Genomic DNA, 72089 nt, shown 5'->3' on the forward strand with positions numbered 1-72089 from the left:
GTTATATTTTCATCTTCTGATTGAAAATATCCTTTCTATTGTCAAAACGTGAAAGAAGTTTGTGTCCAACGTATCTTCGCTTTTTATTGTGGTTATCCAAACTTTAGTTGGATTTTTTTCTCACTAAAATGCTGTGGTCATGTGTGGTTTCTTCAAACAACAAAGCACCAGTTCAGGCTTCTTCTCATAATTGGAGTTATTATCTGACTTGTCTATTTCCAAAGTCAGAATACAAAGGACACTTAAATTTTAATTGATATACTCATTTTTGGGGAAATCACTGCAAAGATATGAGTGAACTGTTTTCTGTTTATTAAATATAAAACTATATTATCAGTTCAGGGTAATCTGTGCTTCACTTGTACTGTACGTTCATGTTTTCATTGTGGTGTTATTTTAGTAGAGAATTTCATGAAAGGAATGCCTTTCTCATTCTGTATGGATAGTACGAAAACTTTACCATCTAGTTATGCTGTATTTCTTTTTCATGTCTTCATGTAATAACTGATATGGTTCACTTTGAAATGTGAAATTTCTTTCATCAAATTTCACACAGTAATTGCACAGCCTTCTGAATCTCTGAAATTTCTTGGACTTTTATCTTCAAAGTCCGGAACAATATTTCCCAAACTTTGTTCAGTAGAGCAACAAGATTCCTCAATTAATTTGGGGAATTATAAGACAGTTTGTCTTACTTTAGTCTTTCTACACTACATATTACTGTGCTAAGGACTGTTCTGTAAAAGAACATTACTGTAAAGACCAGTTTAAGTCTGTTTAAATTAGTGTTTATCTCTTTTCAAGGTTATATTTTATTTTCTCAAATTATATTTTTTGTGATTATATAAACTATCTTGACATGAGATTGAATTAATTTCAGAATAAATAATAGTTTGACTGCTTAATCAAAATAATTGTAAGGTTCTCTATTTGAAATGATTGAATTAAGTGAATGATAAACTTACATCTCTAATTTATATATATTTATGTCTATACACATGCACAAATATAATGATATTTGTTAATTTCCAGGTAAATTTGACCATTTTTTTTTCCACAGGATTTCGAATCTAGCATGTATTTTGGTGGTTCTGCTTGGCTTTCTAATATGTTTTATTCCTATATATTCTCCCTGGGTTTTTTTTTTTTTCCTTTTTCTCTCTTTACTTTCAACTTTAAAAGTCATGAATGCTTACTTAAATAATGAAAGAAAATCTGGGAGTAACATTTTAGGGTAAACATCAGTCCAGGAGAAACTTACTCATGGAAACAAGTAGCCAAAAAAAAAAAAAAATCCAAATTCTTAATTTGTATTTTTGTTTTTACTTTATTTACCACTTTTGCTACTTGCAGATAGCTAGGGTAAACCAGATGACTGTCATGGAATCATGATAGAGTGATGCAGGGAAGACTTCCACTAAAAGGAAGCTTTCTGCAATCATGGCACTCGAGGCGCATCTTAAGAATGGTTCCATCTTCAGTAAGATCCTGGGAAGCGTTTCCTGCTGTGTGGCCACTACTAGCTACACCGATCAAGCGACAGGAAAAATACAAAGGTGTACTGTATAAAGGGCTGAAATTAACATTATAAAATGTTTTTATGTTATGGTTATATCTAGGTATTCCCTTAAAGTCTCATGTGGTCACAGGTGAAGTTTTGGAGAGGTAGTTGGATTACGGGGCAGTGTAGCTGGCTTACCTTTGCCAGGCTTGGTTTAGTTAGAGGACACAGCTCATGGAGGCTGTGTCTTGGAAGGGTTTTGTGTCCTCCTTTCTCTCTAGGCTTCCCATGAGCAGCTTTTTTGCTGCCGGTGTCATTTGACCTTGCCTTGAAGTTAGCCAGTACTGAAGGAAATACAAGCCAAAATAAACCTCATTTAAACTTTGAGAGTCAGGTATTATGTCTCAGCAACAAGTAAGTAACAAAGACATCCTGCCTTATGGCTTCAGAAAATGGTTTATTAGTGATCAGGAACATGACAAGTATATCTACTTTTACCGCTCTTCTGTAATGAGAGTCTTAGTAAGAGCAGCTACTCAAGAGAAAGAAATACAGGGCATCAAAATTAGTAATAAAGAGATCAAATTATCCATTTGTGAGTGATAACATAGATAAACCTAAATACATCATCAGAAAGATGTTAAAACTGATAAATTCAATAAATTTGCAGCATATAAATTGAATATACAAAAACTTGCAGAAAATTAATTATTAAAGGGATTCTATTGACAATAGCTATAAGTATAAAATATTTAGAAATAGGTTTAACCAAAAAAAAAGTGGAAGACTTCTAGTAAGAAAATACAACTGCTTCCCACTGCCAGAATTACTACCCATGATCCAGGTCTTCCCAGCTCAGTGCAGACATTAGAGTTTCATGGAACCATGCACCCTACTCTGAACTGTGCTCCTGAGAAGCATCCCTAAACTTTCCTTTCCCTCTTCATGAAAAAATTATCTTCCAGAAAACCAGTTCCTTGTGCCCAAAACCTCAAGATTTCTGTCATAAAGGACACAACAAAATAGAAACATAGACCATATTCATGGATCAGGAGAATTAATATTGCTAAGATGATCATATCACCTAAAGCCATCTATGAATCCAATGCAATTCCCATCCATTCCCCCAACAAAACAAATGACTTTCTTCACAGAGTAGGAAAAGCAATTTTAAGATTCTTGTGAAAAAAAAATGAGAGAACTAAAGTCATCCTGGGCAAAACCAAACCAAACACACAAACAATGGAAAACTAAAGGTACAGGCATGAATTATAATACCTGATTTCAAAATAACATAAGAAGTTATGCTAACAAAATATCACAGTACAAGAATAAAAACAGACATACTAAATGAGAGAAAGCGTAAAAAATTAACCTATGTTTATACAACCAACCTGACAAAAGGGTTTCGTTATAGGTCATTATCAAAACTAGAAACATCTCTATATAACAACAAAACCAGATCTCTGCCTCTCACTGTACATAAAAGTAAACACAAGATGGATAAAAACCTTATTCTTAAACATAGAGAAATCAAATCACTTCAAGACATTAGAGGAGGCAACTATTTTTTTTTTCCCTTAAGGTAGGACTCCAAAGGCACAGGCATCAAAGTGTAAACAGACAAATCAGATTGTATGACATTAACAAACTTCTGAATATCAAGGAAAACAATCAACACAGTCAAGAGACAACTTACAGAATGAGTGAAGGTACCTGCAAACTATCCATACAACAAGAGATTAATCTCCAGAATATATGAGGAACTAAAAAATTGAACATCTCAGAATACCAAGTAATTCAATTGCAATGGGACTAAAGATCTATATAGATACTTTACAAAATAAGACATAATTGTCCAACAAGTAAAGGACAAAATGCTTTGTTTCAGCAATCATCAAGAAACTACAAATAAAAGCCAGGAAGAGATAGCATCTTACTCCGGTTAGATTGACCAATATCAAAAAGACAAAAAATAAGAAATCCTGAAAAAGGAAAAGTCTTATGTGTTGATGGTACAAATATAAAGTAGAATAGCCACTACTGGAAAGTTATTCAGATTTTTTTGTGGCCCAAAATCTAAAATTACAGCTACTTCATAATCCAGGGTTTTCAGGAAAATAAGTCATATCAAAAAAGACACTTGGGGCTGAGGATTTAGCTCAGAAGCATAAGCACCTGCCTTGTAAGCAGGCGGTCATGAGTTCGATCCTGGAACCGATAAAAATGAAAAAGACAAAAAACAAAACAAATAAAAAAGGATACTTGTGCTCCAGTATTAATTGCAGTACTACTCAAAATAACTAAAACATGGAAGGAATCAACATAGATGTCTATCAGTGGACGAGTAAAGAAAAAAATCATAAATACACAGTGGAGCATTATGAACCACTAAAAAATGAAATTCTGTCACTCACAGATATAGAGATTGAACTGAAAGTCACTATATTAAGCAAAGTAAATTAGACATTCAAAGACAATTTTTTCACTCAGTTGTAGAAATTATTAAGCCACAAAATGTTGGTCACTAGGATTGGCAAGGGCAGGGAGAAAGAGAGAGGCAGAGAGAAAGAGAGAGAGAGAGAGAGACAGAGAGAGAGACAGACAGAGACAGAGACAGAGACAGAGATAAGAAAGAGAAACAGAGGCAGAGGCAGAGACAGATTTAGAGAAATCCATAACAGGAAGAAAACCCTATTCACTTAAAACCCTCCCCTCACTAGTTCAATATGGAGCACTATACACACGGAAAGGAAATAAGCTTTAGTTTTTCTACAGCAGAAAGGGTAACTATACATAAAATTATCTATGATATATTTCAAAATGTTAAAAGTACAAAATTTCCCACATAAAAATTATACTGGAAAAGATGGAAATGCTTATAAGCTCTGATTTGATTATGACACAATGTGTACAGGTGTGCATAATGTTTCCCATAAAGATGTCCAGATACTACGTTTCAAAACACAAATAAAAAGAAAGGAAGCAGTGCAGCTAACTAGCCTTAATGAAAGACACTAGAGGAAAGAAAGCAGCTGTAACACTATTTAGACTATTAGTATACCAAAACTAGGATGAGGTGGATGGGTAAAAGTGTTTCATTATATTTATTCATAAATGATTGATATGGAGCAAGGTAACTATGAATTAAAGTTCTGAAGCTATTTTCTACTTCTCTGGTAATATGTGGTTTGTCAAATTGTCCTGATAAATTTAGAAACATAAAGAGGAAATACAGTTTACATTTTTACAGTGTAAAGAAAAGAAACGTGTTGATGACAGAGAAGGAGTAACTATGTAATATTTCTATTGTTTGATTTCATTGTTGTCCTTGCATCTGTAAAAGAGTAAGAATTACCTGGACCATTTAAGTTTTTTATGGTCCTGTATTTTCTAAAAAAGAAAGAAAAGAAATTGCTGATGCAGTTTACAATAGAGTAATATTTTGAGCTGTGTGACATTTACTTTTGCAGAATCCCTTATACCCCTCAAAGCCTTCTTCCTATTATCTTCAGAATTGGAGTCTTCTTAATGGCATGGAAAATCAGTGTTCCAAAATATTATGAAATACTTTATGCCATTGGTTTTTCTAGAGTAACTTAGACATCAGAGTTCCATAGAAAACCAAAAAAAAAAAAAAAAAAGAAAGACAATACAAAGATATGAAGGGAAAGAAAGGAAAAGATAAAAAGGAGACCCATGATTGATAGAAGAAAAGTACTTTGCCACTTTCAAAAATTATTGAGAATTGTGCTTGACAATGTTCATTCTGAAAGCTGTTCTGTCTGTCTGAGAACACTGGATCCCATTAATGGTTGGGCAGCCCACAGAACCTTGAGGAGTCCTTTCCCTTGGGAAACCATCTCTGCTGCCTGACCCGGAGGATTTCTGGTTCAGCTGTGAAAAATCCAGTGCTATTGTAGAAAATGATGTTAAAAATCAACATGAACTTCTTATTTTAGGCAGACAGGCTACAGTGGTGCTGATACCACAGTTAAGCTAGGTGATATAGACTGGTCTAAAACAACACTGCAGTTCCCTCAGTCACAGAAACGAGCCCAAAGCTGAATGTTCTAAGGCTACACTCTTGGGAAACAAAGATGAAACTCACTTTTAAGTATTACAATTTTTGTCCCAAACTCTTGCCCAAAATGTGCCATCATCTTGCTATATTAAATAACTCAGATCATTAGAAAGTGAAGTTATCAGAGCTGTCAAAAAATAGAAAGTATCAACTGTTTAAAAGAAAAACCTGATGTGTTAGTCATCTGTCCACTGGTGGCACAAGATTCCTGATACCTGAAACCTAAAAGAGGAGAGGTTTATTTTAGCTTAAGGGTTCACTGTTTGGGGACCATAGTATACTAGGTCCAAGGCAGAAATGACATTGTGGGAGGATGTGACAGGGGAAAGCTATTCAATTCAACAGCATCAGTCAAGGAGAGAGAGAGAGAGAGAGAGAGAGAGAGAGAGAGAGAGAGAGAGAGAGAGAGAGAGAGAGAGAGGAGCTAGGGTATAAAATAAAGGCATGCCCAGGGACCAGGGACCCACCTCCTCCAACTCCACTTGCCCATAGAAATCTCACTTCTGTCAGCACCAGCTAATCACTTTCCAAAAGCCCCACCTCTGAACACAGGAGACCTTTGGAAGCCATTTTATACCTCAGCTACACTATTGTGCACAGAGAAATATTCACTGTCTTACTTTTCCTAGAACTTTGGCATCTGGAGAAACAGCCCAGTACCTAGAAAATGAAGATTCCCCAGTCACTTTAAGCAGAAGCTTGGAGAATAGAATCTTTCCTGCTTGAGGCATATTTGTTTTCTCAAAAAACTCTTTATTCTAAGCTTCCACTAACGTAAGTGGTGTTTCTCGATGTCTTGACACCTCTGCATGCCCATCTGTTGAGACACGTTTCCTCTGTTGGTAAGGAAGATAAACTACTACTATTTCTCCTTTGCATTTATGAGTCTCTTTTCTCTGTATGTGTAAAGTGCTTTCTAAATATCTCATTAATCCTCACAACATCCCTCCAGGTAGGGGAGCAGGCATTAGGACCTCAGGTAGTGAAGACTCCTGTCACTCGAAGAATGGCATTTTATTACTTAGCTTAATGTGATCTTGTTATGGGCAAATGGAACTTTTAAACAGTAATTTTTGTAAATAGGAACAATAAATGAAACATCAGAGAAGTGTAAATGCTTCTGGACAAATGCTAAAGACTGATCATGAAATTTGATATAGATGAACAAGCAATACTTTCTCTTCTATTTTTAACTTAAATTGCAGTTTAAAATTGTATTCTGTGCAGACTGCTCCAGTCTTGGTATGCTTTAAAAGAGGGAATGCACAATTTTAGAAATGATAAGGGATGCTGGAAGTAATCTAATCGTCTGTAGAAATAATTCAACTTACCCACTGCTCTTTTTAGGTGAGAAGGAGCTGCGTGGTATATATAATAGTATAGTGACAAGATTTTCAGACTGAGTTTCCATGCCTTTTTGGAAATGGGGTGGTATGATCAGGGATTAGATCCAGAATCATTGCAGTGAACTATACCCCAAGTTCTTTTTCATGTTTTTTTAAACTGTTATTAATTTTCCAGTTTGGATTCAAACTTGTGATCCTCCTGCCTCAGCCTGGTAGGTTGCCAAGATTACAGACATTGTTTATGTCCCTTCCAGCATCTGAGGTTATTAGTAAGTCCTTTACTCTCTCTGAAACTCAATGGCTACATTTTGAAAGTGAAGAGATTCAATTAAGCATTTCGAGGTTTCTCTCCAGTTGTAAAATGATAAAGAGCTACAGTATACACAGCTTATGGCTCATAAAATGATCACAAAACCATGTCCCCTATTCAAGACATCCAAGTTCCAATGTATCTACAAGTTTTGTCTCCTTGGGGGCTTTGAAAATGTTTTTAAAGAATATTTCCACTTCATATCCTAAAAATGTAACTATACTGAATATTTTCCTGTATTGTTCTGCCTGTATCTATTGGCATTACAACAGAAATGAAACTTGCTTAGGAGACCACGTGTATTTATAGACCACCTGCCTGAACAAGTGCCAAGTTTGCCAAGTACCAGTTCTGTTTCCTAGAGGTAGTGCATCCGGCGGCCCCTGTTTATAAGTCTGTGAACACCTCACCAAGTGCGGTAGGGGGTAAAGCCAAGACTTTTCAGGAGAATAGTACTAAAAATCCTAAACTCCCCAGAGTTACAGAGAGTGAACCCTTTGAAGTTGTAAATATTTCTTAGTTAGGAAAATCACTTATGACTTGTAAGTCAAGAAATCCATAAATCAAATTGCTATTCATCTTAATAAGCAGTAATTTTCACCTATTGACCACACTAAATATTTTAAATATGTATATTGGAATAATCTTTTCCTTCTAAAAGAAGCTAGAAAGCGACCTATTTTGATTGTTTTGTTTGCACATTATTTTACAAAGATTGAAAACATAATAATTTCCTTTTTACAGCAGGAGGGAGTGTTGGCCCTGAAAGGTAATAAGGGGAATAGATTAAACAGAAATAGTTTCTGGATTCTCAAGCTGGCGTGTTATCCATTAATGTGGCACTCACTTTAGCATTTCATCTCCCCCTGTGGCAGGTTTTACAGCAAGCATTCTGTCTTGGGCAGTGGTACCATTTCATTCTGCTATGTAATTAAGATAGAATGGTCATGAAGGTGATTTGCAGTAGCTCTAGAAATAATAATTAAGGTTGCTACCTTCACATTGTCAGGCATTTGTTTTTCCCCCAAACATTAACTAAAACAAACTGTTTAATTACCTAAGAAGCTATACCTATCTCTGAGGAATTAGAGTATGCATCCAACTGAAGGTGAAAGTAGCCATTTTAAGTGAATTACTGGCTATGCAAAGAGTCACTGAGCAAAGATTTTGCCACTGATGATTTGGTTACCACATCCTAAATGTAAATTTCAAAGGTCCTGCAAGAATCTCCTCACTTTTCTCATGCCCCATGCAGTAAATTTCTAACTATCAAATATTCTAATTGCGAACTTTCACAGATAGGAACTGATCTCACTTACCAACATTGGTAGGAATGAACAAATCCCTAAGGACCTCACCTGTTCGCAGGTCGCTGTCACAGTTGTGCTGCTGTGGGCTCACCGTGTGGTGCCACCGTGTGCAGTGGCACCGGCCTCAGTCAGAGTCCAGGAGGTCTCGAAGCAAGAGGAAAAGCAAGCACAGAGCAAGCACAGAGCAATAACCACGAAAGAAAAGTGAAAACAATTGACAGACTGAGCCGAGGTTACTTGTTGTACGGTATAATACACTATTTTAAGGTAACTGTAGAAATAAAAATAGTTTATTTCCAATATTTGCGTATTTTTTGGCTTTATATTTTATATTTGCTTCAAAGATGAGTAAGACTCACTTTGTTTGATTTATGAATGAATTTGACTTAATGTGCACTCCAAATGGTGCTTGTTCCTAAGTTGAGGACTTAATGGTATTAGATTTCTCATTGGGTAACAAATACAAGAGTACGCTAGGGAGTTATTGCTGGATATCAGTGCAGTATTGGTTTTAGGACATTTCATCAAATCTGACACACACTGAAATTTATTAATGACCAAAAAGGCAAAATACCTTCTAATTATGATGTCCAAGCTTTCAAGGTGTACAGATCTACATCCTAAGTTGAAACAATGTGGTTGTTTAAAAAATTTCCTTGTCTACTGCCCCAAGCCTGTGTCAAGGCTGTGGTGGCTTATCATGGTAAATAAAGCTGTGGTCTTTTAATTTTGGTGAAGTACAATGTAAAACACTTTATAAAGACAGCTATTTCCCGTAAGAAAATGGGAGATGCAATATTAGAGACAAGGAGTTTTACTTTCTAATACTAGACATCAAAACCACCTCTTTTAGACAGGGATAATTTAAATAATTTCTAAGGGATTTAGTGCCTTTAGAGTTACTAATTTTACATCTAAAAAGGTTTATAATATTGTAACACAAGGAGTTTAACTTTGCAAATAGGGCTTCAAGAATGCCTAAGATGGGATACAATAAAATTCTCCTCTTGCATTTTACCTGGTTGATAGCAACTGTGGATAGGAAATGCTCAGGTCCAGGAGCAGAACAGCGCCATATTATTTGGTTCTAACATTTGTACATCAATAACAGCATCGTTTAATATTTTTTCCAAATGTCACCCAAATGTTTTCTGACACTGAACTCTGATTTTTGCAAGATACAGAATCAGGTTTCGTAAATGACGGAGGAGGTGGGCTGCAAGGCTCAGTCTGATGTCTCATTTTTTTCATTTTCTAGGGTTGATATAAATAGAAACATTTTGAAAAATCCACATCCATGCTTATTAATCTTCATAAATGCAAATTCTATTGACTTTAACATTCAATTTGCTAGCAAGCTTGAGAGGATTGAAATTGCACTTGAAAATGCCTTCTTTTTGGCAGCCAACAATAAGTATTTCTCAAACAGTCAATGACATTAGGATTAAGTCACAGGAAAACCACTACTCATAGCATGAAGATTAAAATGTAGATTTCCATTCGCAGTTGAGAACATCACCACCTCTCTCATGTGGCCAATGATGGAGTGTTGCCATAATTTTCACTCCTTTCTCTAACCCCAAACTTAATTTCTGACACTGTATGTGCATTGAGTACATTTATTGAATTGGATTTATTGTTGCTCAATATACCACTAATGCCTTCATTCAGGATGCTCTGGTTTATCATGTAGCTTTTGCCATTTTCCCAGGAAATTATCACAACTGCCTTTGGCTTTTCAGCTCCTGTCCCTGAACTTTCTTGGTTTGTTGTTGTTTTTGCTGCTGCTGCTGCTGCTTTTTTTCTCACTATAAATAGACTTAATTGTCTTTTGCTTGGCTGCGCGTACCTCATTTTCACTTGCCTTTCCATTTGCGGAATGGCACACTTTTACCTGCTTCTCTGTTGTCAAAACAGGTTTCTTCACCTGTCGTGAAGTTCTTCTTCAATTTCCAATTGCATCAAGAACCAAGTCTGCAATAGTCTCCTGGACCCCTAACTATGAAAAGTCATAGATTTGCTAACTCTCATGGGCTTCCTTTGCCTGGTTTGGTCCCAGGGTCACTTTACGTTTGTGGGCCACTTTCTGCTGCCATATTGGATGAAACGGTCAAATCTGGAGACCAGACAATCTGGTGTTGACTGTATTCTGCTTGACACTCTTTATCATTTATATGCAAAAGTTTCTTGTTAGCTTAATGTCATTAATTTAGATTTGTAGATGAGTAAAGTTTACATGATACAGTGATATGTATAAAAATAACTTGGAATGCCAGACACAGGAAGAGCTGATTCTTAGGAATGGCTGTTATGGTGTAGTTGATTATGATTACTTATAGTTTTGATTTTTTATATGTTTGTTTTTGTGTGCTTTATATCAAGGCCTCACCTCAGAAAATAACTTTATTCATATTTGAGGGTATATTTTCAGTCTTTCTCAGCTGCTTTTTTTAAAAAGAAATAACTTTCTTTCCTCTTAATATTGCCTGCAAATGTTACTCCACAGTCTTATTACTCAAGTTATTGTTTGTCATTGATACTTCTGTGACTGAATTGATATCTTAGTATTTGTGAGAATGTGTATCATCCCGCTTTGGTTTTACTTTTTTCCAAAGGACATCCTCTGCTGATTGCTGCTGCAATGAAAACTTTACCATATACACACAGACATAGAAACTACCATGTACACACAAATGTGAAACCTGTACCAAGTACACACAGACATGTAACCATGATTTGAAATTCAGTCACCAAGAATCATTGTCATTATTGATGGCAGACAAAAGAGAGTGAAGAAAAGCAAGTTGCTTTCTGTGAGTTATCATTCAAACTCAGCCCTTTAGTCATGACCCTTAAAAGATGGGACATCCAGAAAACCTGAGCCACATTTGGTAGGAGAATTTTAGGGACAGGATCCTGACTTGAGTGACATATTTGAGTCATGTACAGTTCTCCTTACCAAGGGTACAAGCAATGAAGCATTATGAAACGAAGTATTATGAAATGAAATGACCTTTGATTGGGAGATAGATTTTTAAATGATATTCTTAAATTCAAAGTTTCTTTACTACAAATGTCTAATGTTTTCCTCAATAATCTAAATATCTGTTAAAATGACTACTGCAATTTATAAACCAGGGGCCAAATGATACAAATCATTTTATATATTTATCTCCCTTCAGCAGTTCTAATAGTGGAAAAAGTACTGTTGGCTATGAATTTAATTACCACAAGTTTATTCTAAATTATTGATTCTAAATAAATGATAGCTTTGCCTGAGCTAAATGATGTTATTCTAAGCTGCTTAAGAAAGGAAGTACACTCACAATTTTTCTTACTGTTTTTTCAGAATGAGAGAAACTGAAATATAGCTGCAGAGTTTCAGCCAGAAACTGGAACATTACTATTCTGGGCCCCCATCCCCTAACATTTATCTTGGTTTAAAGTAACTAAAACACAACTATCTTACTACTGAAGTGTAATATTAGGTATTTATAAAATATCAAGAAAGAATAACATTGATTTCTACATTATTCTTATCACTTACAGTCTTCATATTGGGAAAAATTTGATAGTGCAGTAATTTAAAAACAAACTGTAGAGGGGCTGGGGATTTAGCTCAGCGGCATAAGCCCTGCCTTGCAAGCAGGCAGTCATGAGTTCGATTCTGGTACCGGTAAAAACAAACAAACAAGCAAACTGTAGTACATATATTTATTGTAAACAAACTGGTTTCTAAGCATGTATGAAGTATCAAGTTAGTGAGTCAAAACACACAACCTGACCCCATTTGTACTTTAACCTATTAATTTTCATTTATTTTTATGAATTTCTACACTTGCCCTACTATGTACTTTGAGCCCCTGTGGAAATACACAAGGAAGAGATTCACGAGGGTAAGGAATGTCTAATAGAGAGTACCTTGCTGTGGTCCGTGTCTCTTTGTACATGTATAAGGTTCATTGCTTCTTAATTTTCTATTGTATTATGTATGTTTCTATACTTAATTTCTTGGCACTCATGTTCTTTTCTTACTGGATTCTTGTTTAACATCTTAACCTATTTTGAGAGAAGTAATTTAGAAATATTTTTGACCTAATGGTATTTATTATTCATATTATCAACTGGTATCTGAGATGTCACCCATGAGAGTTGAAAACTTGAAGGATGTATGGAATAAAGGGAATAATTATTTGACAAGTAGTAATTTTGCTACAATATTAGTGTATTTCTTCATTTTGTTTGCTTTCTTCATATTAGAAGGTGAATCATATTTCATTTCTTTTTGTATGTTTGTGACCAAGGTGATTATATGGAACATTGTAGATGCCTAATAAACATTTAAGTATATAAATGGCACTCTATTCACCTTTGAGCCATTTTTATCTCAGAAATTTTCTCTGAAAAATTCCTATTGGCTTCTGTTGAGTCTTCACCAAACACTTAGAAGATTGCCTAGACACCAGAAAGCTAGAGATAGAACTCATTTGTCAGAATAGGATTGCAGAAATAAATGCGGGAGTGTTGAGGTTTTATGGGGGAAATCTCAAAAGAAAATTAGATGTTAGCTTTGGAAGCAGAGGATAAAGTGTCAGTATTAAAATCCAAATTATTAAGCCGCAGGTGTTTCTGTTGCTCCAGCTCTAGCTCCCGCTTGGCCTCCCTCTTCCCCTCTTCCTTTTCGTTTTCTTTTTCTTTTTTTTTCTTCTTCTTGCTTTCTTTTGCTATACTGTGATGTACTGAACCCAGGGTCTTCACAGTGATCTGTGTCTCCAAACTTCAAAAAAATATTTTTTTGAGGCATGATTTTGCTAAGTCACCAAGTGTCCTTGCTGGGCTCACACTTGCCATCGTCTTGTCTCCCAGAACGCTAGGATTACAGGGGTTCCTCCACACCCAGTTCTTTTAGTTTCTAACTGTAAAAAACTGAGAGAGTATCATAATGAAAAGAAAGAATGGCCAATGTGCAATATTGCAGTTACATCATGATATATTAATTAATATTGATATATTAATTAGGAGAGGATTAATTATTGAGCCAAATGCTCATATCAGTTAAATTAATTATAATTAATTAATTAAATTAAATATAATTTTGACATAAATCAAAACATATGCTTCTTTGCCTAGGTGGTAAGATTTTAATAGAGAAAGAACACAATGCAAGAATGTCTTTTAAACAGTCACCAAAGGATCAATTATGATTTAAGTTTGAGGACATTAAAAGAAAAGGCTTTTACCTCAAATTTAAAGCAAAACTATGCTGTTTCTTAATAAAGCCTGCAACATTAAAGAATTTTTATTAAAAATCTATTTCTAAAAAAATAAAAAATCAAATCTATTTCTTTTTAAAGGGCTTTTAAAAAGAGACTATTTTAAAACTTTCCTACAAATAGATTTTCACAAGTAACAACTTTTGTTTTTAAATTTTCCTTATGTACATATATCAACTCCCCACAAAGAATGCAATCACTATGTACTGTGAACTGTGCTAACCAAAAAAATTAAAGATACTCTATGATTTACGTATAATAAAATCCACCATTCCCAGAAAAACAAAACCTTGACAGTCTAGTTATGTCAGCTCCTTTCTGTTTCCTGATACATCTCTTTTCCCACCCCAATTCCATTCTCTCCACTTGCTTTTATTTTCTAAACTTGAGCTGTGTTCTAGACATGTCTTCTTCACTATTCGTTCCACAGTAACTCCAAATGGTAGGGTTATTCATGAGCTGGAAATCTAAGGCTGCTAACTATCTATACCTTACATTCAAGTAGAAACAGATATGTTTTGCAACTAGTGACCCAAGTTTCCTAACTGCTCATCTCCTTTCAGATTACTGCAACTGATAATTTCCAATCTTTCAAAAATATGAAATTCTCTCTGTAATTCAGTTTCTATGGAATCCACATATTGTGGAAAAAATTGCAGTGGACATAATGAAACAGTCAAGAAATAAATTATCCAAGATGGTTGTGAAAATAAACTTTAAAAATGTTTAAAAGAAAATATGCACAAGCAAGAAAACTGAAAAAAAAAAAAATCCCAGTTTTGGCTGTTGGGAAGATTCAACTCAGTTCTCATAAACCATGGGGAGAGTTTCCATGACTGATGCACTGGAGAAAATGTTGGAGAACACTAGGGAGGAGGTTGGTGGATGTGATTAGACCATTTGTAGTCTCTAACTGGTGCTTAAAAGCAGTTGGATTCCCGGCTTCCCAGTTGGCTTTTACTCTCTCCCAGTGATTGGGAGATAGGACACTGTTTCCTTGGGTTTCTGTTTTAAGGCTTATATCCCAAGTCCTTGGAAAAAGACATTCCTAGATTGTAAATTTGATGAAAGGCTAGAGAATTTATCTACATTTCAAAGAGACAGAGAAAGCATTTGCAGTTACTGGCTTTCTAAAGTAAATGATGCAAGAGAAATCCCTGTTAGGAGATTTCCTAAGGTCAAATCAAACTCAGAAGAGTATCAAGGATGTGAAGGTCAAGGTCTTGGCAGTCTTTCCTGAGGAACTTCTTTAACACAGTGACAATACTGCATTCCTGACAGTGCTTTGTATTTAGAAAAGTCATGTATTCTTGGTAGCACATTTGTATCTTACAGATGGGGAGGAGAATAAATATCCACTGGATAGAGTTCATTATTTTTCTGCTTTATAAACAGATTGATTTGAAACAATTCTTCCTCATTTCCCCAAATAATCATGAAGTCTGGGACAAGTATTTAAAAGTAGTTGTTATTCTTTGGAAAACACGATCTGGGATATTATTTTTTAAGTTTTTGAGATTTATTGCTGGTGCCCATCGGGCTTATTTCCCCATGAAAGAGTCTGAAGCACAGTTGTTGACCAGGGAGTGAGACTCCAGTGGGCACCACGCTCAGGTTTGCTCTGCTCCCATGAGGTCTTCCTTTGGTTTGCTCCTACCAGAGACAGTCTGCTTCACTGTAAGGCTCTCTTCTCATTTGCTGCTGGAATATTAACAGCTTCCAGCCTTTTCCTTAAAGTAGCATGTTGAGAACTCTTTCATGGATACAGAATGCCTTAGGCTTTTGGAAGGGAGATTCTGCATTTGGATCTTATTAACAAAGGAAATCTGTAGAATTGTTTTTATGCAGGCTGTATTGATCCACCTAAGCGTAACTCTTTGGTACACACTTTTGAAATTCAATACAATTTGTTTGTAGTCACTTTCTATTTGTGTTGCTAAAATTATATATAAGGGCTACATTCCCCCGACTCTTGTTCTGTATTAATACCGTTTGATACCCTTGCTGCTCGTTGTGGAGGGCAGGATTGGAAGGGATGAGACAAAACAACAGACAAATAACAACTGAACACGGTCATATTGTTGCTGGGTAAAATCTCAGTGTTTTAGACAAATTGATTTCAAAGTCCTTTCATCTTTAAATATTATCCAGCAGTTGAAGGCTAGCCATGGAATCACTCTACCCTTTTAGAAAAATACATTCAGACCTCGTGCTTTTTTTTTTTTTTTTAATGCAAAAAAACAGCTGCAGGCTCAACAAAGTGGTCCCAAGGATGCAATTAAACTCAATTGCTTTCTAATGTATTCCTCACCCTTTACAACGATTACATTTCCACAATAATACATTACTTAAAGTAACAATTATCCTGTGATGCCGATTGTATTACACAAAATGTTGCAATGGCAGGAATAGTATTTATGTATCAACTGTAAGATATTATCGCTTAGATGAAAATTTCAGAAAAAGTGATTTTTGCATTTGGCTGTACTCTAGCTACAATTTTAGAAAGTAAAATTAACTTTCACTTTGCATATTGGAATTAAATGTCAATTAATTTCAAAAGTGTTATGTTAAGTGAAATACAAATTTCAAGGCAAAATTCTTCTACTTGTAAAGGTTATGGAAAGTGCTAGGATTATTTCCAAAAGATGAAAAATATTTCCAAAAGATGAGAAGTATAAAATAAAAAGCGACCTTTATTCTGAGAACATGGAGAGAGATGACCAGCACCCCCACCGCTGGCGTCCAGCGATCTCTCTGGTGGACACGTGGCGTGGGGTCATGTAAATAGCCTAGGTTTGGGGTGGAACCTAAGGCCAGCATTAGGGATGCACAGGTAGCCCATTGGTCCTAGATTTGGCACCATATGTAAATTTCCAGGGGCGGGAAGATGGCATCACAGGTAACTTCCTAGGGGCGGGGGAGAGAGAGGCTTCCTGCTTCCGGTTGTGGCTTTCCTGGCTACAGTGTCCTGTCTGGGCCAAAACCCTATCAGAAAGTTTCATTATGTGTGTGTGTGTGTGTGCGTGTGTGTAACAATGTTCTGTAACTTCCATCTCTACACTTCTCAAGCAAGTCACTCTATATTTTTTGTCTTGTGTGTAACTGAGTGAAGGTTCCCAGGAGGAAAGTTGGAACAACAACAACAAAAAAACTTCTAGGTTTCTTTGACTTTGAGAAACATGATTAACTATCTGGCAAGTCTTGTCATGTTCTGGGATTTTTACAAGGTTTATTTCTTAGCACAACCTTCAGTTACAAATATGTTGTGTTTATGGGGGTGAAAATCTAAAGGTGAACAAAATAGCTGAAGATCATGGTGTTAAAAATTTATAGTTAGAAGTCAAATGCCGACTAGTCTGACCTTAAAGCCCATATTGATATGTATTACCTTCTCACACTGTCTTTTGTATCAAAGTCTCCAGTCTGGGTTCTTGCAGGAGTAGTCAGCATTGTTTTTTCCAGTACAGATATGGGTGATTTCCTGTTATCCTCAAGTCCTTACCAGCATTGAATGTTTTTGTTTTATTTTGTTGTTTTGTCTTGTTTTGTCTTCTTATTCCTGATGGTCATCTTTCTGACTGTGTTGAGGTAGAATCTCAAAGTAGTTTTGATTTCATTCTACTTATTTTAAGACATATCTATCTATCGATTCAGCTTGCTTTCCTACTTTGGATAATTTATTCTTTGGGGTTAATCTTTTGAGTTTTTGTGGTTATTGTCTATAGAGTAGTTACCAAAGATTCTCTCTTATTCAGTAGGTTGTCTTTTCATTCAATTAATTATTTCCTTTTCAAGGAAGAAGGAAATAATCCCATTTGTTGATTCTTGAAAATTTTTCTGGGATTTCAGAGTCCTTTTTTTTTTTGGCTTTTTCCTTTATTATCGGTACTGGTGATCGAACTCACAACTCACCACTGCCTGCTTGTAAGGCAGGCACTTATGCTGCTAAGCTAAATCCCCAGCCCTAGCTTTCAGAGTCCTTTTAAGAAAGTCATTCCCTGTGCTTGTGGCTTCAACTGTGTTTTTCTATGCTATGTTCCAGCAGTTTCAGTTTCTGGTTTGATATCTAGGTTTTGAGCCACTTTATTTTTCTTCTTTTGTACCAGCAATTGATCCCAGTGTTTCTGCACGGAGCTGTGTCACTAGCAACTTTTTATTTTTAGACATGATTTTGCTAAGTATGTTAAGTTTCCCAGGCTGGGTTCAAACAACAGGTATTTCTAGTTTAACTTTCCAGAACCTGGGAGTTACATTCATGTGCTACCATCATTAATATCTTTGATTCATTTAGATTTTATTTTAATTTTAGTCTTTTGCATCTGGATATTGGGGGTTGGTATCTTTGTTTACGATCTTTTGCAAATATCAGTCCGTAGTTGCATGGACTTTTTTTTTTCTCTTAGTCTTCCTTTCTATTCTCTTAGTCTATAATGTCTGCTTTTGTGCCAGTGCCATAGTGTTTCTATGATTATGGTTTTATAATTTAGCTTGAAATCTGGTACTGTGATGCCTGAAGCACTGCTTTTTTTTTTTTTTTTTTTAACTTGGAATTACTTTCACGTTTTGAGTCTTTAGCATTCCACATCAATTGTAGAAGTCATGGCTTATTATACCGAGAGGAAGTTTCATAATTCAAGACAACCAAACTGTACATTTTACAATCACCTTCTACTTGTAAACAGTTAAAAGCCACTGGCTTCTTTTGCATCTTAGAACATAAACAGAATGTAGACAATGGAATAATGGCAAATTCTGTACTGCTAAAATTTTTACCCTTGTTGAGTGTCTCTTCTTTGACTAACCAAGCATTATTATACTATTTGTGGGCACCAAAAGCAAGGTGGAAAAAAATGTAAAAATGGTGTAACTCATTAGATTGCAACAATATTTAAAATTTTCTTTATAAAACAAAGGACTGTGTATGCCTCGTACCTTGGTTATAGTATACATAGTTACTGATTAGTTTATAACTTGTACCCTATTTCTGCTTTTTTTTTCTTTCTCTCCTTAATAAAAGAAAGATACAACAGTTAAGTAGTAAGACTGTCACAAGAGAGTAGAAATATGCAGCATCACTTGATGGGATTACAAAAAGGAAAGTTTTCTAGAATACATTTTGGATTCTATGTTGGTAAGTCACGTTTGACGAAGAGTTTATATGTCTCTTTTTGATTATCCAATTTATTGAAATATAAACTCCCAAAGAAATTTTAGATAATCTGGATTTTGTTGACATGTGTTATAATTTCAACTTTTGAATCTGTAACTTTATTAAGTTTTTTCTTTCTTTTGATGAGTTTTACCTGAGAGCTTACCATTCTTATTTACATTTTCAAAGAACCAACTCATAATTTATTTATCCTTTGCATAGTTTATAGTTTCAGTTTTATTTATTTCCACTTTAATCTTTATTTCTTCTAACAATTTTGTTTTGCATTGGTCTTGTCTTTCTAGGGAGACTGAGGTGATCTTTAGTTTATTACGTTAGGATCAATTTTTCTATGGAAATACTGATAGCTATAAACTTCCCTCCTGGAATAGCTCTCACCGGCTCTCACAAATTCTAATGTATTTAATTTCCATTATCATTTGACTTTCAGACTTTTGAAATTTCTTCTGTTTTCTTCTTTGCTTAACTGATAAAGGGTGTATTAGACAGTATCTATGTATTTGTGTAGTTTCTGTGTATATGTTGTTTCTAGTTTTGAGTATGATCTAACATGATGCATGAGATTATCTCAATTCTGTGTCTATTAAGATGATTTATAGCCTAAAATATGGTCTATTTTGGGCTGCTGAAATGATATGCGTTCTGTTGTTAAAGGGAAAACTCTGTAAATGTATGTTAGCTTCACATCACCTCTAGTATAAATATGATATTTCTTTGTATGTAGAGGATCTGACTGACTTACTTTTGAGTGTCAAGTATTTATGTCCCCCACAGGAATTGCATTGGTGTACCACTGTCCTTTTATGACAAATAGTGTTTGTTTAAAAAATTATGTATATTGACATTCAATGCATATATTTCTGAGCCTGTTTTCTCTTCTTGTTGAATTTTTCTCTTTACCAGTATGTAGCAGTCACCTGTGTCTCTTCTGTTTGGTTTGTTAGTCTGTGTCTTTTATTTGGAAAGTTAAGACTACTTATTGTTCATGTTATGACTGTACAGTAACAAGTAATCACTATAGTTATATTGGTTTTCCACTCTTTAATTTTATTTCTCATTCCTAACTACTTTCCAAGAGAGACTTATTTTTTTCCTTGACCTCCTAGCTGTTCTTGTTTTTGTTATACATGTTTAGGATCCTCTTACGCATTTTCTGTACCATTGGCTCAACAGACATGAAATTCTTTAGTTTATACTTCCCATGAAAGGTCTTTATTTTTCTTTGATTTTTGAAGATGGCTTTGATGGAATATAATCTGGATTGGAAATTGTTTTTTTTTTTTTTAGGTCTTGTAAAACCTTATTTTAAAGACTGCTGAATTTTGAGGTTTTGTGGAGAAATCTGTTGTTTTTATGATGGACTAACTGTATTAAGTAGTTTGGCTCTTTAACAGTTTTTAATAATTTTTTTTTGTTCTGAATATTTGGCATTTTGACTGAATTTTTGTGCACTTTAGTCATGTCTGTTTGGGGTCCTAATTATTTCCGTTATTTTAATTTTATTCTCATTCCTTATGTTTGGGAAAATTTCTGCAACAATTTCAATGAATAGAATTCTAAAAGTCATTAAACCGACTCCTAGCCCAATGATCCTTAATTTTTTTTTTTTTCTTTTAGCTGTTTCCTTGAGCTCTTGGCTAATCTGCCCACTTTCTTATCTTTTTTCTTCTTGAGCTATCTGAGTTTTCTAGTACTGTACCTCATCTTCAATCTGGCATTATTTATTTCCGATTGATCTTGTTTATTACTGAGACTTTTAGCTGATTCTTTTATTTGACTTACTGGATTTTCATTTCTATGACATCTACTTGATCTTTCTATGGAACATCTGCCCTTTCACAGATTTTTTTGTATCTGCATTGCTTCCCACAGTTCATTTACCTGCTTATTTGTATTTTTTTGACCTCATCATTAATTTCAGTTACTGCTTGTCATGGTTTATGTCTGTGGCCTCCAGGCCTCATGATTTGCATTATGCATTTGTGTTGATTCATTGTCCCTGGCCTTGGAGTGGAGCAAGGATGTAATGTAGTGGCAGGAAGAAGGTGTGCCTTGCTCTCTCTTGCCACTTTCTGCCTTGCTGTTTGCAGCCATCATGAACTGCAGTCCAGCCATGCCACCCTGCCTCGGAGCCACCTGGGTATGGACTGAAACCTCCAAAAACTGTAAAAAATAAACCTTTCCTAACTTTGGTCATCAGGTATTTTGTCTCAGCGAGGAGTAAAAAGTAACTAAGACACTGTTTCCTTCAGATACTTGTCTCTTTTTACTTTTATTCATCATTTAAAAAATTATAAGGGGGCTGGGGATTTAGCTCAGTGGCATAAGTGCCTGCCTGGCAAGCGTGAGGTCATGAGTTCAATGTATGGTACAAAATCCTTTGTACATGTTGAATTAGCAGTTAGAGAATGATGTATTTCAGAGGTATTCTGTTGCCTTGTTTTCTGTGATTCTCTGTTGAGTTTTGCGGATCAGGTAAGAGATGTCTCTTCAGCACTTCGTGGGGGTCTGTCAGTAGGCAGCTTCCCCTTTGTGATGTGCTCTGGTTTGTGGTTTGTCTCTGTGTGAACACATTCACTCCGTCTCTTCTGGACGGTGCATCAGCTCTTAGCACTGCTTTGAGATGCGAGGAAGCACAGTAACATCAGTAACTGACAAGGCAAGCATATGTTATTGAGTAACTAAGAACTTGTTTTATAAGATCTGCACTATTTATCTACTCCAAAAAGAGCAGAAAAATCGAACACAGTATGATACAAAAAAGTACATAGTAATGATAAATTAGTAATGATAAAAACACAAATTGTAATAATATATTTATGCATATGTATTCATAAAGAGGAGATGAAAATAAGGAAAATTTGAAACAAGAGAAAGAGAAATAGAAGAAAGAATGTAAGAGGATGCAAAGAAAGCAGAGAAAGAAAGAGAATGTAAGCAGGGAATAAAAGAATAGCAAAGGGAATCGTATCTAATTTTTGAACACACAAAGCTAGATATCCTTTTGGGATGAGAATTTATGATTAAGCACAAAACAAAAGTAACACAGATACATAGACTGTACTGAGACTATACTTCATATATATGTACATTTTTTGAGGCAGGGTCTTGCTACGCAGCCCAGGTTGGCCTTGAACTCGTAACCATCCTCCTGCTTTGTCCCCACCAGCCTGCCCCTGCCGTGACTTCTATAGCCAGCTCCCCTCAACACTTTTCTCTCTCTGCTTCTGCCTCTGCCACTCCCAGGTCCAGCCTGTACTGCTGTTCCCTTTCTGCCCATCTGGCCTGTGACTGAGATTTTAAGTCTTATTTTTATTTGTCTATATTTGCATTGCATGGTGATCACATGCCTCTTGGGAAGTGGGTACACATACCCCACACGTCTTAGTTCTTCTCTCATCTCTTCTCTCCGCCTCTTCCTCCATCTCTTGATCTCCTTCTCTTTTGCAAAAGATCTATCTCTCTATATCCTATTGTCTACCTTTTACTTTGATTTTTATTTCTATTTTAGGTTTCTCATATAAGAGAAACCTTGTGATGGTTAGGCTTGATTTATTTCACTTAAAATTATGGTCTTGCGATACACCCATTTTCGTACAAATGACCATCATTATCCTCTATGGTACAGTAGTACTTCACTGTGTCTAAATATCACATTTTTCTTTATCCATTCATCTGTAGATGGACATACAGACTGCTTCCAAGATTTGGCTACTTTTCATAGCACTGTTATAAATATGGGGATACACAGCTCTCTGTAATATGACGCCTTGACTTCGATACTGCCAAGATCTATAATATCACAGCAGAGGACAGAAATCTGGGCTTAATTTGACTGGATTCTTTCTTTTAGGATGCAATCTTGATTTTGGCTTGCACTGCAGACTTATCAGAGATGTGATTAAGAAAAGACCTACTTCTGAGTTCCTCAGATGGTTGGAGGAATTTATCCATTTGTTGTTATAACATGGAGGTTTAGGGGCTGGGGATTTAGCTCAGTGGCATAAGCACCTGCCTTACAAGTGTGCAGTCATGAGTTCAATCCCTGATACTGAAAAAGACAAAAAACAAAACAAAACAAAACAAAAAACAAAAACAAACCAAAAACCATGCAGGTTTGATGGTTCCTGTGGACATAGGCTGGAAATTGTTCTCAGCATCTGGAAGCCACCTAAATTTTCTTATTCTGTGGTCATTTCCCTAGGTGCTCTAAAAATAAGTATCTTACTGCTTCACAACCAAAAACAGTGGTTTTTTTCTACCTGCTATACTGACAGAATATTACTATATTAAAATATAATAAAATGCCATACAATAATGCAAGGGACTTCACATCACCATGTGGTCCTCTGTTCATTAGAAGCAAGTCACTGGGCCTCAAGTCATGTTCAAAGAGAGGAGAGTATTCAAGGGTATTGGTAATTGGGGTCACTTTAGTACTTGTCTACTTGTCGATGTCCGCTCCCGGCCGGCAGGAAGGACACACGACAAAGTCTGGTAGTGGACAACCTTTTTTTTTTATTTTTCTTCTCCGTACAGCCTGCCCTGGGTTCTCCCAGCTGAAGCCTCCTCTGGTCCGCTCCCCGCGGCTCCTTTTGTGCTTCAGTCTGCCCCAAAGCCTCTACCGGTCTGCTCTCCGCGGCTCCTTTTGGGCTTTTACTTCTGGGCTTCTACCTGGCTTCTTCTTCCGCCCAGGGGTGGCACCGGTATATATACGGGTACAGTGTCCAATCATGTTAAAGTAAGCAAGGCAAGCTGATTGGCTAACATCATCAGTTGCCAGGCAGACTATATTGTTGAGCGGGTTGTTTACGCGGTAAGCAGGAAACTAACATATTCGATGGGAGGGGTAATCTACCTCAGGCTTTGCTCTTTACCACAGGCCGCACGTCCGCTGCGCAAGGCGAGCTATCACAGACGCGGCTCCCAACATCTCCCCCTATTTTATTTTTTATGAATGTGCGCATCGTAGCCCTTCCTGGACTGGGTGTAGAGGCTTATGCCCTATGTGTAGGTCCACCGTAGGTCCTTGGCTTAGACCCTGGTTGGCCATGCCATGGTCTGCCAAGGCCCTGAGGCCCTCGTCCTTTTTCTAGGGCCAGGCACAAACTGGACGGAACCTGGATGCACACAAGCTTGCACTCATTTCCTCTCCGTAAAGAAAATCCCCTCGGAGAGAAATTTAGACCTGGGCAGCATTTAACAGTCCAGCGGCTTACGTGCAGGATGGGGTAGGGCCTGGCTTAGGTCGAGTCGTGCTGGGGAGGCACGCTCTTACCCGTCATTGACTCACCTACCCTGCTGTGTATTGTCACCTTATGGAGGAGAATGAGGGATGCCCGCCATATCTAGACTCGGTCGTGGGCCAATTGAGCAAGCCATGCATATGCCTGAGGATCTTCTTGTCTATTTCGGGCTACCGCTATTTTTATTTATCTTATTGGTTGGTCTGTGATGGATCTCCAGTAGGGCAGGTCTGATCTTCAGTCGAGGGCTTTGTTGCCCGTGTCAGTCTCTCCGGTATCTACAGTGGTTCTCGTCCCGGTTCCTGTGGGAAAACACAAACCGCGCCTCGGTTCCAGCTGACCACTGGATCCGGGCCCATCCATTGTCCTGTCAGGACATCTTTCCACTTTACCCACCCTTTATGGTTGGGGGAAGGGTTGCAGTGCTCCACAGCTGGGGAGCGATTATCATTATTTAAATTTAAAAAATTGTGTGTGAATAGTGCCATGGATAATCGTGCCTTTGGGGCCAGGCCTTGGCCTACTCCCCCTTTTTGTTTTTGTAAAATTTGTTTGAGGCTTCTATGAGCCCTCTCAATGATTTTTTGACCTTGGGGATTGTATGGGATACCATGTTTTAATTGAACCTCCATCATTTTGCAGAACTCATTGAAGGCTTTGTCTATATAGGCTGGTCCATTATCAGTTTTTAATATTTTTGGTTTGCCCCATGTGGCCCAAGCTGCCAGGCAATGATTGATCACATTAGACACTTTTTCACCTGTTTCTGCTGTTGCGAATATGACGTGAGAACAGGTGTCTGTGGAAACATGAACATATTTAAGAGTCCCAAACTCCTGTATATGTGTGATGTCCATCTGCCAAACATCACCAGGGATCAAACCTCGAGGGTTTACTCCCATCGGTATGGCAGGTTTGTATGTGGCACAGGAGTCACATAGTCGCACGATATCTCGTGCATCTGCTCTAGAAACATGGAAATGGTTTGCTAGTGTCCTGGCATTAACATGAAATTTATCATGGAAGGCACGGGCTCGCTCGATTGGTGTTAGTAAGGTAAAAATCCATAACGGGCGAGTGGCAGTGTCAGCAGCCGCATTCCCCTGTGCCATGGGCCCCGGCAGGGATGTATGTGCTCTTATGTGGGTGGTGAAGACCTTATGGTGTCTGTTCTGAAGCAATGTCTGGATAGACAGGAACAGTCCAGCCACTGTGGAAGTGGATCTAATTAAACTGGCAGTCTCAAGCACTTGCATAGCATTGACCACATACCTAGAATCGGAGACAATGTTAATGGCTTCTGAGAACCGTTCAAGAATCATTTTAACGATCTGCAGTTTTATCACCTGAGGCTGATCTGGTTTAAATTGTATGGTAACCGGGGGCTTGCCTAGGATCACATAGGCACCTATCCCCGTCTTGGAGCCATCTGTGTATATTGTAGTTGCTGGGACTAATGGCTCAGAGGCAGTAACCTTTGGAAAAATTATAGGGTGCTGAGTGACAAATGACAAGATAGGGTCTTTAGGGTATTGATTGTTTATATCTCCATGGAAAACACATCTCAGAATGGCCCAGGTATCTATGCAGGCAGCCAGGGTCTTGATCTGGCTGGCGGTATAGGGTACTCGGATGGCTTGTGGTCCTGAGCCAAAATGTTGGACAGCTCTATCATGCGCTTCAAGGGCCAATGAAGCGACTGCCTCCGGGTAATGCTCTATGACTTTTGCAGGTGAGACCTTAGGGTGTATCTACAGTAGTGGTCCTTTCTGCCAAATCACCGCTGTAGGCTGTAGACTAGTCTGTAGCAAACAGACATCAAAGGGTCGCCCTGGTTTAATTCTGTGTAAGGTAGCCCCACCTAAGGCTTTTTTCACTCTCTGTAAGGCAGCTCTTGCCTCAGGAGTGAGCCTCCTGTGGGAGGCTATATCTGGGTCTCCCTTCAGAAGGTCGAACAGGGGTTTGAGATCTGAATTTGGTATATGTAAATATGGCCTAATCCAATTAATGTCTCCCAATAGCTTTTGCATGTCATTTAGGGTCCTAACGCCATCCGTCCTAATGGTGACCTTCTGTATAAGTCTGGAGGCGACACTGAGGTCCACACCTGCTGACCCAGGGGTGGCCCTTGTTGAAGGCTGCCACCCTGAGCTGTCCTGTCTCTGGGGTGGGGGCCCGCCTGTGAAGGGGGCCCCCTCTGGCCGTTTTTTGGCCCTCTAACATCTTGTCCACAAATACGGTTGCCCTGAGCATCAAAGACCGACCTACACTCCTCAGCTTTGTGTGATCCCTTTTTGCATCGCCCACAAACATATGGTTCTTCATTCCTAGGGCGAGGCCTAGCATCTGCATTGTTTGGGCAATGACGTTTAATGTGTCCTGGCTCCCCGCAGGCAAAACACCCTTTAGCCTTACATTCCCCTTCTAACCCGCGAGGTCCCCTCTGCTGTACAGCCGCGGCCAGGAGAGCAGCCACTCCCGAGTTGGAGAGCGGCCCCCCTATCTCTCTGCATATCCTAATCCAGGCGTTGAGGTCCTTGTTCTTATGAGGAGCTATCGCTGCCTTGCACTCCTTTGTACATTGCTCAAAAATCAGCTGTCTTACCAGCGGTTGAGCCACTCCCGGATCAGGAAATATCTTATCGGCAGCATCTTGCATTCGGGCCACAAAGTCAACAAATGGCTCTGTGGTACCCTGAATTATTTTTGAAAGACACAAGGAGGCTGTTTCGGCACCACTTACCTGTTTTCAGGCGCGGAGCCCTATGGCATTGATTTGTTCATAGACAGCGCCGGGGAACTGGGTCTGGTCATCAGCGTGCCGACCTTCTCCCATAAGCATTTCCTTGTTCCACCCCCGGTTTCCCTGATTGGCGTTTCTCTCAGCCTGCTCTGCAGAGAACTCTGCGTACCAGGCTCGCCAATCTAGGTAACTGCCCGAGGGCAGACACGCCTTTGCCAGCTGAATCCAGTCCGCGGGGGTGAGGGGCCCAGAAGACAGGTTCTCCAGCATGGCAATGGTGTAAGGCGCAGTCGGCCCAAAGGTTGTAACTGCATTTTTAAGTTCTCTAATCTGCTTTATCTCAAAAGGCTCCCATGCATTGCGTCCCTGGCCCATAGCTACTTGTACAGGAAATATCCCGTAGGGGCCACTATCTATCCCAGGTGGATGTACCTCATGAGACAAGCGTCCCCCCTGCCAAAGCCGCCTGTAAAAATACCGACCCGCCGGCGGCGGAGCATAAGACAGCGGCCGTGATTGGGTGGAAAATGGGGGCCCGTGCATCACTTCCTGTTCTGGCGAAAGGGGAGAGAGCTCCCAGGCGGCCGCCTCGTGGCGAGGAATCGCCTCCGAAAACGGCCCCCAAGGTGGGGCGGAAGGCTTCGCCTCCCTCTCGCGCCGGGGAGCGCTCAGGAGCTCTCTACTCCTCCGCAGACCAGGTTGAGCAGAGCGCAATTCGCGGGGCAACGCTGGAAAAGAACCCTGCGACTCCTTATTGAGCGATTTAGGCTCCTGACAGCTGGTCTCTTTGGCCTCCTTGCCATTCAACTTTCCCTCGTCCTCGGAGTCAGACGACTCCGAGGCTAGAGCCCTGTCCTCCTCCTTAGCATCCTTGTTCCCCTTGACGGACCCCTCTCGGGAGCTCCCTGACTGGGCCTGCTCAGATACCCTGCGTACTTTTGTAAGCTCTTGAGAGCTTTTTCCACAACCACCCTCGCTCTTAGTGTTGCTACCTAACATGTTTCCCATCTTTTAATATGTTACTCACCGCGTGAGGCCCAAGGAATCCGCCACTTACGCGTGAGCCTGAGGGGAGTCTAAAAGCCCTGTAGGTGCGCGCCACCCAGAGCCCAGGCTTATCCCCAACTCACCTGTCTCGCAGCTCTGTACTGGAGCGTTGTCTACTTCCACGTCTCGGGGGTGATCAGTCCCCGTACGGGCCACCAAATGTCGATGTCCGCTCCCGGCCGGCAGGAAGGACACACGACAAAGTCTGGTAGTGGACAACCTTTTTTTTTTATTTTTCTTCTCCGTACAGCCTGCCCTGGGTTCTCCCAGCTGAAGCCTCCTCTGGTCCGCTCCCCGCGGCTCCTTTTGTGCTTCAGTCTGCCCCAAAGCCTCTACCGGTCTGCTCTCCGCGGCTCCTTTTGGGCTTTTACTTCTGGGCTTCTACCTGGCTTCTTCTTCCACCCAGGGGTGGCACCGGTATATATACGGGTACAGTGTCCAATCATGTTAAAGTAAGCAAGGCAAGCTGATTGGCTAACATCATCAGTTGCCAGGCAGACTATATTGTTGAGCGGGTTGTTTACGCGGTAAGCAGGAAACTAACATATTCGATGGGAGGGGTAATCTACCTCAGGCTTTGCTCTTTACCACAGGCCGCACGTCCGCTGCGCAAGGCGAGCTATCACAGACGCGGCTCCCAACATCTACTGTAGTTTTTTTCTGATCCCCATGAATTTATGTCCATCATATCTGCAAAATATATTCTCCATTTCAAACTTCTGCAAATTTCACAAACTATATCATCAATTAAAATTCCACAGTCTCATTATTTAACTGGTCTACATTAGATGTTTGGATAATTAAGTTTCTGTGGCTCAGGAATATTTTCATGGACTATGGGAATCCTCTATTTCTGACCTTACAAACCTGTAATCAGTTTTATAGCCGAGTTGTATCCTGACTAGGGGAACCACTAAAGAACGATCCACTTCTAATCTCTTTCAGGTTACTGCCAGAATTCATATTCTTGGTCTGGTGATTTAGCACAGTGGCTTAACAACCTGCCTGGCAAGTGCAAGATTGTGGGTTCCATACCCAGTACAAAAAAAAAAAAAAAAAAAAAAAAATTCATGTTCTTGAAATCTTTTGAGCAAAATCTCTGATATTTCACTGCATTGAAAAGAGTGAGGAGGCAGAGAACAGTTGTTAGTTTGTAGGAGAAGAGATCCCCAAATAATAGCAAGGAAAGATATGAAGAACTCTCTCCTGTGCTCACAGGAGGTGAATTTCTGTAGCCAACCTGAGCAGTCCTCCCTCAGGGCTATTCCTCATTTGAGAAGCTCACGAGCACTTCACTCTTGCCAGTGCCTGGACCAGCCTGGTACCCCTGGGAAAAAACTATGGTTAGCTTTCCCATCTCGTATCATTTCCAATTTACTATATGAACACAAGTTATTAGTTCTTTATACTGAAATTCGTTGCACATACAATGATAAAAAATGATAATGAAACAAAAGCACCTAGTACCAAAAGTTTTGAGTTCATATCTCAGTTTTTCTCTGCATTATGAAATTGTACAGGCTTTAATTTCTTTTACTAAATAATACTGGTATATGATAGTGCTGTACTGAAAATTAAATGAGATGCTTATAGAATGTATGAAATCTCACACATGTAAGACATTTAATGTATCTACATATTATTAAAGTGGGCAATTTTTTTGGTATTTTTGAGGTAGGGTTTCACTATTGAATTCAGGCTGGCCTAGAACTCACTTTGTAGGCCAAACTGGCTTCAAACTTGCAGTGATCCTCCTGCCTCAGCTTCCTGAGTGCTGGGATTACAGGCATGCCCAACCATGCCCTGTTGATGTGGGCAAAGTTTTATTAGCATTTTTCCCTAGGTAAGAGTAAATAACTATGTGTAAAGTGTTTTGCAGGAAGAAAATTATTAATAACAGTATTTGGCATGTTATTAAATTGCAGAAAATCTAGCTAACTCAAGTATAATTATTTTTCTTAAGGAAAAGAAGCAGGTAATTTTTCAGTGTTTTGGTGAAAGGGTTATATTAAATTGTGACGCAACATTAAATTAACAAATTCTGTGGATTTCTTAGATCTCAGGATTATTACCTTATCAGCATGACAGCTTCAATAAATTTTAACTCATAATCTGTATTTTGTTTTTGTTGCAAGTTCTAAAAATTGAAATCTCAAGGCAATTGGGGGAAAAGCACAGCCAGTGGGGTTCTGTCCTATCTGGGCATGAAATAAAGCAAACTTGTTGGTAGCGCCTTGCTGGAATTATCTTGTTTTCTCCTCAGTGTGATTCCTTTTTGATCTAGCCATCATAGTATCTGTATTTTAAGCTATACTTTCCCTTTAGTAATTCTTCTCAACACTTCCCTGTGTCACAGTGTTTTTATAAGCATCCCAACATATAGTGTTTCAAAGAAATGAGGTAAACAAATAAGCAAAGTGTCTGATACAGGCAGACTGATTGGATCAGTGCATCTCATTTTAATTTGATGAAATTAACATCAAACTAGGTATCAAGGTATGAGTTCACACCCGCATATCCTGCTGTATTAAAGAATATTTCAGACAGTTATGCTCATTATCTTCTGTGGGAATTGTTAGATATCAGTTTTTTTTGAACTCCTGAGTCTATATTTCTATATATTTTAGATTATATTGATAGCTGAAAATAATTTTCTGAGCCAGAAATAATGCTTAGAAAAGAAAGCTTTTTGAATGATACAAAGTGTTTTGATGACCTGGAGTCCCTAGAGACGTTAGAGATAGCTTGGTACAGCTTTCTTTATAAAACGACAGACTTACCTATTTCTCACCCTCCTATTCCATTCTGGAGGGAAATTCACATCATTCAGTTCTGCAGTGTGAAATACTGCAAAAGGTGATTTTCACATAGTTTGGGAAGAAGCTTTTCAAACTAAACCCTCTTTGTTTCAGGAACATCTTTTAGGGGTGGGTAATCTTTACGTTCTTGTTATCTGCAGTATATAAACCTCATACTTCATACTAGGTTATCATCGGTATTAAAGCTAATTTTATTTGCATAAACTTCGCATGAAGCATGTAAAAATGTAGTATGTCATGATTTTTTGAAGTTGTCTACCTATGTATAGACTTCAAATAAACACACTTGTATCTTTTGCATTTCAACACTGATTTCTAAAGTTTCACAAACACATAAAATATTAAAATTTTGTAACCTGTATAAGATCCAATATGGAGCAATCAATTGGTCCAGATGTCAATAACATCTTTCATCATCATTGATGAAAAAGTCACTAGAATTCAAGACTAAGAATAATGAAAGATGAAGAGGATCATTTATTTGATATTTGCAACCTCCTGGGGATCAGTGATACAGGCTGAATCGATTTCCAGAGTGCACATGTAGAGACCCTTGATAGTGTTTTTAGACACATAGTTGATTGTTAGTGAAGGAACACCTTCTCTTGGCAGAGAAATATACCATTAGACTTCCCCTCACTTGTGTATATTCTTTGAAAAGCTAAGGAAGAATTAGAATTAAGGAAAGGGGATTTTCTGAATTTATTTTTTCAGAAAAATACTCTTGCTTTCTGTGCTTGGGTGGGGGCGGGAATGAGAAGCTTCCTAACACTTCCTCTCTGCACAATATGGGACATATGCTAAGGAGCAGAACGCTGGGTCACCAAGCAGACATGATTTAGTTTTTTGAGGGAAAAAAAAAATATATATATATATGTCCCAAAATAGTTCCCTGACTTACATTCCTACCAAGGCACAAGGTTCCCCTTTCTTCATCCTCATCAACTCTTGCATTTGTCATTTCGATAACAGACATGTAATTTTATTTCAGTATTGTCTTAATTTGTATTTCTATAACAGTTATAAAGGTGGAATATTTTGCATATCTTAGTCACTCATATCTCTTCTTTTAAGAAATGTGTATTCACTTCTTTGGCCATTTTTAAAATTGAGTAATTTTCTTGACGTGAAGTTTTTTGAGATCCTTACAGATTCTTGATCTATACATATTTTCACCCAGTATGAGTATTTTCTTCATCTGTTTATTCTTTTCTTTGGTGTGCTAAAGCTTGTAGTTTGATGTAGAATTTTCTTTCTTTCTTTCTATCTTGATTTCTTTTTTTCTTTCTGTCTTTCTCTTTTTCCTGTCTGTATTTTTAGAGTCCTATTCAGGAAATCATCATCTCGATCAATTTCATAGTTTTGCCTATCTTATACTTAAATCTTTTATCTGTTTGAATTGATCTTTTTAATGTTTGCAAGGAGGGTCCAGTTCTTGCTTTTGCAACTCAGAATTCAGGTTTCCCAACACTAATTACTAGTAAGACTAATTTTCAAAAATATTGCTTTAAAGTCAGAGAGTACAGCTTCCTTTTAAAGGATCTTCCAATTGATATAGGGAAATGAAACTCCCAACCAGTATGATATGTCCAGTAAGATTTCGTGTTTTCTAAAATCGAAGAATGAATTTTAGAAACAATGAAAGTTAAGAGCAGAATATATTAATTGAGAGAAAGAAAGTGTCTGTCTGAGAGGCAGAAGGAATCCTGAGTGGGTCACCAGGGACTCTTTTTCTAGGACCTTTTATAGAGTAAAACCACAAGGTGAGGTGGGCCAAGATGAGTAAAACTGGGAACTTGCAAGGTGGGCATAAGGCTGGACAGAACTATTGTTGACCAATAAGATTAACTGCTCAGGTAAAATTGATTAAATCAGGAACAAATGAGGGAGTGAGTCGTGTAGTTAAGTGGACAGGCTTAACAGCAGTGACTCTTCCTGTAGGGAGTGGGATGCTGACTCCTGACTTCCTCAGGGTGAGAGAGAACTATTTGGGCTGCAGATCCTTAGGATGTGGTTGCATTTGCTTTTCCTTTCATTTTAAAATCTGGCCCAAGCAAGAGGTGATTGTCTCTTCCAAGGCTGTAAGGTATCTGAACTCCTTGCATTGGCTTCTTTGAGGACTCAGCCCTGTCTGACTGCCTGTAATATCTCTAACTCAGCTGCCTGAAACACAATGAAGGCAAATCTTTGTCATTTCTTTTTTCTCTTTTCTTTATCAATATTATGATTTTTCTGGACGTGTGCCTGTGTTAATAGTTGCTCTAATTTTCTTGCAGTTATTTAGATTTTTTTTTAAAGATGTAGTTCTATGTTGGCCTTACTTCTCTCCAAACTTCATCTCTACTAAAATTTCTCTCTGGTTCTGTCTTTTTGTTCACCATTTTATTATTCAAATGGTAACCATTCTGCTATACAGTTTGTTTACAATTATTCACTTCAATATTTCTTAATTGTCTAGAGAACAAGTGTAAATTCTCTGTTGTTCACAGGTAAATATCCCTTTCTTTGCACTTTTAATAAAACTTGAGTACCTACAGTCTTCCTTTTATTGGCAATCTACTTGTGGCCAGTGAAAATCCTGTACTGAACCTTGACCACCCACAGAGCCATTTCTTTTTCACATCTATTTCTTTCCACACTATGTATTTATCGGGTCCTGACCTAGATTCTCAATCTCCCAAATGAGTGTATGGCAGAGGCTTAAATAAAATGAGACAAGTGGTATGATTTTAAGCCTCCAGGAGGGTCAAAACTTTCTAGCTGAGCTCAAGGCTCTGAGAGCTAAGACAAAAACTTCTCTGGACCACCCATATCTATTAGGTCCAAAACAAAGGGCAGGGAAACTGAGGAAAGCCCCGAAGTGAGCAGGACTTTGGGAGTCACTTCCAAAACTTCTCCAAGTAGTAAATTATGCCAATTTAGGAGAACCTTCTTATCTCCAGGATGACATTTATGGTAGAAGTGAGACTTTAGGAGAGGCATGCTATCTCTATGTGCTTAACTGGTGTTTGAGCCAGGTGTCCACAGCTGGGGCCTTATCTTGCCCTTTGATGTATCTCTGGCCTCACAGGCTACTTCAGCCCTCAGCCAGGAGCAGTGATTCATAGAGGTTCACTTATTGTGAATTAGCTCCCATCACCAGGCAATGGGCCTAGGCCTAGGACAGACTCACAGATATACACTGAAAGCCAATTAGTTAATTTTAAATCCTGCTCAGGGCTGCTTCATAATGGTCTCTAACATGTATTGACATGCAAATGAGGCATGCATAATCTCCTAGAGTGAAGGAGGAAAGTAGTCCTCTTCAGTGTCTGCAAAAACTAACAGTAAGTCAGATATCTTCAAAATTTATTTAACTAAGTGTTTATTATGACTGACCATTGCTTTGCATATGTGAGGTATAAACTCTAGTAAATGCCATTCATTCATCAATTTGTTCATTTCAGTTTTCAATAAATATTTATTTAAAGCCATTGTATACTTGTTCTGTGTGCCAAGATCAGACCTTGAGATTGATCTCAAGATCAGTAATGTCACCAGGGATAATTATCCGATGAATTATTGTGCAGAGTGCTGAGATTGTAAAACAGTGTGCGTGATACTCGAGTCAGTCGTACCAGGTGGTTGAGCTAGGTAATGAACTCTGCTACCTTTCTGGAGTGGTAACTATTAAACTGAGAACTAAATGACATAAAGGAGTAAAAGATCTGGAGAAATGGCATTTCATTCAAAGGAAAGTCATCCTGAGAAAATAAATTGAGGGTCCTTATGGGACAAAAACGAGGAAGTTGTGACAAAATGCAATGAGCAAGTGAGAGATACATGAAATGATACCTGGGAAGTAAGGAGGAATTAGATCACATATGTGTGGTAGAGTGCAATAAGGGATTTTCTTTTTTCTTCTAAATTTGATAAGAAGCTGTCATAGATAGGAAATCATCTAATTTTCTATTTTAGAGCTCACTGGTCACTGTGTGGAAAAAGGATTGTAACAAGGCAAAGAGAGAAATTGGAAGTACTATTGAGTAACACTGCTGAGAAATCAAAGTGATTTGGAGTGTGGAGACGGAAAAATGGTTGAATACATTTTGTATGTATTTAAAAGTTAGAATCAAAGGGCCAAAGGTATTTTAAATATGAAGGCAAAGAGGAAACAGGACTCATACACGTGATTGCCATAGAAGGACTTCGTAATACGTGTTATTTCTCATAAGAAAAACTATTCAACTTAAATCCTTAAGAATGATGGAAAAGAATATCAAGAGCCATGTAAAAATTTTTATCTTTATTTTAATCATATAAGGGAATAATTGAGTATTTTAACTATATAAGAATATACTTATATTTGTCAAATCAGACCAAGGAATGGTCAGAATCATTGAGCTTTCCCATTAGAGTCAGGCCTGCTGTGGAACAGAAGCAGTTTAAAATTATTTAGTTTGTACCAAAAGTATGAGTGAAGCCATGTAATTTCCAAATTCTTGAATTTCTGATAATGTGTAAGACACCAAGGGAGCGATATATGAAAGGAATATGAAATTACTGGAATATCAGAAACCAAGCATGAAGGAAAGTTGAGAGCCTATCTCCTCCATCCTGTGCCACCTTTAAAAATTTACACCATATCTGAAAGAAACTGTTAGAGAAACTGTAAAAAGTACTGGTAGCTGTGACAATGCAACATGAGGAATGAAACTTCCAACCTGTGTGTAAATTATTTAAGCATCCTGTGTGAACCCCGGTAATTCATTTTATGAAGAGAAATTCCAACTAACTGGATGCTCAAGATGTGAGAAAAGAAGCAGGATTGAGAGTGTCACATGGTTTGCTTTTTATTTTTAAATACAATCCTGTAGAATTTTTGCCTTTCAGTGTATTTGTTGTTAAGATTTTGAAGAATTTCTAAAACCTGGAACTAAAGATCAAAATTATGCATTGAAAAACTGATTTACTTGAAATGAGGCCTCCATCTGTGTAGTGAACAGATCTAAATTTTTTACAGTACTGGCAGCACAGATGGTTCAACTACCACTCCAACCACTGACGCCCTGTTCAGCTGTGATAGCAAGTGTGGCATTACAGGTGCCTGTAACTTCACTATGGGGTTGATGCTGTGTTCAGTGTTGTGTGCATGGAAAGTGGAATTGTGCAAAGCTGAACACCAATTCTGAAGAATCATTCGATACTTTTTTGGATTTGAAATGTGTATCTGTTCTCACATTTTGTTATGTTTCATTTCCTTCTCACAATACCATTTTTCTTGAAATATTAAGAAAAAGACATTTGCTAAGGCAGCTGAGAAGATCAAATTTGGTTGGAAATGCTGTGCTTCTGTTGTGTCGGGTATCCTGTGAGTAAAATTGCTCAGTTGTTACAAAGTGATCAACCATGCTTTTAGAGTATGGTCTTGTTTCTTTGTTGTATAATTGCTGATCAACATATACTTTTCAATTTTACAGAATCTCTGTAATGTCAACCTTCACCACTGCTTAATATCTCATGGGGTCAAGTAATAGGAGACGAATATAGCTTTTAGACTTTAAGAGATTTTAAGAGAATTTGTGGTGATGATTTTTGAGTTCCTCTATCCTGTATTACCTATTTTCCTCTCAGGAACACAGCATGCAATACCCACAACTTCACTAGGAGAGGTTTGTGTTGCCTGTGGTTTCTTTTCCTGACCAGCTGGCTCAGGGGCAGAGAGATCTTATTATAAAGGTGAGGCAAAGCAAAGCTACTTCATTCATGGTAGATTTAAGCAGAGAAGGGGAAGACGGCCAGATGGGAAGAAACTAGGGGCCAGTAGAGACTCCAACTCCACACCTTCAGAACCCTCTTGCCAAACCTACAAGCATGCTCTGCCCCTCACAGGGGTGGAGCCCAAAGCAAAACAATCTGAAAGGCCACCCTAACTGCCACACTGCTGCCTTTATTTTATTGGAAAGGATGCTTTTTATTTTCAATCTTTACTTTTTAAAATTATTTAAGTGTGCTTACACTTTTCATCATCAACAACCTATTAATTTTTTTTTTTGGTGATATTGACTCTCCATTGCTCATATATTCCATGTTTTTGAAGCCTTTCTGCCTCTGTTTGTTCAGACTCTCATTCCTGGTATTTTTTAATCTGTCTTTTTTCTGTCACTGTGCAGAGGTAGAATTAGAGAAACAACATGAATACAAAGAAAACAACAGCAAAAGCAAGTCTTAGAACTCATAAGGGACTCTACTATTTTTCATGGGTAAATGTAAGTAAAATTTGTCATTTTAAAGACAAGGCCAAAGAAGACAAGAGAATGTATCTAAAACAAGTTTCTGGAAAGGTAAATAGGATTTTTTTTTTTGTAGAACTGGATATGGACTAGAGCCTCCCCACTAGCTACATCTTAGAACATTTTCCAGTTTTTTTTTTTTTTTTTTTGAAATAGGGTCTCATTACATTTCAAAGTTACTCATGTTGGTTTTGAACTTGCAAGTTGCTTGTCTCAGCCTTCTAGATTATTTTTACATTATATTGCTTCAGAATATTAGAAATTCCACAAGATCATTAGTTATGTATCACAGTATCAGTGTTTATTGATTTGGGTCCCTCAGAGTCGGACTGATACAATTGTTGGGGTGCAAATTGTTTACTTGGGGCGATCTCAGGAAGCACTGGGATAGGGCAGCAGCAAAACTCACACAATATTGCCAAGTTGGCGCCCTGTGGTTACTCATTTTTGGAAGTTTCTGATCAACTACACAGTCTCACTATGAGACAGTTGTTTGTATGCCTGGCTTCCTCCTCAGGGGCAAGAGTGCTTCTGAAAGCGACATTTCAGGATAGGTGAAGAGATACGAGCAGGTATGAACAACATCTGCTTCACAGGGTGTAATCCTGTAATTCACATACCTGTTTCCTTCTCTTCCATGGAAAATAGAAATGTTCAATTAAAAATCAATGGCTAAAGTTAATTAATTTCCTGTCCTTACCCGCATCCTAACCCTAACCCTAACTCAAGGAAAAAGCAATAGCTTGGTCTTTCTTTTAGTTTTGAGGCATATTATGGAAGGTATTTTGAGACATGCTGCCAACACTAGTCAGGTAATGGCAAATTCTAGTAAACTGATATGGGCTTGATTATGATTTTGTTAAAAAAATATGCGATACTCTATTTTGTGTGTGTGTGTGTGCCGGGGATCAAACTCACAACTTCGTGCTTGCCAGGCAGACGCTTATGCCAGTGAGTTAAATCCCCGGCCCTCTATAATTATTTCTGTTAGCTTTGTTTTTAAGAGCTGAGGATTAAACTCAGGGCCTTGTGCATGCTAAGCAAGTATTCTATCATTGAACTATATCTCCTTCTCTGTTATTATTTCTATCCCTAGAAAGTGATCTTTATTCAGTCTTTGGGGGTCCTTGTAAATAAGTTGACTTTATTTCTCTAAATTCATGTAATTGTATTGCTGCAGAAAAAGATGGGAAGCTTTTGGGTATAATGGAAAATCGTTTTTGTAGATGCAGTACACCTGCTAAGTTGCTTGATACTTGCCACAACAAAACCTTTCTGATGCTGTTATCTTTTCAGTCTCTGCAGTTAGGGAGAGAAAGGAAACACAGCATCTCCAACTCTTTCCTGTGGATTATGAACAGTGGCCAGGTTCAGTAAGGAAAAAATGTTTCAGTAGGTCATTGAAAGTCATTGGTGCAACTTTAAATAGCACAGGATTTTCTGACTTGGCTTATCATGTCAGTATTTACAAAAAGGAGATGAGGTCATGCTTAACTAGAACAAAACCACTGTTGCCTATTTTGCCTTTGCTCTCAGAGTAATTTCTGGGAAAAAATCCAAGCTTCTACATCTGTGGTTTCTCAGCAATGTGTCAAAGAAAAGAGTCAGATTATTAATTGAGCTACAGTGAGCTATCTTTCAGATATTTACATTCTGATAAGTCCGCTTGAGTTCTTAATTTCTGGCTTGTTTCATCACTGAAAAAGCAGGAGATGGAATTGACCAACCATTTCACAATACGCACACACTTTTCAAAAAACAAGTATAGTTATAGATTCTCAGTATAGTATAACATTTTAATATAATGAGATTATGTAGTTATGAGGAATTTTCTTTGCATACAGTTTACTTACATTTGAGCATCTAGGACAAGAAAACAAACTCAACTGCATTAGTAATGTGTTACATTAATTTATTTTTAATCACCAAAAAGGAAAAATATATAGAAAAATATAACATGATCCAATCTCAGGAGCTACATTTCATCTCAACTATCTGTTATCTCTACAGTTTTTAGTGAACACAAAAATGTCTTATTTGAAACATTGAAATGGCTTAAATAATTTTTCGGTATTGTTGCTGATAACTCCTACTTTAAAATCATTCATTATGCTTTTATTTATCATGCTTTTTTTCTGTCATAAGTTATTTTCCGAATTCCTTATAAGACTTTTACCTAACATGTCCTGTTTCTATGGAGATTAAAACAAGACGCATAAGATTAGGCATGAAAGATGACTTCATTATTGTAAAAGTTGTGGAAATAGAAAATATTAGCAAAATTTTTAGATACTTATGCTTGCATATATTTACAAAAGCCAAAGCCTATTAATTTTACTTCTTATCATTGTGCCCTATGAATAACTGCTTGTTTTTTGTATGTGTTATATATTTTTACAAGTAGCCTAAAATTTACTGAGTGTAAGGAATCTCTTTTAGGGCTGGGGATTTAGCTTAGTGTCGTAAGCACCTGCCTAGCAAGTGTGAGGTCGCGAGTTTGATCCTCAGTACCAAAATAAATAAATAAATAAATAAATAAATAGATAAATAAATACCTTTTACATACTGAGAACTACTTTTAATCCATTTTGTCATCTTTCAATACCTTTTATTTACTCAGAAATACACATGATCTGCCCTCGCATCATTTCTAGATTCAGCCCTTCCCTTTTTACTCTGATTCCAGAACTGACAGAGTTTTGATCACAGCTTCCTTTTTCTTTGCTGCTGGGCTTCTCAATCAATCTGAAATATTCTTCCTGATCATTGTCTGGTTAACTATCATTAATTCTGTGAATCTAATCTTAAACATGTTCCTTTCTGAGACCATTTCATTGCTTGCGTAGGTAAAGCAAATCTTTTATAGTTTCTGAAGCACTGCACACACCACTATTGCTTTAATGCTCATGAGGATGACCTTTCCTTGCTTGGTGATTCCCTTTTCTGTTAGAGAACAGGCTTCACAGGGCAGGGACCAGTCTTTCTTATTTACTGTTGAATTGTTAGTGTCTAGTAAAAATCCTGTGGCACACAGTTACTGAAGAATAAAACTTAATTGAATATTGATTGCATGATTTTTACTGACAATAGAAAGCATTTCACCCTCAGAGAGGAGGATTGATGGAGTGTACAAATGATGTGAAAAATACTTCTCCTTCTTGTAGTGCAATGTGATACAAGCATGCACTACATTTACAGGAGTATATACAACTGGCCAGTGAGCACACATCTTCCAATGTATGGCTCTGAGTTCTGTTTGATAGCACTTAAGGCTATTTAGAAAAATATGGAAATAAACCAAGTGATGTTTCTCATTAGTGGGGAAGCTAACCATAGCCTGTTTTCATATAGTTATGGTGAAACTCCATGCCAAATGAAGTTTCAATTGAATAAAATATAAAATATAGTTTAAATGTACCATCTTCATTTAAATGTTTGGAAATCTTTGAGTTGTGCATTCTTGAAAATATTTCTTTCATTTTTAAGGACCTTGAAAAGGAGCTTCATCCACCACCATCTTCTGTCAGGCATTTCATTGAGACTTCACAGAAATCTCTCAATTTTTAGAAGGTTAATGATATCAATGAGCTTTTCATTGTTTCCTTTTCTCAAATAATGTTAGGCTACTGTCATCATTTGCCATTGAGTACAATTATTGTTGCTTAAAAATGTATTTCTCTTATACAAAAAGGGAGCAAAAGGAAGAAAATAAGAACTGCTTATGCACAAAGGAAAACTTTTCGGTAACTTTTAGCTATTGTAGGATTTGAAATCATGGTAAATACTTATGGAAAGGGCATTAATATGATGAACTTGATAAATCATTATCAAAGGATACATTGGAAAATTATTTAAGCAGTGCTAACTGCTCAAGTATATAAACTGTTCCCAGAGAGTAAATTAGATGCTTCTACAACTATGCTTTTTAACATTACATAAAATGCACTGGAGAATGTTCATTAAATTTCTAGTATCAAAAAGTTGTTTTTAAGAATTTCCTTAAAACATATTTCAAAATCAAATCCCAGCCAGAGCAATCTAATTTACTTGTAACTCTTAGTCCATTCTGTGAAAATTTTAAAAATACTTAAGTAATAATACAGTAACAATGATTACATTTTACTGATTATTCTGGACACAACAGCACACAGAGATATCACATAAATATTTTCATCCTTTTAGTATGATAATATTTTTAAAATTGATGATGGTTTTTGCTGATACACTAGTTTAGAGGATTATTTCCTATTGTGTAGAAAATATGCCTGCTATTATTACAATAATGTCAAGTGAAAGTTTATTTTTCTCATTAGTCTTAGTCCTAGAGTCTTAAGAATGAATTTAATATTTTCATTTAACTAATTTAAAAATAACTCTGAGAATAAAACTAAGTAGTTATTTGGTACAGCAGAGTTAGTGAAGGATTTGGAGGTGAATTTAGTCTTCTAGATCTGGTCCATTTTCTTTCTCTTCCACTATGGTCAGGGTAAATCCTGCATTTATTAAAAAGTATTTGTTGAACATATGCAGTGTGAAGGCCTTGGAAATGCAATGGCAAACAGGCCAGAAAATGGATGTGCCCTTATGGATATTAAATTCTAGTTGAAAATATGATGCTTTCTCTATTTTATATTTTCTCTTTTTTCCTTTTATATATTGCATTTGACTTTATAACATGTAGTATGAAAAATGTCACACTTTGTAAACAATGCATACCTTATCAAAAAATAGAAGCCACTATTTCTTTTCTTTTCTTTTTTTGAGTCAGGGTCTTGCTCTATAATTGAGGCTGAACTTGAACTCACTTTGGAGCCCAGGATGATCTATAACTCACAGTGCTTCTCTTGCCTCAGCCTCCCGAGTGCTGAGATTACACACATGTACCACCACTCCTGGATTAAAGCCATAATTTTTAATGTAATAAGCATATTCTTATTTCCTGGGCTTTCTATATCATCATTGAAATAAATTTATCTTCTGATCTTCCATTTCATTATAATCTGGTAAACTGCAGGTTAAAATAGAGATTTTAAAATTCAAGATGCTTTCTCTGTTCCAAAAGGGAAATAGCGATAATAAATTCAGTGAAAAGTATCAGGCACTAACAGTAATGAAATGAAGAAAGTTGAATCTAAGTGTATTAGTCTGCTGGAACTGCTGTATCCAATGGCTTAAAATTAAACATTTATTTTAAATAGAAATCCAATACAAAGCACTGCAGAGCTAGTTTCTGGAGAGATTTCTCTTCTTGGCTCAAGGACTGCCACCTTGTCCATGTGTCTTTCATGTGGCCTTTCCTTCAAGCACTGTGGCCAAAGAATAAGAGTAATCTATCGCTTCTTATAATCACAGGTAATATCAGATTAAGTCCCCGCCCTGTGATTTATTTAGCTTTAATTACCTCCTTAAAGCCTCTCTTCTGAATACTGCAACACTGGAGACTAAGGATTCAATATAAATTATAAAGATATGTATATGTGAGTCCATAGCAATAAGTAAGAAAGTCCTGCAAGCATGTATCTCTCCACAACAGTGAAAGGGGTACAGAGGAGATTTGTGGAGCCTGTGTGAAGCTTTGATTCAAGTGAGATGCTCAGCCACTGCTAGATTCCAGCTGGCTGTTGACAAGGGAAAGTTCCAGATTTTTTCATTTTACATAAAATTTTTGGAGATGGGAAAACAATTTTTAGTTTTAAATACATTCAGGAGGCCAAACAAAACAGTCTGAAGATTATGTATTACATGGTTAGATTATGATCTGCAGTAGACTCAAAAGAACATATTTTTAACAACATGTAGAGCTACATGAACATTGGAGAAACATTGGTTTCAGCCAACTATTCATCCTACAATGTAGTGAATCTTTCTTCTTACATCTATGTCTTAGTTTTCATATTCCCAAAATGAGCATAATAGTGAACCTATCTTTGAAAGGGAATGTGGTTTAGTAGTAGAACATAGGCTTAGTATGCAGGAGGCCACAGGCTCATTTTTCCAGAAATGAAAAAGAAAAAGTAAAGTTAATGGTTAATAACAGTATTTAAAGTATATGAACATATAAAAATACTCAGAAAATGATATTGCATTCTCTCACTTCTAAAATACCTTGGTCCTCTAAAATGAATTTTCTAAAGACTAAGGATGAATAAAGAGGGACAGAGCTGTCTGCTCTGAATTTTTCAGAAATATTTTAAAGTCTCTGCAAATTTATGAAAGAAGTCATTCTCTCCTCTTATGATAGATTTTACCATGTGTAGCTCAACACCTGTGCTTAGAGGCTGAGGAGGAAACAGCATCACCCCTCCCTAATCCTATGGCAGTTCTGTCTTCTCAGTGCTAGTTGGTTATAAACCAGTCTTGGAGATTTCGAAGGTTTTTGTTGTAAATGAAATAATCCCTTTTCTTAATTTAGGCCAGATTGAAATGGATAATCTCGTGAAAGGCTTTCCCTCTTTAATCTCAAGCTGCTTCCAATCTTCGGAGTTCAAGGACAGGAAATGAGTTTAGCAGGAACCCAAGGACTCTTGACATTGACATTTTTATCTCCTTCCTAGGCCATTTTGGTTTTGGTGGAAAAAATAAATTCATGCTGTACAACAGAAGCTACAAAGTTGCTTTTTGAGCACAGACGTACAGTTTGGTAAAACTCAATAAGAGTTGGCTAAAAAGCATCTTAATATTTGTGAATTTGTTTATGAAAAGCTGACATGAATGTCCTTGGGCTGAGAGGTGATCTAGACTTAATTGGCACATCTCTGTGGATTTCTCTGAGATCTGTCTCATCCTCTTACAAACATGTGATAAGCTGATTTGATGTTAGTGATGGTCTATTCTTGCAAATTACTTGTGTAGAAAGAATTATTATGAGGCCAATATTTTGCTAATACGAAATAATTCAGTGGTACTCTAGTATTCATACTCGTAAGTCTGAATTTCTGTGCCAATGCTATTGGGTAAGAGGGAGATAAAATAGTTTTTAAGGTCATGGTTATAATGCATTGCTATTTGTTGTACAATTAAGCCAATTTTCTGAGAGAAAATAAACCAGAGGCAATTTGTTATAAAAGCCAACAAAAATTCTGTGCACATGCATCATTTTTTAATCAGTAGAACATTAAATTGGTTAAGATCATCTGAGTCTAATTGTTGCTTTTATATTCAAAGTAGGATAAATTTACATGAAGAAATGTGTTTGTTTTTAAAAATGCTGATGAGTTAAAAACTCAGCAGATTAATAGGGACTGCGAACTCTTTGGAACTGGTAAAGAGTTTTTTAAAGTATAGTTTTAAATACATTACAATGTTGGAAAGTGCTTAGTACAATTCAAAATAGACTTGAATATTTATAAAACAGAACATACCAGGTGCACATTTAAGAAATACATATAAGTTGTCATTAATATATTAAGCAGTCATTAATATATTAAGAAGCATTTCTACATTGGAATAAATGAAAATTTACTAGCTAAATAGTTTTTTTTTATATTCTAGAATTCAGCCTATAAAATTAGAAATAAATTTCAAGTTTATCCATTTTCCTGCAGCGTGATGGGGAATTTTATTCTCTTGAGTGAGTCTTGGAAGTTGAACATCAGCTTGCAGAGGATTTGTGGTCTTTCATTCAGAACTTTTCTTCTTCCTGAACTGAGTCAGCCTCCCTCCGTCTGCCCACAGTGTTAAATAAACGTGAAGGCTTTCACTAGAGGCTGTGCCTCCTGTCAGAGATCAGCCCAGACCTAATGATCAATGATCGCTCCGCTTTACTTCAACCAAAGGCATCTGCATAGCTCAGCTCCACCTTCAGAGCGCTATGCGGAAAGGGATGCCACTTCTGCTACAGAAAGTTTCAGTTCAAATCTTCCTTTATCCAATTTTGCTTTCCTCGTTCCATTCACATGTATCATTCTGACAGCATTTTCAAAAAGAAAAACAATAAATTTCCATTTGAGAATTACCAGACCTTAAATTCCACCTCCATGCAATGACTTAGTGATGTTCAAGGGCATTATACGCACAATTAAAATAAATAGTCACAGCAGATGATAGATTGTGATACTATAATTTTGTTTTTTTAATAAAGGATTTTATTTAAAGAGAAAAAAAGCAAAACAGAAAAAATGGTAGAAGTAATAAGGAATTTAAAAAAACAGTAAGAAATCACTAGTTGATAGATATTATCATCTTAGAAGTCACTGTTCAAGTTACAAAATTAAGGCATACAAAGTGGATATTTAAACAGTGAGACTGCAAACAGTTCTGTTCAATGATCCAATAAAACTTTGTAATATGGTTATCTGTTTTACACATTTAAACAAAGATGCAGTTATATCCTTTAGAGTACTTTCTTTTCCTCTCTTTTTTATAATAAAAATTACACATTTTAGGTTTTATTACTTAAATAGTTCTTATTACTTTGTTTGAGGAGAATAAAACCAAATGTGACAAAGCAAAATGGAGTCAGTTAAAACAAGAATATAGTATATGATGTAAAAACAAAATACAAGGTGATCAACAGTGGCTACTATAATGCCTCTTGCTATCTTCAAAAGAATTGTCCATATCTTAAAGAGGGTAAGATTAAACATACCAAAAGAGAACAAAACAGACCATAAAGAAACAATTTTAAGAAACACTGATTTCAAAGCAAGTCTACTGGAGATCTTCACTGTCTGTCTATTGTCTCTAGTTTTCTTTCAAATAGTTGTCCCCATCTTCACACACAGAATACATACTGAACATTATAGAACTAATCTGATCATTAAAGGATGATGAAGGCTTTTTAGGTCTTCAAGACCTGACATTGGGGAAGTCAATAGTGACTGCCATAATGTCCCTCATTCTCTTCATAGTAGCTGTCCTTATATTTACATACACTGAAATTGAACATAAGAGACTAGACTAATATCACGCTGAACAGTGAATAATAGTTTTGCTAGATTTTATATCATAATGTTACAGAATTAGCATTGGGTTTCTTAGTGTCTCTTCTTCTTCAGAGTATCTGTTCATTACATCGTGCATTATATAATCTGTTCCCGTAAACTCTTTAGTAATTCTCCCCATGTGTGAATCTCTACATGTATATCTATCTTTTCTGTATTATAGGGAAAAACAGATCATAACAAGACAAAAAAAAAACAATTCTTAGAAAAACATGAAATGAAAAAGACATATAAAACCACATTATTAGGTGATCTACTGTAGTTACTATGCTTTCTGTTGTTATTTTCAATAGTGTTGTCCACATCATCAGACATTTAATAATTGAATATAGCATTACATAGCTATTTTAATAAAAACACAACTTTGGAAACATTGTAGGATTTCCAAAGCAATTAATAATCAAACTGGAATGGGTATGTTATTACATCTTGTCATCTTCAGAGTGGTTGCCTCTACTCTTAGACTCAATATTATCAAGCATACCAAATTCAAATAAAAATAGTCAAGGCAAAACAGCAGTTTAACAAACCAGCTTCAAATAAGATCCATCATAGTAAGACAATGTAAGTAATACAGGGCTTCAGTTTAAGTTAATAGGAAATTAAGGATAGTTACCATGGTATAGCTTGCTATTTTGGGGATAGCTATTTGTGCCTTCAAATCTAGTTATGAGTAGACTGACCTGAACAAAGTAAAATCAAACTAAGCAGAGCGATAAGATTGCTGTGGCTTTTAAATCCTGATATGCTATTAACAATGTCTTCTGCCTTCCTTTTTTAGGCAATTCCTCACCTTTCCTTTTCTCAGGGTGCTTTGGATATTTTGGGTCCCACTAATTCCTTTAAACTTTAGATTAAGGGGGCAACCTGTTATCTCTCTGAGTGGTGATGAACCTTTTTACCCTTGAGCTTGATCTTGAGCTGTACTCTTTTACTTACTACAGCCACAAGGTTTTCCTTCCTTCTAGCTTTGTAGTTCTAGCCTGTCTTCTCTGTCTCAACTCTGCTATTCTATATTTCTGCTATTATTTGTCCATTTTTCTCCTTGATTCCACTGTCCTCCTCATTCATTGAGGCCTCTCTGCCACTGTTGCTGGAATGCTGGTAATTTTTTTTCTCTCTCTCTAGAATATCCTTCAGTATTTTCTGTAGGGTTGGGTTGGTGGCCCTGAACTCGCACGGTTCTTCTTTGTCTCAGAAACAACTTGTTTCTCCATTAATTTTGAGAAAGAGATTTGCAGGGTACATTAATCTTGGTTGGAGGTTATTTTCTTTCAAGGCATGGACTATTTCCCCCAGGATCTTCTCAATTTAATAGTTTGTGTTGATAAGTCTGTCATTATTTTGATGATTTGTCCTTTGTAAGTGATCTGCTTCTTTTATCTGGCCACTTTTAACTGTTCTTGTGGTGGATTTCTGGAATCTTGGTTATTATATGTCTGGGTTTAGATCTGTTTTGGTTATAGTTGCCTGGAGTTCTGTATGCCTTATTTATCTGGATATCATTTCTTTTTCCTATGCTTGGGAAGTTTTCCTTAATTATTTCTGTGAATAGTCTTTGTAATTCGTTTGTGGTTCATCCTGCTTCTTTGCTTACATTTTTTATTCTTAAGTTATAAATCCTCTTGCCATCTTCTAGCCTTTGAATTGTTATTTCTTAGTTCCTTTTTATTTTTAATAGATTTTTTTTTCATGATCACACATTGTAAATCTCTCTTCAAGTTTTGAAAGGCTAACTTTTGTTTCTGTCAAGGCATTTTTCCAGCTTTCAATGGAGTTTTTGGTTTCCTGGTAGTCTCTTTGGATCTGTTTCATGTATTCTAAATTTTGTTTATATTCTTAACCAAAGGTTTCTCTTCCTTTTCTGGGTTCCTCCCTTCTTCCGTCTGTGTTTTCTTGAGAGGGGCTTAGCATTTCTTCTTTAACCTTTTTATTTCTTGTCTCACTTGGGTTAGAATTTCAGTTTTAAGTTCATCTATGAAGTCACAAATGTATTTCTTTATGTCTGCTGATGATGTGGCTAACACTGCATGATTGCTGGACTGGTTCTCTTCTGTATTTACCTCTTCTGAGCTTATTTCCCCAGGGTCAGCAGCTGGAGGTTTTGTCTTATCTTTTGCTCATGTCACGTTTCTTGTTTCTTTCAGACAGGTGTGTGGAGGTGGTCTCAGGCTGTCTTTGTATTACTTACAGTTTTTCCAAAGTGTGCTGGCTGTGAGCTTGCTGTTCTCTCTAGTTTGTGATATCTGAGGTGGTGTGCAAGGATGCTGTGGGTTGGCCTCTACCCTCTGAGGTAGTCAACCTGCAAGTGCCATCAGCACTTTATGGTGTGCTGTGGCAGACTTTTCAGGGTCAGAACAATTTCATCCCTGGCTATGGGTTCCTGCCAGCAGCATGGTTCAGCCCAATCTGCTCCCATCAGTCCTTTCTGGGCCAGGGGTGGTTGACTGATGCCACCTCAGCACCTGGCTCGGCCTTACTCCAAGATGTCTTCCAGTCAGCCTCCCACGCCACGGAACCCAATTTCCAGCACTCACCAAGAACCAATAAAGCTCTCTACCTGGGCTCCACTCCACATGCACTGTGTCCTCCCGTCAAGGGCCTGGGACTCACCAATTCCTGTTATCAGCAGCCGCACCTTCGGCATGACCTTGAATCCTCCTATTCAACAGCGCGCCCAGCACAGCACAGAATGGGTCTCAGTTGGGCTTCAGCCCTCCACCTGTGCTTTTCCTTCCTCTTCCTAATTTTGTTTTTCTTTTGGTTTCCTCCTGGGTTACTGAGAATTGTTCTCCAATCATCTGGCCCTCTCCCTATTGTCAGATTCTAGCACTTGGGCTGTTTTCCCCAGAGAGGTTCTCCATCCAGCTTCCTAGCAAGTCGCCATTTTTTTTCCCAGTCTCAATACTGTAGTTTGTAACTTATGCAAACTGACATCATTCTAGAGATAGAGAACAGCTCAGCAGTTGGCCGGGATTATGGACAGTAGAGATAGGAGATTCATGTGAAACCAGAGGGTGGCAAAGAGAGAAGTTGGCGCCTCCTTGGTTTTGTATTTCAAGTAGGGATCAAATTGATCTTATCTTCTCATACCATAATATGCCATAGAACACTTGATACATACTGTTCTTTTGACACTTTTCTGGTTTAGAGTGTTCTATAATGATGTAGGAGGAAGTAACTGGAGAAAACTACGTGAAGTTTGTATACATAGGATCTCTTGCACTATGTTTTTTATTATACTTATTTCAAATTTTTTTTAAATCTGCAAAAAGCTGAATTGTGTGAAGAGACTGAGAAGCAAGACCAGTAGAATAGCTATAGGGTTTAGTCTAGAAAAATGAAAATCTAAAGGAATAAGAGTAAACGTCAAGTCTGTGTTATTTGTTGTGTAATGCTTTATAAGTTCAAAGAGTTCAAGAATTATTATTTACCTCACTGAAGAAATAACTATGAAAAGGAAATCCAAACTACATTTAAGCATTTTCAGCAAAACAATTGGGAAGTTTTCAGAGATCACAAGTGATCATAATTAGAAGAGATGAGCAATATTAAAATTATCACAAATTTTAAAGTTGGAGATTTTATAAACATAGAATTTCAAGAATGCGTAAAGGAAACAGGAGACAGTATAATGGGATAATAGATAAATTTTAAAGTAGATCATTTATAATTTTATGAAATGATTTTCTAATATTCTTTAAACCAATGGAAATTTATTTTCTAAAATTTGATGGGAAAATACTTATAATTGCTTTTCACTTTTTTCTGTTTTAAGCTCTATAATGTGGAACTACATCTATATTATCTATTTTCTTTACTCACACTCTAAGATTTCAAATGGAAGTGAAATTCAAATAAAAATGAGATATTTACCATATCTTAGCATTCTTATAACTCTTGTGTAGACACAAAATATCCATAAATATTTTCAGTTTTTTTATTGCACTGAATATTACAAACATACCTACAATAAATAAAAAAGAATTTATTTATTAGTCCTTGTATTAATGTGGTTATCAATATGCTATTAGAAAAACGTGCCAATACATAGTATAAGAACTTCCAGTTACCGCTGCTGTGGCATTCAAGGATTGTTTTTAAAATTTGAGGAACTTATAAAGATGATCATAGAAGCAAACAGGAAAAACAAATGGCCCACAGCAAGTTCACACACAAGGAACCACAAACGGATTCTAAACATGCAAAAAATAATATAAAGTCTTACTAGTAACCAAATAAAGTGAGCCAAAGGAATGATGTGATAACATTTGTTACCTGTGTATGAGCAAAGAAAAAATCAGTGAGCTTTGGTTTTACCCAAGCTAGAATCTGACAGTTATACAGAATTCCAGGTGAGGAAATTTAATATTTAGGGATCCAGAGCACTTGTGCTAGCACAAGGCAGTTTCCAGCACCTTCTCCATGAGATTCATGATTAGGAATTCTATCACGATTGGTCAGGGTTACTTTAATTAGGGTTAACCTAATGTGCTTACAGAGAAAATGAAGGGATGGAGGAAAATTGCAGTGGTAAATTAGAGCCCAGTCTTGAAGCAGGGTGGAAGAAAGAAGAACTGATGCTGAGGCCCGAACTGAAACTGGAACTGATTAAGCCCTCGTACTTCTGGCATGGTTTTCTTCCACTCAAAACAGTGTACCCACCAGTACTGCTCAAGCATAGCCCATCTCATGAAGAACAGATTCATTTTAGGACAGAGAGATCCTATCTATTGCTCTCTGTGTCTCCCATCAATTATTCTGTGAGGCACTGTATCTTATCGTTTGACGACCACTGCTGAGGGAATCTATCACACTGCAGACGTGGCTAGGAGAGCGAAATCAATGAATTTTGACTTAAGGTCTTTTGCCAGAAACTTTTTCTTTATAAGGACATACTAGCACATAGATCATCTCATTCTAAAAATTGCTGCAACATAGACAGTGTTTCAAATAGCAGATACTGAAGCATGCAATTTATGCCAAACACTGAATTTCAGATGTTACTGGTAGTGACTAGTTCTCTAGCATACTATCATAGGCTTATCAATAAATTATTCATGACATAGGACTAAACAAGAGAGGGAGGTGGAGCATGTTTGTGGCCTAGTAGCTCCCACACTAGCTAAGGTGTCCACGTAAGAGGTAGTAATCCCTGGTTGTGTTATGGTGCTTATAAAAGGCACTCTGATGAAGAAAGAGGGAAGGAGTTGCAGGTGTCAGCACTCAGGAAACTGCAAACAGTGTGGCGACATCTACTGCTTAGAGGTGTATGAGGGAACTGAGTTCAGACCTTGGACTCGAAAGCCAATACCAGTTTTACTATGGTGAAACTTACTTTAAGTCAGAGCTACACAGCTTTTTCTGCTGGAACTGCATTATACCAGGAAGTTGATCCCCAGATTCTCCTCCCATTTGTGGCAGCAGAGCAGAGAAAAAGAATCCATCCATGGGGAACCTGGACACAAAAGCTTTCATAGTTCTTGGTGCTGGAGCTCAGTGTTAGGTGACAAGCTGAGACCCAATACTAGGTAGAAACCCAAGATCCTCTATGCTGTGTCCACAAATGGAATCTTGAGGTCTTCCCTGGCATCCAGAAAACTCCTGCATGCTATGGGATGGATCTGAGTTTTGGCCTGCATTTTTGCTAGGCTTGGAATGTGTGTGCTCTTCTTCCTGATGCCGTGGAGGTTTCTTAGCCATGGGACTCAGTTGTAAATCAGTTATGACAGCTTTCGTAGCCAAGGAACCACATTATCCTGAGTGTGGGCAGCACAGATGTCTCCAAGCCAGAGCGCTCAGAAGAAGCCTCTAGACCAACGTTGACACTGGACAAAGCTCTGTATTCCAGTGAAAGGGACTCATGTTTTTAACCTGTATTACCATCATCTACTCTATGGCTTTAGTTTCATGTCTGAGACTGTCTAGAACTTTGTATAACCCAGATTAGTGTCAGCCTTGTAAGACTTCATTTGCTGAGCATATGTCAAATAGCCTAGGACTTTTCCTTAAAACCTAATGCAATGTTGAACAGAACCTAGTGGTCTCAATCTCCAGTTAGAGACAGCACTTCTGGAATACCCTTGGCCCTAGAGAAGACATGCAACCTTGGTCTATTAGATTTCTACTGTGTCCAGCATCAATTGTGTCTAGTTGAAGCGATCTTTGGCCATGAGGATATCTCTATAAAAGGCAGCCACAGCAGTGTGGGTCTTGGTCTCTCCCTAATAATGTGCTGGTCATGGTTGGCTGTGGGTTTAGAAAGTGACTTGGTTTGCAGGATTGCTGGCCACAGGCTCAGCACAGGAGCCTGAGATTGTTCCCTCCATTGCAAGGCAATAATACCATAGTGTGGGCTGTAGGTCAGTAATTGTTGAGGAGCCATCTGAGCCTACATATCCCCATAGGAAAAATGTGAGGAATGGAGTACCCATTTTAAGTACTCCCTTGGTTCTTACTGCCCAATACATCTGCTATAGATTTCAGACAGACCTGAAACACCATCTACTGCTGAAACAGAGACAGCATTCCATAGTGGACTTGTAGAAAATCTGGATTTAGGACAACATTAAACCTGTGAAAAAACAAGACTGATATAGAATGTGAGGAAATAAGCTGCTAATTTAGAATTTCTGAAAAAAACAGACACAAACACAGCTGGATCCTGTTACTTCATAGATAACATAAAACCTCTATTCTTAGGGGATGTTATACCTTAAAAATGAAGACCAAACTGTTATCTCCTCAACTAATAGTCAAAAGAAGTCGTCAGAAACAGTAAGGGTAATATCCAGCATGGGAAAACCAGTAGATCTAGATTTTATTAATTATTTAATTTATTCATTTATTTGCTAGGTTTGTTTGTATGTTTGGAGTACCAGGGATCAAACGCATGTAAGTACTGTACTACTGAGCTACACTCCTAGCCCAGATAGAGAATTTAAAACTATTTTGTTTAAAGAAGTCAATGAGCTTCTAGAAATACAAACGTAGGCTTTAGTACTGAGTCACAGAACTTTGATACATAATCAGAAGTAACTTTTAACAAATCAAACAAGTAGATATTCTTTTTATTATCATATGAAACATTGCCCAGGACAGATAACAGTCTCAGTGAATTTATAATAATTTGCATGGAATCACATAGAGTATCTTTTTCAACCATAATGCAATGAAACTAGAAACAAAAATACAAGACAAACTTTAGACTATAAAAATGCACTAAAATTAAACAATTTACTTTTGGACAACCAATGGGTAGAGGTACACATTAAGAAGCAATTTTAAAAAAAATTGAAACAGTTGAAAAAAGAGATGCAATGTAACAATACCTATGGGATACAGTGTTGGGGCGAAGGGCTCTGTACCTGGGGTATCTAGGACTAGGCCACTGCCTCTCATGAGTTTGGCAGACCCGTGAGAAGTGTGCACAGCTCAGGGAGCTGATATGCAAAGTGACTTGGCCTTCCCCCAAAATAACACAGGCACCTCCCTTTCCTTCCCTGAGTAACCACCGAGAGGCATGCTGTTCTGCTGAAGGTTAGATATTCTTCTTGTCCCAGATTCTACCACCCCTTTAAACTCTCTGTGGACTTTTTCATATGTGATTACATAAATAAATGTGCTGTAGGTGCCAGGCAGTTCCTTTGTATATCAGCAGAAGGTTCCACCTGATCTCAGATTTCACTGGTTTTCTTCATCCCTCACTGACCTCTCCCTGAAGTTTCCGGAGCTGCACTGAATATAGCAATACAGTCAAAGGAATAGCAAGAGGAAGAACAGAGCATAAACTCTTATCTAAAGCAAAAACGAAACCAAGAGAGAGAGAGAGAGAGAGAGAGAGAGAGAGAGAGAGAGAGACAGAGAGAGAGAGAGAGAGAGAGAGAGAGAGAGAGAGAGAGAGACAGAGAGAATCTCAAATAAGCAACCTCTCACTGCATCTCAAGGAACTAGAAAAACAAGAACAAATCAAATCTGAAATTAGTTTATGTATAAAATAATAAAAGTTGCAACACAAATAAGTTTCACTAAGATAATACAGAAATCTATGAAACAACGAGTTGGTTCTTTGAAAGAAAAAAAGGCAAATTCTTAGGAAAAAAGAAAGAGAAGACATAAAACCAGAGATGGGAAAGGAGACATTATCTGATAATGCAAAACGTCAAACATGTCCCCAACAAAATTAATGTCATAAAAGAAATAGAAAAGCTCCTGGGCACATATTCTTACAGAAAGTAAATCCCAAGTAATATGAAACTTGAGCACACCAATAATGGGTAATGAAATTGAACCTGTTACTTGTAAGTTTCTCACCAAAGAGAAGATTACTGTCAAAACCTTATTCATAGCTAGCTTTTACCAAATGAAGAATTCATACCAATTCTAGAGAAGTTAAGAAAAAAGAAAGTGTAAAAGAAATGAAGAGAGAGAGGGTGGGAGAGAGAAGAAAGAAAGAAAGAAAGAAAGAAAGAAGTAAAGAAAGAAAGGAAGAAAGAAGAAAGAAAGGGAGAAAGGAAGAAGGGAAGGAAGAAGAAAATATTTTTCCAAACACATTCTACTAGGCCAAAACTACCCTGATGCCCAAATTTGACAACACAATGCACACACAAAACTGTAAGCCAATGTCCTTGACGAACATGGAAGTAAAATTCTTCAGTAAAACCCCAGGATACTGAATCCAACAGCATATTAAAATGTTAAAATGAATATATTGATGGTCAGGTGGGATTCATCTCAGTGATGCAAGGATCGTTCACAACACGCAAATCTAAAAATGGAGTAGAAAATGCAATTGAGTTGCTGAAATCTAATGAAAAGTCTGTAGTGACCGAGTAGTTGCTTCTCAGAGAAAAATTTTTTAAAAAAGTTGATGTGCAATCTACTTCTCAACTCATGTGGTTAGCAGAGGCGAGAGGGAGAATTTTAATATGAGGGTAAATCAGTGGCAGCATTAGGCACATTTAAAAAAGTGAATGCTCTTCTCAGTTACAGTGTCAGAAAACAAAGTGCTGATTGAACTATATAAGAAATTTATATGTATACATTATTTTGCTAATTTAAATGTTGTTATGTTTTTTCAGTGATAAAAATTCATATAAGAAAGATTTAAAACATTTAGAAAGATATCACATTCTAGTGAAATTCATCATTAAGATATTTCTAACTATAGTCAAACGAGAGTTGTAATAACCTCTCCCTGAGTATAAACAACATATTTTTTTTGCTTTTATTGCTGCTTTGTTTTAACTGGTTTTAGGATCTTGTGCATATGAAGCAAGCACTGGATCCACTAAGCTACACCTCATCCACCAACTACTGTTTAGTGCATTTATTTCTTTTAAGTTGACAAAAATACAAATGTACTTACTACTACAATGTGAGTTTAAAAAAATATACTGTATAATTACCAATTCAAGCTCCTAATGCCCACTACCTTTAGATAGCTACAGATGGGCCTTACTTGACATATTTATTTATTTATTTATTTTGTGGTGAGAACACTTAAATTTAGTCCTCAGCAATTTTGAAGAGTGCAAAATATTATTTTTAAGTATCATTACTTTCTTGTACAATAGCTCTCTTGAAATTTTCCTCCAATTTAGCTGAAATTTCACACTCATGAATCCCTCTCTCTGTACCCCCTAACCTTACACACTCCCAACCCTATGTAATCAGTAGTCTACTCTCTGATTTTTTATTTGTTGCTGTGGTTGTGGGTATTATTAATCATGGAATCCACAGATGAGTGAAATCATGGCTTACTTGTTTTTCATTGCCTGTCTTATTTCACTTAGTATAATTATTCTCTGGGTTCTTCCAGGTTGCTGTGAATGTCAGATTTCTTTCTAATTTTAAAGCTGAATAGTATTCATCTATGATTTTCCTTCTTTGGTTTCCTCAGTAGCTGGTATTATGAACACCTGATACAAAAAAAAAAAAAAGTATATTTTGACCTTTCCATTTAATTGGTATATTTTATTGTATTTGCCTATTGTGAAGGTATGTGCTTCACTGGCTGTCACAGGATCATGAAATAGAGAACAATTTTAGGCTGTAAACACAATACACGATTGTGTAGTGAAATTTGCATCACCAAAGTGTTAAGAGAACTTTCACGGTTCTCTGGAAAACCATGCTCACAGAGAATGTAGAAGCCGTAACTGAAGAAAATGGGCCCGTCCAAGATTAATAGGGGAAAGGGCAGGTTAGCATGCAAGAGAAATTCTCCATAGTCTGCCCTTTAATGTTTGTGTTAACTTCTTTATTTGATTTTTTGCACATTTATAGGCTATTTTAAAAGTAGATTATTAGAAATATGATTAGGAAAACAAGGCTTAAGATGTTTGGCAAGTTTGAAAACAGTAGTTAAGATAAAATGAAAAACATTGTGATGACTAGAAAAATTCAAATTCACAAAAGCAAATAAAATCATGTTTTAGAATTAAAGATGACTAAGGAAAAATATTTAAAAACAAAATAATGAGGAAATAAATTTTAAAAGAATTATTAAAATATGGAAAAGAAAATATTTAGAAGAAATACATTTAGAACTGATATCTGTAATAAAATATTTAACTTTAAAAGACCTAAAATTGACTGTCCCTGGAGCCCAACCTGTTTGGAACCCTCGCACCGTCGGGGAGCAATGGAACAGTTGGGCAGGTCTGGGGCACCTACTTCCGCCTCCCCGTGTGTCTGGAGGACTGTGGATTTCTGAGCAAGCAGGGGGCATCATCAGTTCCAGAGGCCCAGCATCCAGGGGTAAATGCCCTCCGCACTCTCCCCCAAGCCCAGTTTGTTCAGGACCCTCGAGCCCTCTGGGTGAAATAAACAAGCTAAGTGGGTTGGAGGTGCCTACATCCGCCTCCCCATTCCAGCTGTGCTTGGAGAACTGTGGAGTTATAAGCAAGCAGGCAGATGCCCAATGTTCCTGGAGCCCAGCTTGTTTGGGAAAGTGGATTTCAAAGCAAGTGGGCGAATGCCAGGGGTTCCAGGTTCCCAGTGGCCTGGGGGAACTGGGTGGCAGAGTCCCAGGAGCTGCAAACATAGAAGCAGATTTCCAAAAGACCCTGAGGAAGCTTTCGAATAACACTTCAAACACAGAAATATAGGAAAATGACAAAACGAAAGACCAAATTACAACCTCAAACCTCCAGCCCATCTCAAGAAACCCTGGGGGTGATGTATATAGAAGAAAATATATGTCATACACCTCAAAAAATGAACATAATAGCAACTGAAATAAATAAGCAACTCCAGGAAGTTTTAAAGGAATTCAAACTAGAAATAATCCTCCAGGCAAAAGAAGAAATGATAAAAGAAATGAAAGAGATGCTGAACATATCTAAAGAAAACACAGTTAAAAAATTGGAGGAACTAAACAAAAAGAATCCCTAGAAGAGCAATACAAGAAACAAACAGAATATATAAAGCAGATGCACAGAGATATACAGGAAATCAAAAATTCCACTGAAAGCTGTAAAAATTGCCTCAATGAAAGTGAAGATAGAATTTCAGACCTTGAAGACAGGATTGCAGCTAGTGAACAGGAAAGGAAAGATCTTTTAAAAATAACAAAGAACCAGGAAATAGCAATTCAATAGCTACAAGATGACACAAAGAAAATCAATATAAGATTGATAGGGATTAATGAAAAAGAAGGGGACAACATAAAGGATGTCAAGAGGATATTTAGAGAAGAAATAGCTGAAAATTTCCCAAGCATGACATCAGAAACCGACATCAGGTTCAGTGAAGCATATAGAACTTCAAATAGTCAAAACCAAAATAAAACTACACCCAGGCATATAATAATAACCATTCCAGAAATCCAACCCAAGGATACATTATTAAAAGCTGTCAGAGAGAGAAGACAGAACACTTATAAAGGGAAACCTATCAGAATCACAGCAGACTTCTCAGCATAAACAATAAAGTCAAGAAGAGCATGGAGTGAAGTATTCCAGATCCTAAAGCAAAATGATTTCCAACCTAGACTGATGTACCCTGAAAAACTATCATTCAAAATCAATGGTGAAATAAGATAGTTCCATGCCAAAAACAGCTGAAAAACTTCATGATCACCAAGGCAACCCTGCAAAAAATATTGAAAGACAGTTTAGATACACAAAGGAAAAAACCACTAAGCAAAGCAGATAATTAAACAGAACAGAAAGATAAAAATGAAACAGTAGAAAGATCACATGTCAGCAATAAACCAGCATATAACAGTTATAACCATTAATGTAAATGGTCTCAATGCACCAATTAAAAGAAACAGACTGGCAGAATGGATCAAGAAACAAAATCCAACCATATACTGTTTGTAGGAAACTCATCTAACCCAGACGGATACTCACAGACTGAAAGTCAAAGGATGGAAAACAATACTTCACACAACAGGAATCCAAAAAAAAAAAAAAAAAAAAAAAAAAAAAAAAAAGCAGGAGTAGCCATTCTGTTTGCAGACAATGTGAACTTTAAACCACCAATTATCAGAAAAGACAAAGAAGGTCACTACATACTGGTTAGGGGAAAACTCAAAGAGGAAGAGATAAAAATCTTAAATATATGTGCACCAATTTCCAGAGCACTCAGTTATATAAAACAAGCATTAACAGAAATGAAAAATCAAATTATCAGTAACACAATTGTAACAGGAGACCTTAACACACCATTGACACCAAGGGACAGATCAACCAGACAGAAAATAGGCAAAGAAATAACAGAACTGAATCACACTTGTGAACAAATGGACTTGATAGACATATAGAGAGTGTTCTGCCCAACATCAGAATACACATTCTTCTCAGCAGTACATGAGTCATTCTCTAAAATAGACCATATATTAGCTCACAGAACATATTTAAGTAAATTCAAAAACAGTTGAAATCATCCCTTGCATGTTATTGGATCATAGCACTTTGAAATTAGAAATTAATGATAAAAGATACTTCAAAAATTCCACAAACATGGAAACTGAATTACACACTCTTGAGCAATCAGTGGGTCACAGGGGAAATTTAAGAAGACATTAAACAATACCTAAAAGAAAATGAAAATATAGATACAACTTACTGGAATCTGTGGGATGCAGTGAAAGCCGTCCTCAGAGGAAAATTTATTGCACTGAGTCCCCACATCAGGAAAACAGAATGAATACAAATAAAGAACCTGATGCTACACCTCAAACAGCTAGAAAAAGAAGAGCAAGTCAAGCCCAAAGCCAAAAGAAGAGAGGAAATTATAAAAATCAGAGCAGAAATCAATGCAATAGAGACTAAGAAAACAATCCAAAGAATCAACGAATCAAAGAGTTGGTTCTTTGAGAGAATAAATAAAATTGATAAGCCCCTAGCCAACCTCATTAAAAAAGGGAATAAAAACCTCAAATCTATGCAATGAGAAATGAAAAAAGTGAAATCACTACAGATGCTATAGAAATGCAGAAGATCATCAACACCTATTTCGAAAACTTCTACTCTCAAAGGTTACATAACACAGAAGAAATAGATTCCTAGAAACACATGAAGTACCAAAGCTAGATCAAGAGGATTTAAAACTGCTGAATAACCCAAACTCTATTAATGAGATTGAAAGGTAATTAAGTCCTTACCTACAAAGAAGAGCCCAGGCCCAGATGGATTCACTGCAGAATTCTACAAGAAACACAAAGAAGACCTAATGCCAACACTCCTCAAACTATTCAATGAAATTGAAAGGGAAGTAATCCTTCCTGAACCATTCCTGGAAGCAAATAGTACTCTATTACCAAAACCTGAGAAACATCCAACTGAAAAAGAGAACTATAGACCAATCTCCCTAATGAACACAGATGCAAAAAATCCTCAATGATAAAAGGTCAAAAATTGAAGGCCTTTAATTTAAAATCAGGCCCAAGACAGGGATGTGGTTTGTCACCCCTCCTATTGAATGTAGTACTATTAAAACTAGCCAAAGCAGTTAGACAAGAGAGAGAAACAAAATGGGCAAAGATAGGAAAAGAAGAAGTTAAATTATAATTGTTTGCAGATGACATGATACTCCACATAGAAGACCCCCTAAACTACATTGAAAGACTCTTAGATATAATAAATAAATTCAGTAATGTAACTGGATACAAAATCAATACTCAGAAATCAATAGCATTCCTATACACTAAGAACAAAATCACCCAGAGAGAAATAAGACAAGCCACAGTCTTCACACTAGCAACCAAAAAAAATGAAATATTTAGGAATTACTCTTATGAAAGAAGTGAAAGACCTATATAGGGAAAATTATAATACACTGAAATAAGAAATTGAAGATGATCTCAGAAAATGGAAAGACATCCCTTGCTCATGGATAGGAAGAATAAACATTGTGAAAATGGCTATTCTCCCAAAACCCTTATACAGATTCAATGCAATTCCAATAAAAATACCATCAACATACCTCACAGATCTAGAGAAATCACTCCTAAAATTCATCGGGAGTGAGAAGAGACCTAGAATAGCAAAGACAATTCTAAGCAACAAAGGCAAGTCAGGAGGCATCACAATCCCTGACTTGAAGTTATACTACAAAGCAACCATAGTAAAACCAACATGGTACTGGAATAAAAACAGAGCTGAAGATCAATGGAATAGATTAGAAGATACAACCACAACTACAAACACACTCAACCACCTGATCTTTGATAAAGGGGCCAAGCAGGTTCACTGGAAGAATGACAGTCTCTTTAGTAAATGGTGTTGGAAAAACTGGCTCTCCATTTGCCCAAAACTAAAACTAGACACATGCCTATCACCATGTACTAAACTAAAATCTAAATGGATCAAAGATCTGAATATTAAAACAGAAACACTAAATCTATTGCAAATTGGGTAGAAAACTTGAAGACATAGGGGTAGGTAGAGAATTCATGAACAGGACTCAATCCACATGGGAAATGCCTCCCAGAATCAATAACTGGGACCACCTCTTATTAAAAAATTTCTGCATGTCAAAAATATCTCCAGCGTAGTGAAATGAAAACCCACAAACTGGGAAAAGATCTTAATGAACTCCTCCTCAGACAAGGGACTTTTATCTAAAACATATAAAGAATTAAAAAAACTCAAACCCCCAAAATTCAAAGATCCAATCCAACAATGGGCATCTGAGATGAATACACAATTCTCAGATGAAGAAATTACAAATGGAAAATAAATACATGAACACATGTTCATCATCATTAGTCATTAGAGAAATGCAAATTAAAATCACACAGAGATTCCATCTAACTCCTGAAAGAATGGCCAGGATCAAGAAAACCAACAACAAATGCTGGAGAAGCTGTGGGGAAAAAGGAACTCTCCTGCACTGTTGTTGGTGGGAGTGTAGACTAGTGCAATCATTTTGGAGGTCAGTCTGGAGATTTCTCAAAAAGCTGCGATTGGAAGTCCCATTTGTTCTAGCTATTCCACTTCTGGGCATATTCGTAGAAGAACTAAAAGCATCATACCACAGTGATATATGCACATATTCTGTTAATAGTAATTTGTAATTGCCAGATCTTGGAAACAACCCAAGTGTCCATCAAATGAGGAATGGATAAAAATGTTGTGGTATTTTTATATAATGGAGTACTACACAGCTATAAAGAAGGATCACGTTGAGATATTCATAAATAAATGGGCACAACTTGAGACCACACTCCTAAGTGAAATAAATCAAACTCACACCTGTGAATACCAAATAGTTTCCCTAGTGTAAGGAAGGATTCAAATATATAAAAGTAGGTGGTAATCATGATTCCCCATTATGTGGCCTTGAAGTCTTATAAAGCTTTCACTCATTAGTTGGAATGACTTTATTCTGGGCTGCTTGATATTATTGCCTGTGATGAAATCAACAGCTATTTTGAAGAAAACAAGACATCATAATAGCTAGTGCTGATTTAATATCATCTTGTTGTGAAGCCCTACCAAACTGTTGCTCTTCTGTCTCCACTAGTTTTGTCATGTGGTATCTTACTGGATTTTATTATGTGATAGAATAAACAACAATTTTTATAGGCAAAGAGATTATATAGAAACCATTGTTCATTTTCTGTTAGCTGGTTCTAAATTCCCAGTAATACTTTCTTCCACTTGAATGGTTTCACACTGTCTTGATATGTCTGATGCTATCGTATATGAAGTTATACTCAAATACTTCCAGGAAAAAGACACTATGGTAACTACTATTAAGTCGGGTTATTTGGTGGTGAAGCACTAGGTTGCTGAAATTGTTATGCTTTGACTTGCATTGTTGTGTTGCTATGTCCTCTTTTATCTCAATCTCCCCCTTCTTCATTAAAAAAATTTATTTATTTATTTATTTATTTATTTATTTATTTATAATAAAGGGTAAAAAATAAAAAAATTAGCAGGATATATTATATAACTCTTTTGATTTCCTATTAACTTGATTTGAAGTCCTGTATTACTCCCACTATCTTGTTTTTATTGATTAGACTCTGTTCCATTCTGTCTGATAGTATCAAGTTTGAGGATATAGGTAACTATTTTGAAGGCAATAAGATTCACTATGATGCCCATTCTGGTTTGACTATTATCTTCTTTTGAAGTACTGTAATGTTTACAATGTTTAGGTTTTATTGGTCTCATTCTATACTGTTTTGTTCAAATTTATTATACCTAATAATATAGACAATTCTTTTTAAGGAAGCAAGTGGCATTATGGTAACCATTGCTGATAACATTGTACTCTGTTTTTATATCATGTACTACGTCTATCCTTCATTTTGACTGACAGCTTTGCTTTGTCATATTTGGTTTTATTTTCTTCCAAAAAAAAGTAATAAGTAGTACTCAAAATATGTAAATTTTGTTTTAAAAAAAGAGAGGAAGAAAAAGTGCTCTAAAGGATACAACTGCAAGTGTGTTTAGGTGTGTTAGGATAGATGACCATATTAATGTTCTTGGTTGGATCATTGAACACAACTGTTTGCAGTCTCACTGTTTGAATGTCCACTTTGTATGCTTTGATCCTGTGACTTGAGCAACTATTTCTAAGATGACAATGTGTAATCTATTAACTAATGATTTCTTACTGTTTTTGTTTGTAGTCCTGTATTACTTGTACCCTTACACTGTTTTGTCTTGTTTTGTTTTGTTTTTTCTTTTTTTTTCTTTTAAATAAATTTTTTTTAAAAAGACCTAAATTTAGGGACTTCTAAAAGTGAAAGCACAAAGCCTAATTCAATAAAATAAAATCACAATGGAAAAATAAGTAAAATACCCAATGAAAATCACAAAAGTAAAACAAAATACCCAAAGAAAAATGCAAACCTATTAAGTAAACTAAAATCAGAATAGATGACAAATAAAATACTGAAAAAATAATAGTTAACTATTGTATTGCTGAAAGAGCAGAATTGGATTTGGAACTGAAAAGAATCCTACATACAAAACAAAGGTACCAACTATTCTTTCTTTTTTCAACTTAGACCTGAGTCTCACAAATTTTAGTGGGATATATTTGCTCTGCTATAGCAAAAGCCAAAAAATTAATATTCTTATTCCTTATTATCTTTCATTATATTTCAAAATGAGTGTGAACAAATACTTTCTAATGTTGCAGTTTATTTTATCTTAATGCTTTCTCAACCTTTAAAGTTGATGTATTTATCTTATGTGATTTTTCTTGAAGAAATGTTCCATTAATCTAAATTAACAAAGATATTAGAAAATTTTCTAAGTGGTATTTTTAAAATCTCTACGATAATTGGTCATTTTTATTTTTTTCTTCTTTATATTTAAGTATTTTTATTGGTTTTGCTAGAGATTATTTTTCCAAAAGAATCAGCCTTTGTTTTAATTTTTAAAATCGGTTTATTTTCTAGTGTATTTTAAAGATTCTTAACAATCTATGTTATTTTCTTTCTTGGTTTTTTAGATGTATCATTATAGGTTAAATACTGTGTTCCAAAAATACACATGATGTCTTGGTTTTCCTTACCTTCCTTCCCTGAGTCCAGTTCAGGGTGTATGTGTATATTTCAGAAGTGGTTGGTCCTTTAAAAGGCAATTAAGGTTAAATGTCATTATTAGGTGAGATCTAATCTAACCTAGTTGCTGTTATGAGAGAAGATGGTTAGGGCAAAATCACTCACAGGGGAAAAAAAAAAAAAACAACAACTGTGATGGCACAAGAAGAGCTATCTTTAAGAAAAAAGTTCTTTAAAAAATTATCCCTTCATCCCTGTGAACAACTCGGATCATTACTTCTAGCTCTCCTAATCGTGAAAAAATAAATTTCTACTGTTTAGCTCACTCATTTTGCAATATTTTGTTCAGGAATTAACAAACAATGCAATACAATATATATTTAAACTTGATACATTTTTTATTATACAGAGTCACAATACATAAGTGAATACTTGATGAATTTTCATGAATTGAACAAAATCATATGACCAGATGTGTTTACCAAGTAACTGACCATTACAAACGCCCAAAATCTGTCTTATACTTTCTTCCAAGTCTATGAGTGTCTCTTTACTTCTCCTGGCCTAAATCAAACACTAATATGATTTATAATTATATAATCTATGATAGGATTATTTCCAAAAGATGAAAAATACTTCCATAAGATGAGAAATATAAAACAAAAAGTGGCCTTTATTCTGAGAACATGGAGAGAGATGACCGGCACCCCCCACCGCTGGAGTCCGATGATCTCTCAGGCGGACACATGGTGTGGGGGTATGTAAGTAGCCTCGGTTTGGGGTGGAACCTAAGGCGGCCATTAGGGATGCACAGGTAGCCCATTTGTCCTACGTTTGGCGCCATAGGTAAATTCCCAGGGGCGGGAAGATGGCGTCTCAGGTAAATTCCTAGGGGCGGGGGAGAAAGGGGCTTCCTGCTTCCCATTGAGGCTTTCTTGGCTACAGTGTCCTGTCTGGGCCAAAACCCTTTCAATCTAATTTTGTGGTGTTTTTTACTATTAAAATGTAAATAATATAGCATATCTTGTTTTGTATGCTTTCATCAACATTATTTTTATTAAATCCACATTATTCAATATATTATCAAATTATCTAGTTGTTTTTCTGTACATACCACTAGGTAAACATAAACATCTCTCCATTATATTGCCATAATTAATTTTAGGCTAACCTAGATATACTTATAGTGCATATTCTGGTGTATATCCTTTGGTGAAAAATATATTCACTTTTATATTGACTATAAACTTGAATGAAATATTTGAAACATAAAGTATGTACATGTTAAGCTTTAGTAGATTTTTCTAAACTGTTGTTATGGTTTAGATCAAGAATGAGCCCCAAAAGTTATGAGGTCAGAGGCAGGGCTTTGAAAGTTGATTGGGCCATGATTGTTAGGTAGGGTTTCCTTGGAAGCAGATCACTGGAGGAAAGAATTTGGAAAGACAATTTGTCTCTCTGCCTCCCTCCTTTTCTCTTTGTTTCTTGACTGTCACGGTATAAGCAGCTTTCCTCTGTGTAAGTCCTTATGACCTTGGAGGCAGTCAACCAGGGAGTGTAGGCAGCAGTCAAAATAAATCCGTTCTGTAAATTGTGAGTACTGGGTATTTTATTCCAGGAATGAAAAAGTAACCAAGACAAGTGTTGCCACCAGACAAATGAAGTAGATTGCTGTGACTACACCTGTCCATGTGATTCAGAAGTCTTTGAATGTGGTTCATGGAAGGAGTTTTGAGATACTAGCTAGAGAAGCTCTAAATTGCTATAAGCTGATCTTGATGGGGGAATCCTGGTTAGAGCTCAGAAGATCAGAATGATGAAAAATTGCTCGTGATATGTGAGTTAGGAAAAAAACATTTCCATTGGCCTTTGAACTCAAGACCATGTGTGTTATGCTCTCGGACAAAATTTGCCTTCATTTTGCTTTGTATTCTGAGATTCTTTTGTAGACTGAGGTTAAGGGTAGAAGAACAATTAATCTGGCAAGGGAATTTCAAGGTAGTCCACTCTTATGGCTGTACTAATGGGAGTTTTGTCTATATTTACTGTGAGGGCCAGTATCAAAAGTAGTGCAGCCTAATTTGAAAATTTTGCTGATGGTCAATGTAGTGGTTGATTGATTGTGTCAATTTGAAACATTTAGAAGTTAACTAAATTGGGTTTAACAACTCTACACCCAAGGATGTAGAAGAAGACCCACCCTAGGGTGGCTCATCACCTGGAGGTATAAAAGGGAAGGAGGAAGGACAAATACATTCCATTCTTGGGAGAAGCTCCAGTCTTCACCTCTGGTTTGGAGTCCTCTCCTGGCTTCCAGTGTAGACTCTTCAGCTTTCCAGCATAGACTCTTCATCCTTTCATCACGGAGCCTTCGGCCTTCTGTCACAGACCCATCAGTCTGCTGATGTGGACTTGCACAAGACACTAAGGTGAACTCAGACCTTGGATTGAATCCTTCTGCCTCCAGTGTGTAGACAACCTCTGCACGCTTCCTCATCAGACTCTGTGGCTGACCATCATAAGCCAATCTTGTTTCTTTTATATCTGCCTATCTCATAGTATATCTGTCCTCTCTAGTAAAATTCTGACTAATAGAGTCAGAAAAGAAGCTCATGTAAAGTCATGTCATGTAAAGCTGAGGCCCATAGTTTTAGCCAAGAAAAGCTTGGTTGCTGAAAATCTTACTATTAAAAAAGCAGTCAAAGAATTTGCATCTGAGCAATGCAAAATATGCCTTGAGGGCATCCCCATAATCAGCAAGATTTAAATGTGCAAAAGTGAAAGACAGTGTTTTGAGAACAGTGATCTAGGCTGTGAAGGGCATGTGAAGGGCTGCCTTAGATTCAGTTCACAGGGCTCAGCCATCCTGACACTCAAAGGTCTCTGCAATCATGTAGGCAGACACTGATGTCATCTGCATGGTGGTGATTTTACTAGGATGCACGGTGCAAAAATTATGAGCTAGGGAGGCTTCCAGTGTGACTCCAGAAGAAGGACTAAGAAGCCAGATAGTTTGCACCAAAGAAGGTAGTGGGCTAGGAAAGCTGTGAGAGTGAAATTGAAAGTGCTGCATAACCCACAGGAAACTGGGGAACCAGAGAAAGGCTGTGGAATGTCTTCTGAGGAACCCTGCAGGCAATGAGCTAACTGGAGAGGGGGGCCATAAAGGATGCAAACAACAATGCCAAGAGGAGGTGGCCTCTCAGGCTATTTGGAGTTCACATCTTATCACAGCTTTTTCCCTGTGTGCTAGACATGGAAATACAGGATTTAATGTTTGCCCTGCTGGCTTTCAGTCTTGTTTTATTCCTATTCATTTCTTTCCTCTTATTTTTCCCTTTTGAAATAGGAACATTTACACTTTGCCATTTTAAGATGATTGTATTTAACTTTCTTTGTGATTTTTGCAAGGGCCAATAGCTAGTGGTTTGCTTGCATTATCAGAGGGGACTGTGGATATGAATTTTTCAGCAATGCTGGCACAGTTAAATCTTTGGAGACACTGAGAGTCTAAGTGCATTTTGCATAAGCAATAGTATGAGTCATTTGGGAGATGGGTCAAAATGTTATGGAATAGAACAAGAATCATCCCTACAAAGCTCTCCTGGGCTCGCAGGGTAGGATTTGGAAAGCAGTTGCATCATGTGGGCACTACAGCTGAGTTGTTTGGAGTGGGGCCTCATTGGAAGTGAGTCCTGAGGTAGGAGGCCTATATAGCCCCTTCCTGCCCCTCTCCCATCTCTCTGCTTCCTGGCTTATATGACGTGAGAAATTTTCCTCTGTCCAGGCTTTTCAATTACCCTGTTTCTAGCATGAAACCTATAGACCAAAATCTTTAAAAATTGTGAGCTTAAATAAAATAGTCTAAGTTTACTAGGTACTGGGTATTTTGTCTCTGCAGTTAGAGGATGACTATGATCTCTATTTTCCAATGTTGGCTGGCCACAGTAATCAGTAAATGGCTGGCCATTTACAGTCCACAGAATCATAGTTCTGTGGTTTAGACTTAAAATGTCCACTGGAAGTCTCATGTGTTCAGAGGTGGAGATTTCAGAAGATTGTTAGATATGGGGGTGCTGTACTCACCAGCAGATTAACCCATCAGTGTGTGGGTAGCTGAGTGCACTGGTATGAGGTGGCACCTGGTAACAAGGGGCTACATTGCTGGGAGCATTGTGTGGAAAGATGCATTCTTGGCCTTGGCCCCTTCCTCTCTCTCTGCTTCCTGTCTGCCGTGGTTGATCAGCACTGGTCCACAATGTTGCTTCTGCCTCTGAACTGGTGAGCATGAACTGTGAGCCTAAATAAAATTCTCGTTTTACTTTCAAGTGTATTTTCATGGCTTAGTGACCAGAAGGCTGACTGAGGTACACACCATCAACGATTCTGGTGTTTTTCATCTTCTCATTGATCTACTCTGGTGGATATGCGCTGGTCTATTATTAACGTTTCAATTTGCATTTTCTTGATAACTAATGAAGCTGGGCACATGTTTGTGTTGTTTATTGGCTACTTTAATTTCCTCTTTATGAAACTTTTTGTTGAAGTATTTTTCCTACTTTGAATTTAGATAGTCTTCTTTTTTTGGCACATTACTCTTGTTTCTTATCCTTTGAATTGTTGTTCATTTACCTTTTGTCTGCTTTTATAGTTTGCATTTCTTGTTGGAAGTGTTATCTATTATTCATCTTTTTGGTAGTTTTTTGTTATAGCACTTTTTATTGGTATTTCATTAGGAAGCATGTTTATTCTTTTCTTTGTCTCAAGGGTAGTTAATCATGTTTCATGATTAGAAAATATAGAATCAATACCCAGGAGATAAAAGAGATATTTCCAAAATGCTTTAGAATATGTGCTTATTCATCTTAGCCCAATTTTTTTTTCAAGTATTCTTATGGAGTGTTTAATGGTACTTTATGTAATTAAGACTGAAAAGATTAAATAACTGTATTTGTATTAAATATTCTATATATTTAATGTACATTGTATGTGTAAACAAACCATATAATAGTTTCTTTCAACACTTACCAGTGTGTATTTTATATTTGTCATTCAAAATTTATACTTAAGAATAATATCAACTATAAAGCAAGTATAAAATGTAATTTAATATCATAAAAGCTATGTAGGCTTTGTATTATTAATCTGTTCATTCTATAAGTATGGTTTGGTGGTTACAAAAACAAAGTATATAAGTTAATCCCATTATCTAGAAAATTTAGGAGATGAGAAAAATACAGTAGTTTGAGAACCAATTGCACAAGAAAGTAAATATATTTATAAAATTTAGCAAACAATTAAGCCAGAAGGTAGCATGAGCTCTACTGAAGAATATGTTGAGAACAGAGTCAGTCTGTGATTTATAGATCATCTAGTCCAACAATTCTTAACCTTTGTATTCATTTCAGTGAATTATTCTTTAATAATCTACCCTTCAAACAAAAGTCTGATTTATGATTCTATAGCAATATATTAAAAATTGGAAGTGACACAGATAATAAAAACACTGAATCTTTAAAATAAATGTATGATAAATGCTCTAAAAAAGGAAATGGTACTGGTTATTTGATGCTTTTTCCTTTTTTAACAGTTGTCTACACTGGGATCTATAGTACAAGACTAATTCAGTTCAAGACAGAATTCTCTTCTAAAGAATGTTTCCTACTGAACCCATACTCTGGCTTACAGGCAGTGGTATGGATCTCTATTGCTGTATGGATTTCCTATTATGGAAAGTTTCATGGGCATGTCCTAAAGCATAATGAAAGCATTTGTCTCCTAATAAGACACTAGCATGTTGCAGGAAACCATCAGATCTTTAATGGAAGCATGTTCAATATGTCAAAACATTTTTATGCTATATAATGTTGACTACCACACAATAAACTTCAATATCATTTAAACCATAAAATCTCATCATTTTTACTTTATATTAATAATTGTCTTTGGTTCATTTTCCAAAAGAAAATATAGACTGAATGTATGTTTTCACAACCCACAGATTTACTCCAGGATACTTTATAAATCTCTACTTTCATATAATTTCTTTAACTTCCTTTTGATAAATCATAATTGGATTGTTCTTTTTTATACCTTGACATTGCTACTATTATTGTACGGCTAAGAAGATATATTATTTTGTTTCACTTTAGCCTTAGATCCTGACTTCTCTTTTACCCAATATTAAATCCTGCTCTGAAGACATGCAGGATTATGCTAAATTTTCCATAATGCTGTTCTAACCTGGACATCATTTATCCTATATAGAAATATTTACCAGGACATTTGAACAGCACAACAAGGAAGAAGGTTATGTGCTTTGGTTGGAAAAAAATATTATAAATTTGAGATTGAAAAATGTAATTTTCATTTAAGAAGAAATATGTAATTAAGGAGAAAGTAAATTTGGAGACTTAGGATTTAGAAATATTTGCTTTAGATTTTAAAAAGTGAGTCTGATTTATTTCACTTAAATTAGAGTTCAAGGTACATCCATTTACCTAAAAATGTCTCAAGTTTATCCTTCTTCATGATAGACTAACACTCCACTGTATATTAAAAACCCACTTTTTCTTTAATCAGTTAGTTGTTGATGGGCATCTGGACTGTTTCCAAGATTTGGCTATTACAAATTGTGTTGCTATAAACATGGGTGCACATACATCTCTATAGTATAATGCTGTTAATTCTTTTAGGAAGATACCAAGAAGGGAAATTGCTGAGTCAAAAGGAATCTTCCTGATTTTCATGGTGCTTACATACTTTATAATCCCAACAACAGTGGAGAAGGGTTCCTTTCCTCCACAGCCCTGCTAGCATTTGTTATTGGTTGGTTTCTTGATGGTAGCCATTCTTTCTGAAGCAAAATGGAATCTGAGTCATTTTAACTTGCATTTCTTGAATGGCCAAAAATACTTAATGTTTCCTGTCTGTGAGAAACCAAAAACATACATTAAGGACCAAAATGAATGATTAGACTTAGGGAAGGAGCAAGAAAATGCTCAACTGAGAAGAGCAACAAGGGAGGAGAGGAGAGATATAAAATAAAAGGAAAAAAACAATGGAAGCAAAAAATGGAAAGAACACGCTTGCAGTTGGGGAGGCGAGGATAGGTTCAAGGGTGGGGAGGAAAATGGAGAAAAATTCAGATATGAATGTATTCAACATGATGACGAATATGTACTACTAAAAATAAAGTTTAAAATGACACATTCTAAATGTTTCACTGTCTAACTGACAGAGAATCTATTGGACAAGTAGTCTGTGAAAATATTATTTTAAAAAGCTGAGAAAGAGGGAATAAGAAATTTGACAAACTTTAAATGATCAGACCTCAGTGGTGAAATGCATGTACAGCACCTATGTTAATAGTTAGGGGTTTCTGTAATATGCTACTTTTAAGACAAAATATAGTACAATTTCTATGAGCTGAACAATTCTCATGCATTCACTTAGATTCCAGTTCATTTTAGGCTCCGCTGTGCACGGATGGCAGGTGGGTGGCAGCTGACCCGAGGAGGGCTCTGAAGCCTGAAGGGTCACGGCTCTAAAGATGAAAGGTCACAGGAGTAGAGCGCTTGCCTAGCAGGCGGGACTCTGATTTCCATCCTCTCATCTTCGTCACCACCCACCATTGTCATAGTAAAACTTCAGGGTCAAGTGTGGGAAGGAGGACACCAAGGGTTAACTTCCAGCAAAGTGCTGTGTGTGGATCTATCATCAGGGCTTCTGAAGGATGTCGCATGATTTCCTTAAAGCATCATGATAACTGAGCCAGGCCAGGCAGGATTTCAGCTTCCAGGAAAAGAGGAAGCTTGCAACAGAGAATGACAGGCAGAATGCAAGCTTAACTTTTATAGTGAAGAAAATATTGTTTAGGGGAGGGTGTGTTTGCTTTGTCTGTCTGATACAAGTGTCCAGAAGGCGTTAATTAAGGAACTTAAGACATTTAAATAAACATTCCTGAAATATGACTCAGGAAGATCATGTCGTAAAAAGAAGAAATGAGAATTCAAAATATTAGGAAGATGAAGTCACCAATAAATA

This window comes from Cavia porcellus, unplaced genomic scaffold (genome assembly GCF_034190915.1).
Source record: "Cavia porcellus strain 051 isolate PalLab524CR breed Dunkin Hartley unplaced genomic scaffold, mCavPor4.1 scaffold_2, whole genome shotgun sequence".
In the NCBI taxonomy this organism is placed as follows: Eukaryota; Metazoa; Chordata; class Mammalia; order Rodentia; family Caviidae; genus Cavia; species Cavia porcellus.